Source organism: Dermochelys coriacea, chromosome 3 (genome assembly GCF_009764565.3).
Source record: "Dermochelys coriacea isolate rDerCor1 chromosome 3, rDerCor1.pri.v4, whole genome shotgun sequence".
Taxonomy (NCBI): domain Eukaryota; kingdom Metazoa; phylum Chordata; order Testudines; family Dermochelyidae; genus Dermochelys; species Dermochelys coriacea.
Genome location: NC_050070.1, coordinates 180,461,097 through 180,533,185, shown reverse-complemented (window position 1 = coordinate 180,533,185; position 72,089 = coordinate 180,461,097).

Here is a 72,089-nt window from a genome sequence, read left to right as displayed (position 1 = left end):
CTACTTCAAGTTGTCACTGCTCTGAACTACAAAATACATGAATGTCTATTTATGTTTTTTTTCTGGCAAGGACATACATATTACATGGTAGAATGGAGACAATGCAACACTGATTCTATGCTGTTTCAGCCAAAACCCTGTGATGGGGACAGTATGGAAGGGCATCACCACAGTGGGAGCACCAAGAGACACTGTAACCAATGACAGGTTTCAGAGTAGCAGCCGTGTTAGTCTGTATTCACAAAAAGAAAAGGAGTACTTGTGACACCTTAGAGACTAACAAATTTATTAGAGCATAAGCTTTCGTGAGCTACAGCTCACTTCATCGGATGCATTTGGTGGAAAAAACAGAGGGGAGATTGATATACACACACAGAGAACATGAAACAATGGGTTTATCATACACACTGTAAGGAGAAAAGGAGTACTTGTGGCACCTTAGAAATGCATCCGATGAAGTGAGCTGTAGCTCACGAAAGCTTATGCTCTAATAAATTTGTTAGTCTCTAAGGTGCCACAAGTACTCCTTTTCTTTTTGCGAATACAGACTAACACGGCTGCTACTCTGAAAACTGTAAGGAGAGTGATCACTTAAGATAAGCCATCACCAGCAGCAGGGGGGGGGAGGAGGAAAACCTTTCATGGTGACAAGCAAGGTAGGCTATTTCCAGCAGTTAACAAGAATATCTGAGGAACAGTGGGGGGTGGGGTGGGGTGGGGGTGAGAAATAAGTTGGGGAAATAGTTTTACTTTGTGTAATGACTCATCCATTCCCAGTCTCTATTCAAGCCTAAGTTAATTGTATCCAGTTTGCAAATTAATTCCAATTCAGCAGTCTCTCGTTGGAGTCTGTTTTTGAAGCTTTTTTGTTGAAGGATAGCCACTCTTAGGTCTGTAATCGAGTGACCAGAGAGATTGAAGTGTTCTCCAACTGGTTTTTGAATGTTATAATTCTTGACGTCTGATTTGTGTCCATTCATTCTTTTACGTAGAGACTGTCCAGTTTGGCCAATGTACATGGGAGAGGGGCATTGCTGGCACATGATGGCATATATCACATTGGTAGATGTATAGGTGAACGAGCCTCTGATAGTGTGGCTGATGTGATTAGGCCCTATGATGGTATCCCCTGAATAGATATGTGGACAGAGTTGGCAACGGGCTTTGTTGCAAGGATAGGTTCCTGGGTTAGTGGTTCTCTTGTGTGGTGTGTGGTTGCAACAAAGACAACAGGCCCAACAAAGAAAATAACAGAACGCCACTAGCCATCACCTTCAGCCCCCAACTAAAACCTCTCCAATGCATCATCAATGATCTACAACCTATCCTGAAGGATGACCCATCACTCTCACAGATCTTGGGAGACAGGCCAGTCCTTGCTTACAGACAGCCCCCCAACCTGAAGCAAATACTCACCAGCAACCACACACCACATAACAGAACCACTAACGCATTAGCTCACGAAAGCTTATGCTCTAATAAATTTGTTAGTCTTTAAGGTGCCACAAGTACTCCTTTTCTTTTTGTAACCAATGAATTAGTCACAATATTTTGGACCAGATCTTCTATCCCTCCTACGAGCTGGTCTACACTACAAAGTTAGGTCAGCTTAACTACATGGCTCAGGGCTGTGAAAAATTTCCCACTTAAGCCATGGTGTAGACACCACCTTGGTGAGTTGGATTTACTACAGAAGAACCCCTTCTTCCATCACTGTAGCATCTTCACTACAGTGCCACAGTGGCACAGCTGCAGTGCAGCTGCTGTGCTGTTGTAACATTTCTACTGTAGACATACCCTAAGGGCATGGCTACACTTGCAGGTGTAGAGCACTGTGAGTTAAACCTGCCTTCATAGAGTGCAGTATGGAAAGCACAGCAGTGTGTCCACACTGACAGCTGCAAGCACACTGGCATGGCCACATTTGCGGCACTTGCAGCGGTGCATTTTGGGCAGCTATCCCACAGAGCACCTCTTCCCATTCTGGTGCTGTGGCTTGTGGGAAGAGGGAGGGAAGTGCGGGGCATTCTGGGCCCTCTCCCAACACCCTGTGATGCATCGGTTCACATCCCAGCATTCCCTTTGCTTCCATCCACATTTGGCGCCATCTTTCAATGTTTTTTGTACCGCATGCTCTGTCTTTCCTTTCCGTCTGTGGAAATGGAGCCTGAACTGCTGAGGAGAATGCTGACGAGTCTCACCAGCACGTTATGTTTGGCAGTCGAGTTATTCCTTATGATCCAAAGTGACAGTGAGAGCTCCATCGATGATATCGACTCAAGTAACGCATATGACGTGAGTTTGCTTGTGGCATTCACGGACATGCTCACCACCGTGGAATGCCACTTTTGTTCGGGAAACAAGCACTGAGTGGTGGGATCACTTCGTCATGCAAGTCTGGGATGATGAGCAGTGGCTGCAGAACTTTCGAATGAGAAAAGCTACTTTCATGGGATTCTGTGAGACGCTTTCCCCAACCCGGCTGCACAAGGACACAAGATTGAGAGCTGCCCTGACGGTGGAGAAGTGGGTAGCTATTGTAATCTGGAAGCTGGCAACTCCAGACAGCTACTGATCGGTCGCTAACCAGTTTGGAGTCGGGAAGTCGACCGTTGGAATTGTGTTGATGCAAGTTTGCAGGGCTATTAATCACATCCTGCTCAGAAGAACCGTGACTCTGGGTAACATGCATGACATTGTGGCTGGCTTTGTACAGATGGGTTTCCCTAACTGTGGAGGGGCGATAGGTGGCACGCATATTCCAATTCGGCCACTAGCCCACCTAGCCTCCAAGTATATTAATCAGAAGGGGTATTTCTCAATGGTTCTCCAGGCACTTGTGGATCACCGTGGGTGTTTCATTGACATTAACAAAGGCTGGCCTGGAAAAGTGCATGACGCATGCATCTTTCGGAACACAGGCCTGTTCAGGAAGCTGCAAGCCAAGACTTTTTTCCCAGACCAGAAGATCACTGTAGGGGAAGTCGAAATGCTCATTGTGATCCTTGGAGACCCCACTTAATCTTTAATGCCATGGCTTCTGAAACCATACACAGGGAGCCTTGACAGCAGCAAGGAGCAGTTCAACAACAGGCTGAGCCAGTGCAGAATGACTGTGGAGTGTGCTTTTGGCTGTTTAAAGGGCCACTGGCGCTCTCTGTATGGGAAGCTGGACCTGGCCAATAACAGCATCCCCGCAGTTATATCCGCATGCAGCACCCTCCAAAACATTTGTGAAGAGAAGGGTGAAAGATTCACTCAGGCATGGAACTCGGAGGTTCAACACCTGGAGGCTGAATCTGTACAGCCAGAGAGCAGGGCTATTAGAGGGGCCCAGCGCAGGGCTGCAAGAATTAGGGATGCCTTGAGGGAGCAATTTGAGGCTGAAAGCCACCAGTAATGTCTGGTGCCCTGCACAGGAGTGAATTGCAGTGGTTCCAATGTTAGTACGCTGTGTTTGATACGCTGACTTGCAGTGTCTGTTTCTTTCCTGGGCTAAGATATCTTTTACTTTATGCAATAATAAATAATGTTTTCAAAGCCAAAAATCCATTTATTGAAAAGAAAATTCATTTATTGAAAAGAAACACAACTGCTTGAGAAACAGAAAGGGCAAGGGGGTGGGATGGGGAATGGTACAATCACACAGTTGCGTATGCCCTGTTATCATAATCAGCCTTCCTGTCTGGAGTTCTGTGCAATGAGTGCTGCATTTCAGGATGGCTATACTGCATGGTGATGGGGGTTGAGTGCAGAGGGTAAGGGTCATAGTTTTCAGGGCTGGGTGGTGAAGCTACAGGTGTTGGAGGCAACTGGTGACGGTAAGAACCTGGATGTTGGGGAAAGTGGATTGGAGGCGATATGGGGCCACAAGGGAAAGATTTTTGGGACAAGGGCTGCGTGGGGGAGGGGGATGCGGTAGTGTTCCGCCTGCATGGCTATGAGCGCCTGGATTGAGTACGCTTGGCACTCCATTATGCTTATCAGCCGATCCGTGCTTTGCTGCTGGAGCACCGCGCTTTTGTGCCGGCACTCCTCATTCTGCAGACGGATCCTCCTTTCACTGTCCCTCCATTCCTGAAATTTCGATTTTCATTACTTGAATGCTGCATTACTTCATGCAACATGTCTTCCTTGCTTCTACATGGCCTCTTTCTGATTCTTTGGAGTCTTGCGGCTGGTGATAACATGGATGGCTGAGATCTCAAGGTTGCATCTGTAATGGCAAAATGCAACACTTAACAGAGGCAGCATTGTTCACACCAGACAGAGCAATGATTCCCCCATACTTAAGGGCAAGAACAGTCTTCACAATAGAATGGACAAGTTAGCCTTACCGGGACAAGGAACACAGTGGCTCTCCAGAGAAATCTGCACAAGCGCATTGCCCAAATTCTGAATGAGACCTTTGAAGAGATCACCTTTGAAGAGGCTGATTACCACGATGTGAGAGGGCACATCAATGCCCTATTCAGTATCTAGGCATGCATGCAGCCCTAACCCTCCTCACTCCAAGAGCCCACCCTGAATAACTTCCTTCCCAAAATAAAAGTCGCTTACTGGGAACCTCCTCTGGTGTTTGTCCTTCCCCCAAGCACTGGCTACCGTGACTGGCTATCTTCCTCCTGGCTTAAGAATAGCTTTTGGCTGTATGCAACTAGGGATTCCAGGGTGTCTTCCTTCACCTCAGCACCCTCGCTCCTGCTTTACTCCTCCTCCTCCTCCTGCCTTGTTGAACTGGGCTCTGAAGGGTCCATGGTAGTACTTGGAGTGGAGGTGGGGTCGCCCCCAAGTATCATGTCCAGCTCTTTGTAGAAACGGCAGGTCACAGGGGCAGCACCGGAATGGCTGTTTGCCTCACGGGCTTTGCGGTAGGCATTCCACAGCTCCTTTACTTTAATCCTGCACTGCAGCGCGTCCCAGTCATGGCCCCTTTCCATCACGCCCCTTGATATCTGCCTGAAGGTATCATAATTCCTATGGCTGGAGCGCAGCTGGGACTGGACAGCTTCCTCCCCCGCAAACACTGATGAGGTCCAGCACCTCGCCATTACTCCATACTGGGGCTTGCCTGGTGCGTGGAGGCATGGTCACCTGGAAAGATTGGCTGAGAGCTCTTCACACCTGGCTGAGCAAACAGGAAGGGGATTTTCAAAATTCCCAGATAATTTAAAGGGCAGGTCTGATGGTTGGTCACCTGAGCGCAGTGTGGTAGAGTTCAAAGTGATGAGTAGAGTGGCTAGCACAGGCATTGTGGGACACTTCTGGAGGCCTATCTGAGCATACTATAGGTCCAGGACGTCCACACTTGCACTGCGGCGCTACAACGGGGGCGCAACAAATGTTATTCTACTCGCCGAGGTGGAGTACCAGCAGCATTGTAGACACGGAGTCAAAGTACTCTACATGCCTGGCCAGTGTGGACGGGTAGTGAGCTAGTGCAACCGGGGCTCCTTTATTGCACGGTAATTCGCAAGTATAGCCAAGCCATTTGTCAAGGTTCCTTCCCCACTCTGAACTCTAGGGTACAGACGTGGGTACCTGCATGAAAGACCCCCTAAGCTTATTCTTACCAGCTTAGGTTAAAAACTTCCCCAAGGTATAAATTTTGCCTTGTCCTTGAACTGTATGCTGCCACCACCAAGAGCGTTAAACAAAAAACAGGGAAATAGACCACTTGGAGACGTCTTCCCCCAAAATATCCCCCCTAGCCCTTAACCCCCTTTCCTGGGGAAGGCTTGTTAAGAATCTTCACCAATTTGTACAGGTGAACACAGACCCAAACCCTTGGACCTTAAGAACAATGAAAAATCAATCAAGAAGAATTTTAATTAAAGAAAAGGTAAAAGAATCATCTCTGTAAAATCAGGATGGTAAATACCTTCCAGGGTATTCAGATTCAAAACATAGAGAATCCCTCTAGGCAAAACCTTAAGTTACAAAAAGACACAAAAACAGGAATATACATGCCATCCAGCACAGCTTATTTTACCAGTCATTAAACAAAAGGAAATCTAACGCATTTCCAGCCAGATTACTTACTAACTTAACAGAAGTTGTAAGGCTGCATTCCTGATCTGTTCCTTGCAAAAGCATCACACACACAGACAAACCCTTTGTTCCCCCGACTCCAGATTTAAAAGTATATTCTCCCCTCATTGGTCATTTGGGTCAGGTGCCAGCAAGGTTACCTTAGCTTCTTAACCCTTTACAGGTGAAAGGGTTTTGCCTCTGGCCAGGAGGGATGTTTACAGAAAGGTGGATACCCTTCCCTTTATATTTATGACACCCTAAGTCTCCTTTGTACCACTGCAGCAGCACAACAAGAAGTTTAAGGCAGCACATGAGGATTCTCTTCAGCTGGCACAGGAGTGGTATACCCCAGTTGCTTCTGTCCATGGCATGAGGCAAGAAGATGTGTTAACAGCAAGGGAGGGTGGGTATCAGTTTGACTGGTGCGCAATTTCTACAGGTTAAGATTTCCTTGAACCAGTTCTTTAATGTTCTGTAGAACCTGAGTCAAAACATAAATTTCTCCATCCTGCCCTAGTTTTAGGGCTAATGATAACAGTCTCCTATGTAAAAAAAAAAGTCACAAAATAAAAAAAGAGACACTGATCCTTCAAATGCCATAAAGTGTGAATAAAAACACTATTAAAAGTGTTAAATAAAAAAAATTTAGTAGGTGGCTAATTTAACAACATCCTTGAAAACTCCCTTGACTATATGTGAGTGAAGTCTACAGTCTAAAAACAGAAACAAATACAGACTAACTCTACTCTTAATTAAGGAAGTGTCCTTTTCCATTGACCACAAGTTCAAACCATCACTTTTGTCCCTTCAGGATCATAAAGCAGACTCAAAGTTTAAATTATTAAACAAAAGAATATCTTTATCTAATTCCTATCAAATGGTCTAAATAATTCCATTCTGTAATTCATGAAAGTCTGGCGCCATCTCTCCTAATAGCAGTCATTCATATCTTTAAAGTGTTTAAGCTTTCACCAATTTTCTCTGTCTTTTCTCTGTCTTCCCTGTCTTTACCCAAAAACTCCTGCAAGTCCTTCATGTGCTGTTGTAGGTAGAAATGAGAAATGTTATATTCTTCTTTGAGTTGCCTCTGCACATTCACACTCATGGGATGCACTGGCACATGCACCTCTGGTGTAGCACATCTGATAGCAGTGAATGTTGAGGCTCTTTCATGTCCCATCTTTTCCCTCCCCTCACTGCTCCTCTGAAGGTGAGGCTATAAAAGGAAGTGTGGTGCTCCAGTCACCTTAGTCCCTTCCAACCGCAGTAGCAGATGGACCAGAACCTTTCTGGGTCAACTTATCCCAGATCCAATGCTGCCAAAGACTCAGTGCACTAGCTGGATTCCTTAGTTAGGATTAGTTTTATTTATTTTATTTTACAAAACGTTATTTCTTTTATTTGATTAGCTCCCACCCCTTGGTACAGGCCCAAAGAGGAAGAGGCCAGGATTGAAGAGGTTGCCTCTTGCCCTGTGGTATTCCCCATTTCAGATGCCCATTCAAAGTGCCTGGCTCATTTGGAAAGCCATTCTCCTTCACAATGTGCGATTGGCAGCATCTTCACCTCAAAAGCTGGCAAGGAATGCCAAAACCAGCTTCAGGCCCTGCTGCTCCAAGAGGTTCTAGCAGCCAAACCCTCCCATTCCAAAACCCAAGGATCCATGAGTACTGTCTGGCCTGCATCAGCTTCTGACACCTTGGGGATACAATACATCTAAGACAGTGATGGGCAACCATTTTGGTGATGTTGACTGTCTGCAGGCACGGCACCCCACAGCTCTCAGGGGCCATGGTTCACTGTTCCCAGCCAATGGGAGCTACGGGCCGCAGGGATGTGCTTCCCGCAGCTCCCATTGGCCGGGAACAGCAAACCTCAGTCACTGGGAGCTGTGGGGGGTTGTGCCTGCAGATGATCAACGTCAGCAAAATTGATTGCAAGCTGCAGTCAGATTACCCTGATGAGCTGCAGGTTGCCCACTACTGATCTAAGACCTCGCTGAAGTCTCCACTCCCAGAGCAAATACTAATTCATCAATGCCAAAAGAACCTAAATCACTGAATCCAACTATTTGGCACAGTATGAAAGGCCCAGTACAGGACAACTCCCAAATGAAGAGTTCATTTATGAAGTGTATGGGTTCTAGAAGTCAGTTCCAATTGAATCTACTGTATGAGTAGCAGCAAAGGTACCTGTACACCATTTGGATCCACAGTCTCAGCCACTGTCAGATCCAGAACCTACATAGACCCCTACATCCCCAGAGCATAGTGATAAGGGGACTAAAAGAAAGGCTCCACTCTCATTTCTCACTCCTATCATATCCCCTACCCCTCTTCCCGGAAAGAGATAGAAAATCACAGATCAGATAAGGATTTCCCCATTCATTTCATTTCTTCCACAAGAACACTTCCAAGTTCACCAAGGAAATTTGGTTCCCAATTTTCAGCTTGAAGACTGCAGAGACCATTCATTTCACCCTTACTAACCACTTTGGATGTGAGACTGGCTCTCCAATCAAACAATGAATCAGACTATAATAGATAGAATGTATCACCTCCGTTCCCATTTGTTACTAAAGAAAGGTTACTCAAATAAATAATAAGTTATACAGATCCTTCACATAGCTCACAGATGCAAAGGCTTACCCCTTACCCCAGTAGGTACTATGCTAGGGAGCTTGACTCTGAATATTAGGAAGAATAGCAGTTATGTCCATGACCTACCACATGGCCCTTCTCGCCTTCAACTAGCTATTATAGAAACACAGAACACACTCATCCTCTCCATAGTCAAGAAAAATCACATACACTGGATATGGTGCTCCCAGATTGCCTACAACGGCAGAGTATAGAAAACACTCTCTGATGTTAGGCCCAGATATGCCATCAGAAGAACCAGAAGAACCTATTGAAATGCCAGGACACAGATCTGCAGCCCAATGATCAGATATCCCTTGACGATAATATCAGAGTTGCCTCAGCATCTTCTCCATCTGAAGATGTAATTCAGTTTCATGATCTGGAGGTCAGAACAGCTTCAACTTTAAAAATCCGGTCAGTGTCAGGAAAAGAATCTGCTCATCAAGTGATTGATATATTGTGTTCTCCATCCAAAAACAAACTCACCCTCCCAGTCTTGGAGGGATTACTGCAACCAGCCAAAACTCTGTGGACAAATTATACCTCTGGTTAGGTCATGTTGAAAAGCAGACAAGCTATTCCAGTTGCCATACAGGGGATCTTCCCACACCCCACCCGCCCAACAGACTGGTGATTGCTGCTGCAGTTCAGTATGAGGCGAAGTGCACTATACCCCATCTGACAGAGAGGAAAAAGAGATGGAGGCTGTGCTGGAAGGTTCTCTCTTCAGCTTCACTGGGATTTAGGGTGTCTAATTACCAGGCTCTAATATCCAGGTATCCGTATCATCTTGGGGAGAAAATGACATTATTTGCTAAAGACCTACTGAAGAGCAAAAGAAATCAGCTAAAGCCTTAATATCTGATGAGCAACTGGTAGTAAACATTGATTGAGAGCTTCATTTGACTCTTCAGATGCTGCAGCCAGGACAGTAGCTTCAGCCATCACATTAAGATGACATGCAAGGCTTAGATTGTCCACGCTACCACCTGAAATGAGAGCATGTATGGAACATTTTGCATTTGAAGATGATAGTTTGCTCAGGTCAAGGACAAATGAAGTCTTGGAAAAGATTAATTGCACCACATAGACAGCTAAATCTTTAGAAGTCTCCTTGAGAGGGAGGCTTGGAGTGTGTTTAGATACTGGAGAAAGCATTACCCTTCCTCATTCATCTTATTTTACTCAGAGATGCCAATATCAATATCAGCTGCCGTCTGCTCAACAACAGAAGAGGAGAAAGAACCTCAAGCCCCACATGAAGGCAAACAAACAACATCTTCACTTTTTACACCAAATCTAAGGCCACTGGTTTGATGTGAGGCCTGAAAGATGCAAACCAACCTTAAATCATTTACTCTTCTCTCCAGCCCCCACACCCGACATCAACTTTCCCACTCTTATAACATCTAGAGTGTATAGAGGAAAGCTAAAACTAACCTCTATCCCTCTCACAATAGGAATTATATTGCATTCCACAAGGGCAAACGTAACTGTAAGCCGCATGGCTGACCCTCCCTGTCACTCTCTGAGGGAGGCCATGCCTTCTCATTGTCACATACTTGTATAGGTGAGCTCAAAAGGGGAGAATTAGCTGCACCTAATTAGCTGGGCAAAGCAGTACAGCAGTCTATGATCCCCGGACCCTCAGTCAGGGTGGGGCAGCAAACAGCAAATAGACTCCGGCCTGTAATCGGGGCAGAGAAGTTAAGCAGTCTCTGAGCACCAGGTAAGGGTGAACACCAGCACAGGCTAGGGGCTCAGGTGAGGGTGAGCATGAGCACAGTCTAGAGGCTCAGGTCAGGGTCAGCACCAGCACAGACTAGGGGCTCAGGTAAGGGTGGATGGTAGATACCTCAGGCCTCCTGGCCTAAGATGGGGGTGCTACCACCCCAAGGGTGGAGTGGCAGAAGGTAGGGGGATGCGGGCCTGCCCAACTCCATGGCATCCCAGCTCAAGGCCCTAACAGTTGCGGAGTGGGTCAGCAGAGATCCGCCTGCAACACGCTGACCTTGTATCAGGCCAACATTCATCAGATTGTCATCTAGTTTCCCTGGGCTACTTCTGACATCTCCAGGGTTTGGTACCTCTATGTTGTAGTTGTCCTTTGTCCCCCAACAGCTCCTTAGCATCTCAGTCAGCCAGCAGCCCTGGGAGCTCTGGACAGTCCTCAGGCAGCAGCCATGGCAGCTCCTTTTCAGGTTCCAGCAGCAGGCAACATGTGTCTGTCTCCATTTGCAGCTCTACCCTAACTGAGCTGCAGAGCCCACCTTTGTACTTCCACTTCCTATCCCACCCTTCCACTTTCGGTGGGGTGGATGTGGCTCTCCTGGTTCCACCCACCAGGGGGTGTATTGTGGTCCCTCCCTATCAGTCTCTGAGGGAGGCCACACCTCCTCACTACAGTGTCTTCAATGGCATGCTGGAGTCAAATCCCCATTTTAGAAATATGTAGAGTTGCAATCTGGAGCTCTAGTCACACTTCCACAAAGTACTCTTCATTCTAGCATCCCAGGTAGATACTCAGTTTGGTAGAGTAGTACTTCAGTCATTGTTCATTTAGGACTCTTTGAATATGTCAATACTTCCATATTTGAATATGTATGATTCGCAGCTTGAGGAGACATATTCGCTCTACCTCTCATCAAGCGAGCATGTTAAAAATAGATTGTAGCGCAGCAGCGCAAGCAGTCGGACAGGCTAGCTGCCCCAAGTCTTACGTGGTTATGTACTTGGAGAGGCTAATCCCTCCTGCAGTTCACACTGCTACAGCTACACCCTATTTTAGCTCGCTAGCATGATGAGAGCTAGTGTATGTCTCCCCCAAGATGGAAATCGCTCCCCCAGCTGGAAGTGTAGACATACTCCACCTTCCTTGGATGAGAATACCGCTTACTAAGTTATCCCTTGAGTAGGAATGTATAGAGTTCACCTGAAGAAAAAATTAAAGTTACTCACCTGTAACGGCAGTTCTTTGAGATGGACTCTGCACAATCACACTCTCCACTCGTCTTTCTCTCTTCCTCAGAGTCCTAATTATAATCTTGGACCTGAGGAGATGATGGAAGAAATTGAGGGGTCTGAAGTGTCACGTTCCCTTTCATAGCCTCACCCTCAGAATCTTCAGGAACAGCAAGGGGAGCAATTGGAGGTGGAACAAAAGTGCCCCAATAGGTGCTCCTAGGATGCGTTCCACCATTGGAGCTGCACAGCGGGCAGTTCTCCATGAATGTGAATCTGCAAAGTCTATGTGGAAGAACTCCAGTGAGAGGCGAATAGTCTTCACTTTTTAATTGATTTAGAAGTTCACCCAGGCTATACTGGTGACTTTGCAGAGGGCGAAAGGCCAAATTCCCTGCTGGTATATATTGGCAATCCTTCTCTGAAGTCAATGGAACTCCGCTAAGTTATGCAAGCAGAGAATTTGGCCCAAAGACTCAAGGGGTTGACAGTCTCAAAAGAGATACTAGAAAATGTGTTTATTACTTGATTAAAATTATGATTATATTTTGATTGTATTCTTCCTCCCCATATTTCCATGCCTGGCTTGTCTTCTTAGTCCCCAGTCCTGCAGTCAGATCCACCCACATAGAGCTACTTGCAGGATTGTTGACTTAGATTGTGAGCTCTTTGGAGGAGGGACCATTTATTCATCCAGCATGAAGGACAACAGGGCCTTGATCCTAGCGGGAGAGGCTGATAAAGCAACAGAAATAATTATAATAAATGTGTGTTTCAATCAGTTTGAAAGTTGAGTAAAGTGTGAGCAGATCTTCTAGTTCAGCAAGACACTGAAATATATACTTAACTTTAAGCATATGCTTTGACTTCAATGATATTAAGCTCATACTAAGCTGAATCAGGGCCATAATAACTAAGAAGATCCTTGACTTTTTATTTATTTTGTGGTAGCATCTAGGACAGGGGTGGGCAAACTTTTTGGCCTGAGGGCCACATCGGGGTTCCGAAACTATATGGAGGGCTAGTGTCATGTATTAAATTGCTCCCCGTAGGAATGTGCTACTCATGGTGTATTACTTACGGCTGCCAGTCTGGGTGCAACATAAGTAGCACATTCATACAGGGAGCAATTTAATACACTACACCCAGCAGCTTTTGCAGCCACGCTGCCCGGCAGGAGCTCACAGTCCCGCCACCCAGAGTGCTGGTGGCACAGCGGGCTGAGGCTGCAGGGGAGGAGCCAGGGGCTAGCCTCTCTGGCCAGGAGCTCAAGGGCCAAGCAGGACGGTCCTGCGGGTCAGATGTGGTCCGCGGGCTGTAATTTTCCCACCTCTGATCTAGGAGCTGCAGTCATTGATCAGGACCCCATTGTGCTAGGCCCTGTACAGTTAGTTTAGTTTTAAAATGGTATAGTTCTTTCAATTTGCCTTTGTACTCTGAGTATTCTGCATAATTTACTACAACTGGCACTCCTCAATAGCTTAAAAGTCTTTCATAAGAATGGCCATACTGGGTCAAACTAAAGGTCCATCTAGCCCAGTATCCTGTCTTCTGACAGTGGCCAATGCAAGGTGCCCCAGAGGGAATGAACAGAACAGGTAATCATCAAGTGATCCATCCCTTGTCACCCATTCCCAGCTTCTGGCAAAAAGGGGCTAGGAACACCATCCCTGCCCATCTTGGCGAATAGCCATTGATGGACCTATCCTCCATGAATTTATCTAGTTCTTTTTTGAACCCTGTTATAGTCTTGGCCTTCACAAAATAGTCTTGGCCTTTCAAAGCAACAGTATTGCAAAAATAAAGATATATTCTGTATCAGTTCTGTATAGTGCTGTGGTCTTATCATTGTATCACTTCTTAGTAGTTTCTCTAATATAGTTGGCACAGACTTTTTTTAAAAAATGTGTAAAGCTGTATCAGAATTTTAATCTTTGAGGATTTACCACCTGAGGTTGCTTGTATGAGAGCTGTGACAGTGAGAACATTTACATAAAAGCTTGAAATAACTAATACAATGAAAATGTCAAGAAGTTGGGCCTGTATGCTACAGACTTAATTAGAGGGAAGAGGAATTGTGAGGGGGACACACTCCTGCATGTGCCTTCAACTTGCCCTTCTTTAATAATGAACACTTCATCTAGGTTTCTCTTGGTTGCAGGGCTTGCTTGTTAGCAGCCCCACAACTTCATTGCCACCACTTTTACTGCTGTTCCTCATAGCTTCCCTTTTGCAGTACCTCAACAATAGGGGTTATTAAGAAGTCAGAGCTGAGTAGAAATGATGGTCCTCATAGACAATGAGACAGATGTTCAGAGAGAGCAAAAGAAGGGGGAATTTCTGCTCACACCTCACATTCTTCCCTTTTCAAAGTGGAAACTATAAGTGCTCAAATCCCCTCCCCTCTCCCACCTCCACACAAATAATTTTAGAGCTAATTGAAAAGCAACATACAGCAAAGAACTTGGCAATGTCACTTTTTCTTTGATAATGTTGCTAACACAGTGAACTATGGACCTTCAGCAAAGGAGCAGTGTGGTAGGCAGACTTCAATCTAATGATCCATTGAGCTTTGCGTAGAGAGAGAAACAGGCAGTACAGAATATATTCTGTCAAATATGTTGTCTCAAAGGTACTTGGAAACATGTTTACACGTGTTGTGCCAAGATGCACAAAGATGATTCAGTTGTAAGTCTCTAAGTGCTGAAAGTCATTGGGAGAAGAAATAAAATTAACTGAATTTCTATTTTAAAAAATTACCTTGTGTTATAACTGTAGTTTCTCTACTCTGAGCAAAATAAGAAATTGATTGGAAATCAGAGCTGGACATTAACTTGGTTAGCTTCAAGCTAATTTACCATCAATGATGCCTTTAAGCAATAAAGTAAAATAACGGGCACCACATCATGAAAGGGCTGGGATTATTGTCCCCATGGTGCAGTGCAGCACTTTTGGAAAGAATTTCAAAATTAGTGGATGAAGGGAATGAAACTGACATAATGGGCCATATTCTTCCTGTATTATCCCAGTGAAATCAGTGGAATTACATCAGAGATTAATTCTGCCCCTTACAGTGGTTTTAGCAGAGCATTTGAAACATCTCAGACAAGATTTAAATTTCTAAATTAATTCAAAACAGCCTGGATGGAAACACTTTCTCATGGATAAAAAACTGCCAAAGGACTGTTCAGAAAAGTGAATAATATATGGCAATGTATCCTAGTAGGGGAAAGGATCTAATGACATATTGGTATTAAGTCTGTTAACATTTTCATTAAAGATCTGGAAGAGAGAATAAGTATTTCTTCACATTAAATTATATCATAATAAAACACCGAGGATGAAATCTTTCCCCATTGAAGTCAATGGCAAAACTCCCATGGACTTCGGTGGGACCAGGATTTCACCCAGAAATTTCAACAGATAGGGCCATCACAACTTTACAACAATGTACAGCAGGATGAAGTCAAATGGGTGCTCAGTAAAGAAGTCCAAACTGGGGTAAGAGAAGAATGTTTCAAGCCCAAATATTTCTAACAGATGAAGATGGCCCCCTTATCAAATGTTTAAAATGGGCATTATTTGTCCTTTTATTTCTACTCATTAGATTGTTAATACTTGAAGATAATGGTTGAATCAGGAAAGTTGCTGTGGAATCCCACAATTCACTTTGCTAATCAAAATACAGCATCAGAATGGTAATATTGGTGAGAGAGCATACTGGTTCTGCAGAGAGATGTTATTTAATATTGGGTGCTCAAAGAGGCTAAGAACTTCTTCTGAGGGAAGAAACATAAAGGATTTTGACATCTGGAAGCCTGGCTTTGAGCTAATGTGAAACAGCCATAGAATTATGATTACACCTCTAACATATGGAAAAGCCTACTAAAGAAAGAGGAGAAATATTTAAGAGACAAATAGGACACCTGTAATTGAAATTCATCTTGGTTAAGTTAAAGGGCAACACAGGCCAATATGGTTAAGTAGGGATGTAAAAGCAATAGGCAAAAGGCTTTTAACCATATAACCAATCTATAAAAACAAGAAAAGCAGAAGCCAGTTAAAAAGGACAATTAAAGGAGCACAGAGAAATACTGAATTTCAAATTGCAGGGACTATATCAGATAACTGTAGAGACTCATATATTTCACCACAGACAAGAGATAAAAGACAAAAATAGTCTACTGACAGTATGAAAGTGTACAGAGAGAAATACAAAAATTGCATTTCTACATAGGATGAAAACTAAGAGCTGCTAAACTGAGATCTGATGTCCTAATACAATAGGAAAAGTTGGATTGTTCTCACTTATAGTTGAAAGCAGTTATAAATAGAATGGAGGCAGTGAAAGTAATGGTAGTGGAGAGAAATCTGGAGGGAATGAGTTAGCTGGGCACAGTAGAATTTCTATCCACAAATATCTTTTGTCCTTATGACCTTCTAACCATATTTCCAAATGTGTGTATTTTATGCTTTAGAAGCAGACAATTAATATACATAAAAATCAAAATGCTATTTTCTCAGTTCCAAGTGGTGAGCACAATGGAACCTGTGGATGGCACAATATAACAGTAATCATGTGACTTTGTGGATATTGAATCCTTTCATACGATAAGGGTATTTATATTGATCAGCCTGACCCAGATCACATGATTAGAGCCAGGAAATAGTCAGTTTTCATATCCACAAACTTGTAAGTCAGACCATTATTACAGGGTATGGTCCAGTTGGTGTAAAATCAACAAATGCTCCTCTGAAGCCTGGATCTGGTCCTATATCTTCAGAAATAACAATTTGCTTAGTGCAGGTAGCTATAAATAGGACTTTTTGTCTTCAGAGTACTGTGTCCCCTTATATTTTGGAGGCTCCAAATTTGTTAGCAGGGGCCCAGCAGACATGTAGATTTTCAAGAGCTCATCACCCAACACCAAAATAAGTAGTCAAATCATCAAGAGAGTTCAGCTCCCATTTAGGCACTTGAGGTTGGTATATTCAAGAGTCTGAGGGAGTGAGGTGCCCAAGTCCCACGGAAATTCAATGGGAGCTGAGTGCCTAACTCCCTTTGGAAATACCAGCCATAACATTTAAATCTATCCCAATTCAGCAAAGCATTTAAGCATGTGCATACATCTCATAGACTTAAGCAATTAGGCAACTGTTTGCTGAATAGAAATGGAGTGCTGAATTGGGGCCTTAAGTGCAAATAGTTACACAAAATTTGAATATTTGAATATTCACGAAACGCAACTGTATATTCAGAATGTAAAATTCACAGTTCATGCTGTGCTAATTAAACAGAAATAAAGCCTTTCTGATTACGCAAATAATCAACAATTGTGAATTTTTACAACCAACTGTTCAGATGATCTGCAGGCCAAGAATTGTTCATTGAAGAAATTCAGTGAATGCATTCAAGAAATTCATTGAAGAAATTCAAAATGTTGAATAATGAATAAAGTTCAGAATTTCACCATGTGCAGATGATCAAGGGCAAACAGAAAAGGGGTGAAATTCATTACATTATTTTCTCAGTACTAGTTACTGTTGACTTCCTTTAGCAACAAAACTATGCTCAATTTTCTCCACATTGATGTTATTCTCATTACTCTCATTCATGCCATTCACTGTTACCACAAATTAAAATTAATGGGATTGTGGACTCTTGTAATAAATAAGCTTCTAAACCTGGGAGGTGGCAAATCAACATGTATCACATTTCATGTACAACAGCCACCGAGTTATGTCTTTAACATGGAGAATCTACTAGTTTAATGTTCATGGTCTCATAAGTGATCTAATGATTAAAAATAGTTTCCCTTTTTAAATCAGTTATGTAAAACTTCACAGGCTTTCTTTAGCATACTGCCAACACCCACTTATCACTAGTAGATCAAAACATCTATAAGGAGTACAACTGTAATAAACTATCTATTCAAAAGAAATAGTTTAACCTTGACTGCACTTGTGCAGAGTAAATATTAAATTCAAGCATTGTGTAAGGAGATTCCTGTTACATTTAATGAGCAATGACAGAATCGTAAGCATCATCTGACCTTCACTCTCAAAAGTGCTGCTGTATAAATGCGGGACTGTACTGCTAACTCCACTAAGATGTCTTAAAAATTATAGTCTGTTCCAGGTAGACATGGTGAACAACTTACTTATGTGTTTTGAAATTTACAAGAGAGATACTGAAATAGGGGCTTGAACCTTGCTTCACTTGGTTACTTGTGTCTTCAATTTCTCTCCTTTGGTCTTACTCATGAAACTGAAAATGAAAAAAAGACATCATGCAAAGGGTACAGAAAGTAGTTTTATATTACAAGAACCATCACTTCTGCTGTGAAAGGGATGTTTCTCACCAGAGCCATTAGTGCTCTCAGTGGAATACTAGTCACAGAATCATAGAAGATTAGGGCTGGAAGAGACCTCAGGAGGTCATCTAGTCCAGTCCCCTGCTCCAAGCAGAACCAACACCAACTAAATCATCCAAGCCAGGGCTTTGTCAAGCCGGGCCTTAAAAACCTATAAGGATGGAGATTCCACCACCTCCCTAGGTAACCCATTCCAGTGCTTCACCACCCTCCTAGTGAAATAGTGATTTCTAATATCCAACCTAGATCTCCCCCACTGCAACTTGAGACCATTGCTCCTTGTTCTGTCATCTGCCCCCACTGAGAACAGCCGAGCTCCATCCTCTTTGGAATCCCCCCTTCAGGTAGTTGAAGGCTGCTATCAAATCCCCCATCACTCTTCTCTTCTGCAGACTAAACAAGCCCAGTTCCCTCAGCCTCTCCTCATAAGTCATGTACCCCAGGCCCCTGATCATTTTAGTTGTCCTCCGCTGGACTCTCTCCAATTTGTCCACATTCTTTCTGTAGTGGGGGGGCCCAAAACTGGATGCAATACTCCAGTTGTGGCCTCACCAGTGCTGAATAGAGGGAAATAATCACTTCCCTCGATCTGCTGGCAATGCTCCTACTAATGCAGCCCAATATGGCGTTGGCCTTCTTGGCAACAAGGGCAAACTGTTGACTCATATCCAGCTTCTCATCCACTGTAATCCCCGAGTCCTTTTCTGAAGAACTGCTGCTTAGCCTGTCGGCCCCCAGCCTGTAGCAGTGCATGGGATTCTTCCGTCCTAAGTGCAGGACTCTTCACTTGTCCTTGTTGAACTTCATCAGATTTCTGTTGGCCCAATCCTCCAATTTGTCTAGGTCAGTGGTTCTCAAACTAGGGCTGCCGTTTGTTCAGAGAAAGCCCCTGGTGGGCCAGACCAGTTTGTTTACCTGCTGTGTCCGCAGGTTCACCACTCCAGGCCAATGGGCGCTGCAGGAAGCGGCGAGGGCTGAGGGATGTGCTGGCCACCCTTCCTGCAGCCCCATTGGCCTGGAGCGGTGAACCGCAGCCAGTGGGAGCCATGATCAGCCAAACCTGAGGATGCGGCAGGTAAACAAACCAGCCCGGCCCGGCCCACCAGGGGCTTTCCCTGAACAAGCGGGAGCCCTAGTTTGAGAACCACTGGTCTAGGTCACTCTGGACACTATCCCTACCCTCCAGCATATCTACCTCTCCCCCCTTCATCCGGATCATTAATAAAGATGTTGAACAAAACCAGCCCCAGGACCAACTCCTGGGTACTCCGCTTGATACCGGCTGCCAACTAGACATTGAGCCATTGATCACTACCTGTTGAGCCTGACAATCTAGCCTGCTTTCTATGAACCTTATAGTACATTCATCCAATCCATACTTTTTTAACTTGCTGGCAAGAATACTGTGGGAGACTGTATCAAAAGCTTTGCTAAAGTCAAAATATATCATGTCCACTGCTTTCCCCATAACTACAGAGCCAGTTATCTCATCATAGAAGGCAATCAGGCATGACTTGGCTTTGGTGAATCCATGTTGACTGTTCCTGATCACCTTCCTCTCTTCCAAGTGCTTCAAAATGGTTTCCTTCAGGACCTGCTCCATGATTTTTCCAGGGACTAAAGTGAGGCTGACCAGTCTGTAGTTCTCCAGGTTCTCCTTCTTCCATTTTTTAAAGATGGGCACTATATTTGCCTTTTTCCAATCATCCAGGACCTCCCCTAAACACCACAAGTTTTCAAAGGTAATGGCCAGCGTCTTTGCAATCACATCAACCAATTCCCTCAGCACCTTCGGATGCATTAGATCTGGACCCATGGACTTGTGCAAGTCCAGCTTTTCTAAATAGTCCTTAATCTGTTCTTTCACCACTGAGGGCTGCTCACTTCCTCCCCATTCTGTGTTGCCCAGGACAGCAGTGTGGGAGCTGACCTTGTCTGTGAAGACCAAGGCAAAAAAAGCATTGAGTACTTCAGCTTTTTCCACATCATCTGTCACTATGTTGCCTCCCCCATTCAGTAACGGTCCCACACTTTCCCTGACCACTTTCTTGTTGCTAACATACCTGTAGAAATCCTTCTTGTTACCCTTCGCATCCCTTGCTAGCTGCAACTCCAGTTGTGTTTTGGCCTTGCTGATTACACCCCTCCATGCTTAAGCAATATTTTTATATTCCTCCCTAGTCATCTGTCTAAGTTTCTACTTTTTGTACGCTTCCTTTTTGTGATTAAGCTCGCCGAAGATTTCTCTGTTAAGCCAAATGGTCGCCTGCCATATTTATTATTCTTTCTACACATCGGGATGGTTTGTTCCTGCACCCTCAATAAGGCTTCTTTAAAATACAGCCAGCTTTCCTGGACTCCTTTCCCCCTCATTTTAGCTTCCCAGGGAATCCTGCTCATCCTAAAGGAGTCAAAGTCTAAGGGTCTGTATTTTGCTACTCTCCTTTCTTCCTTTTGAAAGGATCCTGAACTCAACCATCTCATGGTCACTGCTGCCCAGGCTGCCATCCACTTCTACTTCCCCTACCAATTCTTCCCTGTTTGTAAGCAGCAAGTCAAGAGGAGAACAGCCCCTGGTTGGTTCCTCCAGTAGTTGCACCAGGAAGTTGTCCCCAACACTCTCTAAAAACTTCCTGGATTGTCTGTGCATTGCTGTATTGTTCTCCCAGGAGAGGTCAGGATGATTGAAGTCCCCCATTAGAACCAGGGCCTGTGTTCTGGAAACTTCAGTTAATTGTCTGAAGAAAGTCAATATTTTGTTTATTGAGCACCAACCCAATAGTGAAAGAGAAAGGTATGATCCCTGCCCCCAAGGACTTTACAAACTAAATTTTAAAAAACAACTCAGGTTTTGTCTTAGAATGTAATACATGTTGTACTTGTGGTTTTAACAATAGGTTTGTGACATTTCTTACCTGAGAGGGATTAGAATGAAACATATATTGACTCCTTGCGCAAGAATCAGTTACATGCCCCAGAGACAGAATGGAAAAAAAGCACAAAGGTTGGAGTTGATACAAAAAGTGGGAGGCTAGGGTGGATCAAATTTATTGACCTGTATATTTCTAGAGCTGTTCATGCAGTTACCTGTTTTTCTAGAACAATAGAACTTGGTGATAAACTGCCAAATGGCCACTGCAGAAAAAAGAAACAAACAGGACCAAGATGCTAGAGGCTAAAGAAAATAACAACTAAAGGCCTTTTAGGGTTGCCAATTTTGGTGGGGTGTATTCCTGGAGGTTTCATCACATGACATGATCTTTAATTAAAGATTAATCTTTAATTCCTGGAGATTCCTGGAGGGCAATCCTGGGAGATTCGCAACTCTAAGGCCTTTGTATGTTGTACTGAGAGAGGATTTGGTATCACACCCACCTGCAATGCAATGCATCATCAGAAGAGTCAATGCACTGTTTGCGTACCCTCGTATAACAGGATATGGCATAGCAGGTTTCCTCAGCTAGTACTCCCTACCAAAAGCCACTCCAGCTTTGTGGTAGTCTGGCTATTCTCATCCCTTAGCCCTCTTGTCAAGTGGCTTTTAATCCCATGCCTTCTAGGGCATCAATGTCCCAAACAGACAGTGTCTCGCACAATACTGGTCATTAATATGACATATTATGCCCCTCTGGGGCTCCTCTTCCATTCTACTTTTCTGTCTGAGTAATTCCCCCAAAGCATCTCCATGGAGTCTCTCAACCACACACAAAAGCAAAACAAAAAACAACAAAAACAACTTCTTCCATTTTCCCAGGCTTGAACTTTTAATCCATCCCGAGTCTTCCCCAGCTCTCCATTCTTCTGCAGAATGCTAACTTTCAGGGATTGCCTCTCTGGAGTCTTGTCTGGATCCTCACCTCTCATCTACCGTGAAGTTCAGCTGCCTGTGGGTTGACCTTCTCACAGGCCACTTCAGAAATCTTTTCCCCACTGCTGCCTGCTCCCCTGAGGGCCAATCCCAGGGTATAAACTGCCTCCCGAAGCTCTTCTCTCCAGCTGAGCTCTTTCAGCCTTCTGTGCAAACCCTCTATTTCACTTAGTTGGGTCCAATAATTACCCAAGGCCATCTGATACCCAGGCAATTAGGATCAGCTGGGAAAATAGCTCATTATTGCAGTCAGGATTGAGCCTGACTCCCCTTAAAAGGCTAGTCAGCCTGTGATGACAACATCATCCAAAATAAGAAGCAGATTTCTCCTAAAAGGCAGGACTGATCGGTAGGGACAAGCAGCAAGTTTGATGGAAGGTCTTTCCCTATCAAGGTCCCTTCTAGACCTACATTTGATGATTCCATATGTGACATGACAATGTGGACACCAATAAAAAAGTGGTCCTTCTCCTTATATTACAGAAAAGAAATAAAAATAGAAATATCTATGAGACAGTTTCAGTGTTTTAGCAGATTTCCAAGGAAAATGGCCATGAATTCTTGAATAGTCAAGTTTTGATCCCAGATGATACCAAACAAAACACCAGACCCAAACATTGCCCAAACCTTGGGGAAGTTTGGAACTGGCTGTATGTGTTTATGAAGCACCCATTCATTGCAGTAACTAGGCACTTGTACAAATTTTAGGAATATCTGGATCTGGGCTCACAATCTCAGCAATGGGCCAAGCCAAGCCCTTGGATCCAAACATATCTACAAAGATACAAATGCAGATCAGAATGTGCAGTTGGAACCCATTTCTAATTTTGATCTAACATAGGAGCAGAGCTTGTATTATTCCACACAGGACAGGGATAACAGAAACTATCAATCATTCCTGCCCTTAAAGGTACTAGAAGTGTATCATTTTTTAACAAGTCTTGTGCTATTTTTAAGTTAAACCTCAGCAGTCAAAATCAGAAAGCAGAAAGACTATTACATACGAAAGAGGTCTCAGCAAGCTAAGCAGTCCTTTTTTTATTCCTGGAATGACATAAAGCTGTGTGAGAGTATGTATAATACAGGCATAAGATTGCCAAGATATTGATCTCAGGCTGTTTCCAGCAAGTTGTCCGTCTGCTTGCTTTTCTCCACTAGTCTGGTATCTGGTAGAATTTTCAAATAAAGATTTCTGAAATGGAGTCAGATTTGATTTAGAATAGTAGGGATTCTGGTGCTGAGAGACTGACAAGCGACTGAGTTTCCTGTAGGCAGATTTTTGACAGTTAAGAGTGCATATTGACAGAACCGCTCAATGGAAATTAAAACTCATGTTGCCAGTGGGTTCAAATTCTGATTACCTAAAATAGCTTTCTGCAAACAACTTTAACAGACATGCCTGAGAATCTATTAGTCTCTCCTCCTTTCTTCATTTCCATGTCCATCAGCAGGCTGGGCAGAACTATGTTTTTCTTAGAGTTTAAGTGTGGGTTGTGAAATAAAAGCACAACTTAGCTCATGCATCTATGGCAACAGAAAGTAAAAAACCACATTCGTTCTACAGAGATATTAAAGCTGCAGCTAGGAATTCAACAGCCAGTGCTCAAGTTATTAGTGCTAACTCAGAACTGTGGGTTTCCAGAACTAAATGTAAAGGTCTTTGCCCTGACGTATAAAACTCTGTACACAGCTACTCACCTACACCGCTGATCACCTCCTACTATATCAGCTTCTCCCCAGCTTTCTTTCTCTCTTGGTACCCTTCCGATGCCCATTTCCTAGCCATTTTTTTCACTGTTGCTTATGCCTGGACTGCCCTTCCTGTACTGGGGCATCTCCTTCAAGTCCTTGCATAGACCATCACACTTCTTTGCTGAGGCCTATCAATTATAACATTACTCCCATGACCTCTTCGTGGTGCTATGATCTATAGTATTATTCTGGAAGGTGACCATTTCAAGAATAGCACAATGTTATCAGCCATCCAGCCTGCCTTCCCAACAAATGCACCATCCTCCTAGGGACTACTGTTTTGAGGGCTGAGCCTTCCAGGTATAACATTCGAAATCCATCCCATATACCACAGTTCAGAAGTGTCCACCCAATCCCCAAAATGTGCTAATAAAAACCCATACTTCTGACTCAACTATTATAAATAAACCAAGGAATATGAGAGAGAGAGACATTGGCCTGAATTTATTCCTATTTTGCAGTGTTAAATAATCACTCTGATGGCATTTACAATGTTAAAGATACTATTTGAGTCAGAAAGACTCCAGTTTAGCAGTGTAAGATTCTAGAATATACAGTCATTTTGCAGAATTACAGCTTCAAACTACTTCTTACAGATAGTGCAGAATCATTACTATTCACTGTCAATTGTTGGAAGTGTAAAGCAACTGAAGCATGGCCATCTGTAATTATAAAGATTGTCCTGTCAGTGGAAAAAGCATTTGATTCATACACTACTATCCTCTTAAAAAAATTATTCTCCACTCATCCATGAACGAAATGGAAATTTTGCTTAAGCTGATAGTCCGCAATTTATAAACTGGAATGTACCTTCTATAACTCTATCATTCAGAAGCATAAACTTCTGGCCATGCCATACCCAGGTGTGGAAATACTCTTTCAGCTGCATGCTGCTTCAGCTGAGCCTTCTAAGAGTAGGATATGGCTATATTTTAAAGGAATAGAGTACCCACCTAACATCCACTGCTGCTCTTTCTGCCTTGAGGGGAAATTTACAGATACAAAGCCAAGCACTAGACTCAGGTCAAATTTTGGGGACATAAAGAGAGCAGAACATGCTGTAGACCTTTCTCCCTAGTGAATAATGGATTTAAATTATCAGCTAACTTCTTGTCTTGCACAAGATTCTAGGGGATGGTACGTAGAGTAGTTGCTTGAGTGAGAAAGGATAGCACCTTTTGAAAAGTCTGGCTCCACACCTAGGACCTAGGATTCAGCTGAATCCAGACCTAAGGAGTTTTGTGTTTCCTTTCTGCTTACATGAAATTATATTCCAGGACCCTGAACTAGAACTCTATTTTATGTGCTGCTAAACTGGTGGAACAATTCATCAGAAATTAGCAGATGTGAATCAAACAGAGACTTTTCTACAAGGATAACATTTATAATAAGGGTGATTCAAGCAGGGTCTTGTGTACCTGTCATCTGTGGTATAAAGGGCTCAAATTCCAGGGCAACAGTGGTAGTGTTGATTTATTTTGCTACCATGAAACACCCCTTATTCTCATCCTCCCCACACCCACACACCCACACACACACACACACACACACAAACAAACAAACACAGAGAGAGCGATGGCTCTGTCCTAGTTGAAGTGAGCTGTAGCTCACGAAAGCTTATGCTCAAATAAATTTGTTAGTCTCTAAGGTGCTACAAGTACTCCTTTTCTTTTTTTGTGAATACAGACTAACACGGCTGCTACTCTGAAACCACCAGTATAAGACTTGCTCATAATTTTCAACTGGGTTTTTTGTTTCCATGTTTTGGGTTTTTTTGAGAATGCATTTGTTTGTTGTGCTCCCCAGGTAGCTGGCTCCTGTAACTGGGCCTCAGCTCCTACTATGTCATCCAGGTCAGGACTCAGCTATGTCTGAGATCATTTCCGCAGCCCACAGGGATGAGTAGCGCTGGAAGAGCCCAGATTCAGGTTGTTCAGTTCAGAACTTTCTCAGCAGTAGAATGTCAACTAAGTAGCTGCTTACCAGTCTGAGCTCTGGCCTGACTGTATTCACAGAGGGGACAGTAGCACAATGGGGGACTTAGCAGTGTGGCCACTTATTGCCTCTCAAGCCACTGGTGAGCAGAGGTCACTCTATAGCACCCTGTCTCTGTGGTCATCTCAGCTCTACCGGATAGGGTTGTCAACTTTCTCATCACACAAAACTAAACACCCTAGCCCCACCCCTTCCCTGAGGCTCTGCCCCTGATCACTACATTTCCCCGCCCTCGGTGGCTCACTTTCTCCCAACCTCCCTCACTTTCACTGGGCTGGCACAGGGGGTTAGGATGTGGGAGGGGTTGTGGGCTCTGGCTGGGGGTTCTGGGGTGGGGCCAGAGATGAGGGGTTTGGGGTACAGGAGGGGGCTCTGGGTTTGGGGGGGGTGCCAAGGGCTGGGGCAGGAGCTCGTGGTTGGGGCACAGGCTTACCTTGGGCAGCTCCTGATCAGCAGTGCAGCAGGGCTAAGGCAGGCTCCCTGCCTGACCTGGCTCCATGCTGCAGCCCAGAAGCGGCCAGCAGCAGGTCTGGCTCCCAGGTGGGGGGGCCAGCAGGCTCTGCTCACTGCTCTCACCCACAGGGACCTGCCCTCACAGCTCCCATTGGCCACATTTCCTGGCCAATGGGAGTGTGGAGCCAGTGCTCAGGGCAGGGGCAGCGCACGGTGCCGGACCTGCTGGCCGCTTCCGGGGTGCAGCACGGTGCCAGGACAGGTAGGGACTAGACTGCTTTAGCCCTGCAGCATTGCCGACCGGACTTTTTATGGCCTGGTCAGCAGTGCTGACCAGAGCTGCCAGGATCCCTTTTCGACCAGGCATTCCAGTTGAAAATCAGACACTTGGCAACCCTACTACAGGGGCCCTTCAAGAAGTCACAGTTCACAAGGTAGTTCAAACAATCCCCAGAAGGGATCCCATTTACTGAGCCCTCTGGTCCTCCATGCCCCAAACCCAGTTCAGTGTCCCTCTCCCAGGAGCTCAACACAAAGTCTTTCAAAACAAAACACAAGCTAATGCAGTCTTCTCCCCAGTTCAAAATAAGCTCAGTCCCCTCCCACCTGAGGATCTGCTGTCAGTCTCTCTGCTGCTTCTCAGGCAAGGTCTCATCCAGGCCTTACTGCCTAGAGAGCTTTCTCCTACATTTTTGCCATCTTAATTACACTTTCAACCCCTTCGCTTCCTGCTGCCTTTTAACCTGGGATCACTTGCTTCCCCTCAGGTGAGGCTCATGATGATGTACTCAGGGCTGGCCTTGCCTCAGGCTCTCCAGCCACAGACAAGCCACCCTGTTATTTCAGAAATATTTGGGGGGGGCCCTTTACCCCCATCCACCTCCTAAAAATACTAATTGCATTATTCCCTCAAACCACATATTATTTCCATATACACAACATATATTAACACACCGCTTTAAAAGTCCATATAAATAAAACGAATGGTATTTTGAGGGGGTTGTGTGCCTTGTTTGGGAAAAGAATTTTGCAGCAGTGCATTCGGGGTGCCGGCCTTTGTGCCCTGTAGCTGAGGTATCCCCTCTACTTTGGCCAGGTTGCCCTAGAGTAATAAAGGTACGGTTGGACTCCCTACTACCCAGGACTTTAGCTCAATGCCTTCTTGGCTTGGTAAGACCTGCTAGAGCATATGCTCTACCGTACTTCGCCCGTTCGCCCCCACTGAGGTAGGTAGGTAGGATTTTGTGGGGGTGAACAGGGTTTGACAGTGATGTAGTCCACAGGCAAAACAATAGGTGGACAACATCAGTTGACTGGATCCCCAGAGACCACAAGCGACCGCTGGGCAGACCAAAACCGTGCTGGGCTGATCCCATGACAAAACTGTTTGGCCAGAAAAAGAAAGAACGTGCTCACAACACAACGGAATGGTGTGGCGTCGACTTGCATTCATGGAGGGACTGACAAGGAGAAGCCAGACAAATGTGATTTTGGGGGTAATACTAAATTGGGGGGCCTTTGAGCTGTTTGGTGTCTTAAGCAATTGCGTAGCCTGCTTATGCCTAGCACCCCCCACTGTGTATTCACATCAAGATGCAACTGGCTAAGCAGCAGTTTGTGCTAAAAGGACCTGCGGATTACAATGGATGAGAAACTGGATATGAGACATCAGTGTGCCCTTGTTGCCAAGAAGGCTAATGGCATATTGGGCTGCATTAGTAGGAGCATTGACAGCAGATCAAGGGACGTAATTATGCCCCTCTATTCGTCATTGGTGAGGCCACATTTGGAGTATTGTGTCCAGTTTTGGGCCTCCAACTACAGAAAGGATGTGGACAAATTGGAGAGAGTCCAGCGGAGGGCAAAGAAAATGAACAGGAGACTGCATATGACTTATGAGGAGAGGCTGAGAGAACTGGGCTTGTTTAGTCTGCAGAAGAGAAGAATGAGGGGGGATTTGATAGCAGCCTTCAACTACCTGAAGGGGGGTTCCAAAGAGGATGGAGCTTGGCTGTTCTCAGTGCTGGCAGATGACAGAGCAATGGTTTCAAGTTGCAGTGGGGGAGATCTAGGTTGGATATTAGGAAACACTATTTCACTAGGAGGGTGGTGAAGTACTGGAATGGGTTACCTAGGGAGGTGGTCGAAACTCCAGCCTTAGGTTTTTAAGGCCCGGCTTGACAAAGCCCTGGCTTGGATGATTTAGTTGGTGTTGGTCCTGCTTTGAGCAGGGGGTTGGACTAGATGACCTCCCGAGGGATCTTCCAACCCTGATCTTCTATGATTCTATGACCCAACTATTTGTTAAATTCTTCCCCCAGTAATGACACCTTCCCCTGGCAAAGATCTAAAAAGGGTTGGTGTGAGGTAAGAAAGAGGGAAGAGATAGAGGACTGGACAAAAACAAATCCTAGAAGCAGGGAGAAAGACATAAGATGAAACGAGAATATGCCAAATGCTAAATATATTTATATATACAGTGTGCAGATACTTTAGTGCTAGGTGCCTACAAAATACCTAAAAAAGATTAATGGAAAGGACCCAGGAGAAGTTACAGAGACAAGTTCCCCCATTTCCTCTTTCTTTACAATCCATTTCCTAGAATGGACACAGAGATTTCTCCTCAAACCAGAGCCACAGCCTGCCTGCTTCACGCACCACTACTTCATCGCACAAATAGCCCTTCACGACTTCCTTCCCCTGATTTCCACCTAAACATGGCCCTTTCGGACACATAACCAAACTAGGAAACATTGAGCACAGCCTAAGCAGCTCTGTTGTGGACCCTGAAAATAGCACGAGACTGGGACCTGGGGGTGGATCCAAGGTACCTTTCTTGACAGAAGAGGGCAGGTTTGAGGAGAATGGGGCTGGAGGTGGGAAGACAAAGGAGATGTGGTGGGGAGGGAGAATGATGGCACTTTAAACTGACCCTTTTATGTCCCTGCAACATGGGCAGAACCCCACTTTCGTCTCCCCTTTCTATTACAAAACTAAACTGGCAATAGTTAATATTTCTATTTAACGCTTCTAGCTGAGTTTTTCTAAGAGCAGGCAATAGGGGTGAAAGTGGCAGTTGGACCAGTACTGTAAAGACTGCTGAGTTTCGGTCAGGCAGGTGCATTTTTGTGGGACACACTGGTTAGTTTGCTGAAGCCATGGCTGATGTATATAATGGCCTGTGAATATCTGTGGGTGCAAATGCTTTTCCAAGTACACAGCACCAGTGTGTTGTGGATGCAAAGGCATTTGGGACACTTAGTAATTTGTTAGCCCCATAGAAGCCAGTGATTGATTATTTGTTGGAATGATGATCAAGCTGGAGAATCACTATTTCCTAAAGTCACTTGTGATTGTGGTTCCATTTCCAGCAATATAAAACACAAAGTCACAATGGGCCCAGTTTAAGATCTTGTTAAAAGCCATATGAACAATGTAATTGCAACTAATAATAATATATTAGGAGATCAGTTTGTGCAATGAAGCAGCACAGAAGACTCATCAGTATATGATCTACCTTCCAGATGGCTATAAAAACTTTGTGCTTATGGGCACCCATAATATATTTTCATGGATGAAACTATTACTTTTTGTGACCTTTATGTTGAAATGTTCCCATTGAATATTAAGTTAAGTGTGTTAAAGATAAGGGTGCAATAAAACCCAGCTTAGTCACTTATAGAAAATTTACTGGGTGACACTTTGAATGATAAAACAAAACTTTATTCAAAAGGAAAATGAATAGTTAAGCAAATGGGCATGCAAATATCACTTACACAATATTACAATTATACATACACTGAAAGACAAAATAGTGTATCAGTGGGTGAACAATCCACTGACAGCAGAGTGAAATACAGCCTGATAAGCCTGGAACCTACTGGTAACCTTTTGACTAAAATTGGAGCTTTCCTGAAGTTTAGCATATCTACTCCTTTTATAATCCACTATAACAGTAATTAACATTAAATTGCACCTTACCATAATTATATTTTTGCCATCTCTTGATTGTCTCTTTACATTACACATTAATTAAATTAACATCTGCACCAGTGTCCTTCCTATTCTATCAATATAAACAGCATTCAAATAAAACATTCACAATGCTTAAAACCCCTTATTAAAAATCTTGCTCAAACCAGTTATATCCAGAATATAATGGTAAGATAACCTTGGGTCATATCCTTGCTACCTCTTACTTTTTCATAACACTGTCTCTCTGACTTATCTCGCAAAAAGAAAAGGAGTACTTGTGGCACCTTAGAGACTAACAAATTTATTAGAGCATAAGCTTTCGTGAGCTACAGCTCACTTCATCGGACTTCATTCGATGAAGTGAGCTGTAGCTCACGAAAGCTTATGCTCTAATAAATTTGTTCCGATGAAGTGAGCTGTAGCTCACGAAAGCTTATGCTCTAATAAATTTGTTAGTCTCTAAGGTGCCACAAGTACTCCTTTTCTTTTTGCGAATACAGACTAACACGGCTGCTACTCTGACTTATCTCGAACTTTCTCACACTAGCAACTTCAGCTTCCCATACTCCTCTACACTTACACTAACTTAGTCCCAAAATCTAATTTTTACTTATTTCTTTACCTAAACCCTCCTATAGGCTACAAAATCAGTAGGTCACATTTCAGTAGCACACCTGAATTGCTATAGTAGTGTAAGTCAACATATGCTATGGTATTGGCTCCAACATTTCATATCTGAAATCCTGGTCTAGGAAAACAGTAAGGCACACTACAAATTCTGAATGGAAAGCAGAATTCTTTGTGCAATTCTCACTACCTTGAATGAAAAATAAAAAGAGATTATGCTTCCCCCACTACCCCGCTCTGCCAAATTGTTGCTAGACTTTGCAGGAATCATTGTTCACTCCTAGAATTAAATGCAGACACCTTCAGGACTCTCCCCCTTCAGATATCAAGGAAAAAACTTCTGTTTAGAACACTCATCTCATTCAATTGTTATTCAGTTACAGTGCCTGCTCATTGCAATGAGAGTTTAGTTCAATATCCTATCACTGAGCTCTTCAAGGTCATGACACTCAGGTACACTCAAAAGCTGATTTCTGTGGTTTCTCCATTATGGTGGTAACGTGTGTCTCAGTTTATCACTGCCCTGCCCATTCCTTTCATGTGCACACTGAAAATGATGAGATTTTGCACATGTCCTTGCCTGGCTATTTATTAATAATTATTCATTAATAGATTATTAGTACATCTGGGAAAGGTCTACTCTTGGGTCAATCAGGACTCAGGTAGGGTAGGGCATTCTTGGACAGAGGTTTTGCTGTGAAATTCTCCAAAAGGAGGTTTGCTGAGGTCTTTGATAATGTAATTTGCTGATAGTCTTTGCAACATAATGCAAGCCACGCTAATTTGGCTGGTTTATCCTTGATGGCAGGCCCACTGACAGCAATTCCAGGCCTCAGGGCCAGGACCGTCCCTAGTGGGGTGCAGGGGGCCGGGGTGGAAGAGACAAATCTATCACTTCTGGGACCGACCAGTCACTTCCCTGACCGACCGCTCTGGCCAATCATGCCGGCCTGCAGGGCCCCCCAAAACGCAGGGTCCAGAGCGGTAACTCCAATTCACCATACCCTAAGGATGGCTCTACCCAAGGCAGAACAGTCAATGGTCCCCCTAGAAAGATCCGCCTGACATTTGGGCAGCGCTGCGCCTGCGGTGGCTGGTACCCAGTGAGCTGCTGCCAGTTGCACTGCTGGGCACGCTCTTCCGGCATGGCCGGGCTTCCACATGCCCACCTTGCTGCCTTCGCTGCCTTCGCCGGTACCACCCCACATGTGCTTAGAAGCCCTACGGCCTGCCCAAGCAATTTAAAAGGGCCCTTTTAAATCACCCAGGCCCCTGGGCAATTGCCCCCTTCTCCCCTCCCCCCACTGTCGGCAGGCCTGCTTCATGATTTAATGCAGACCATATGCTGTTCTTTTGGTAGGGGGGTGTTTCTACCCTACTGTCAGCCTGATGTTTGGTATGAATTGGGAATGTATCCCTTTTTGTCTTCTGGGGTGGCTTTCTTGAAGGTTATCAGGTTTGCCATTTTGTCAGATCCTTTATTTCAGGTTGGCTACATATTATGGAGTAGTGGGTTGTTTATTTTGATAATGTTTTGTGCTGATTTGGGTTTGTAGTATTTAGATGCCTATGAACAGGGAGTATTTCATGCATAATTAACATTCTTTAAGGACATTTTTTGTAAAGTGGAGGCTAACGTTGACACATAAAAAATACATACACACACAACCATAAAAATCCATTGATTTTTTTCATGTAAATGAAAATTTGAATGGAAAAAAATGAACAGTTTGCATGCACAGCTAAATGATCTGGCTGTGCAGTGTGGTGGGGTGAAGTGAGCTGTAGCTCATGAAAGCTTATGCTCAAATAAATTTGTTAGTCTCTAGGGTGCCACAAGTACTCCTTTTCTTTTTGCAGATACAGACTAACACGGCTGCTACTCTGAAACCTTTTTATTTTTGTATGTGGATTTTGATTTTAAACAAAAGGCTCAAGTGAAATGGATTTGATGTGATTTTATGGAGAATGCTGGAGTTGCTCAACTGTGATAGTATTTTTTGCACAACAGTAATCTGATCCACTCAGTCCACATTCCAAAATTTGATCTGAAAATCATTTTCCCCATCTTAACTGAATTTAATTTTCTTAACTGAATATGTAGATCTTTGCTAAGAAAGAAAGAAATTAAATTAAAATTTTAATTAGTTAATTAAAAGTCCCCAAAACATGAGACTATATTTGAATAAGTGCAAATGTAAATTCTCCTCCAATCCAGTGATGCTAGAGATAGTTAAAGTCCCTTCTGAAAGTCAATATTCATATCCTCCTCTTTCAAATCATACTAAGAAAGGACTTTGCTAGTGTGATAAGACATAAAGCATTTATTTATTACCTGTTGCTCCCCTAAAACCTGTCTCCACTAATTCAGTCAGATCTTGAATTAATTCTTCTCTTGTCTACACAGGAATCGACACTTCCTTTAAATCACATTCACTTAGGGAGGTACTCTCTCTCTGCCCACATGACAGAATGATTTAGAGAAATACACACAATTCTTTTACTAGCTGTACTGGAAGAGGATCTTTGAGGCTGAGGAATCTTTCATATAACTCACTTGCACAAAAAGAGTGCTAAAACCTTTTAGTTTGTTTCCAGAGCTCAGATGCCAGTGGCACTAACAAACAGCAGTTAGTCATTAAGGGATTGGATGGCTCAGGGGATTAGTAGTAGGATAAGGCACCTTTCATCTTGGAGTTCTTATATACTTAAAAAATTATATTATTCATAAACTGGTCTCTGATTGGATAAAAACATACAGTTTACTAAACCCATCATAATTCATTCATATGGTACAATAGGCAGCTGTCATTTTGTTGTACCAACATCCATCAGACAAAATGTTTATGTCTACATCACTCTTTTGATATAATATAAAAGCCACTAAACATAATGAACCACTACCACAAGTGCACTTATATTATTTCTTTCACTGAAGATCTCAAAGTACTCTACAAACCTTCATTATACTCGGAATGTGTGTGTGAGGTAGGTAAGTACAGTGTTCCTCTCATTTAGTAGATGAGAAAACTAAATACACAGAAGCTAAATTACTTGGACAAGGTCACACAGCAAGTAGCAGAGCTAGGAATAGGACCCAGGATTCCCATTGCTATGCTCCTCTAACCACTACTACCTATACATTGTCCCAGGATCAGAATCTGCTTTTGTGGGGGAAAAATTGATGTTTTGGCTTTGAATTTATCTGACATCAGGAGACCATTATCCTGTAGCAAGGTTCTACTTCACTGACATTATCTGGAAATGTACAGCATTTCTCATTTTCCTGAATAATTCTTTTTAACTCCTTATCAGCCCAGCTGTCTGCTCAATATTAGAAACAGATTATTCCTTTGACTTTTGATTTTTTTATATACTGAGCCATTCTATTCTGTCTTTGTATATATTGTTAATGGGAATAATGGTTTGAATTAGTGATGTGCAAACAATGCTCTCTCAGAAAACAGGAGAAATCAATTGGGTAATGTTCTAAGCCGAGAATCCATACAGCCATTTTGGCCTGGATAAAAAACAGTCCATTTTGGAGTTGCTGTATAGAGTACAGCTCTTGTACATTTCATCTTTGTGAAACTCCTGACATGCAGAGACGGTCAAAAAATTGGAACGAAAACTGATAAAAACCAAAAAAAAAAAAGTTGGCTTAGAGCAAAAAAAATAGCTCAAAAACAAAAGCAAAAAAAATGTAAAAGAAACAGTTTTTGTTTTGGTTTTCCAACCAAAAAAAACACACAATTTTTTTGAGGAAAGCAGACACTTTCACAAAAATTTTCATTAAATCAAAAAATTTTCATTAAATCAAAAACTTTCCATTGAAAAAAGTTTTGGCTGAAAAATGATGACCAATACTACCCTTATATTCTACTTGCTAGATGGTTTCTGGCAAACTAGATTTCTGTTCTGAACAATTCATAGATTCTAGCGCTAGAAGATATGTTAGCAACAAGAAGAAGGTCAGGAAAAGTGTGGGATCCTTATTGAATGGGGGAGGCAACCTAGTGAGTGATGATTTGGAAAAAGCTTTTTTTACCTGGGTCTTCACAGAAAAGGTCAGCTCCACAGAAAAGGTCAGCACTGGGCAGCACAGTATGGGGAGGAGGTGAGCAGCCATCAGTGATGAAAGAACAGGTTAAGGGCTGTTTAGAAAAGTTGGACATGCACAAGTCCATGAGACCAGATCTAATGCATCCGAGGCTGTTGAGAGAGTTGGTTGATATGATTGCAGAGCCATTGCCATTATCTTTGAAAACTCGTTGCAATTGGGGCAGGTCCCAGATGATTGGAAAAAGGCAAATATAGTGCACATCTTTTAAAAAGGGAAGAAGGAGAATCCGGGGAACTACAGACCGGTCAGCCTCACTTCAAAATCATGGGGCAGGTCCTCAGAGAATCCATTTTGAAGCAATTGGAGGAGAGGAAGGTGGTCAGAAACAGTCAGTATGGAGTCACCAAGCGCAAGTCATGCCTGACCAACCTGATTGCCTTCTATGATGAGATGAGCCATTGCCATTATCTTTGAAAACTCATTGCAATCGGGGCAGGTCCCAGACGATTGGAAAAAGGCAAATATAGTGCACATCTTTTAAAAAGGGAAGAAGGAGAATCCGGGGAACTACAGACCGGTCAGCCTCACTTCAAAATCATGGGGCAGGTCCTCAGAGAATCCATTTTGAAGCAATTGGAGGAGAGGAAGGTGGTCAGAAACAGTCAGTATGGAGTCACCAAGCTCAAGTCATGCCTGACCAACCTGATTGCCTTCTATGATGAGATAACTGGCTCTGTGGATATGGGGAAAATGGTGGATGTGATATATCTTGACTTTAGCAAAGGTTTTGATATGATCTCCCACAGTATTCTTGCCAGCAAGTTACAAATGTAGGGATTGGATGAATGGACTACAAGGTGCATAGAAAGCTGGCTAGATCATTGGGCTCAATGGGTAGTGATCAACGGCTTGATGTCTAGTTGGCAGTGGTCAGTCCTGGGCCAGTTTTCTTCAACATCTTCATTAATGATCTAGATGATGGGATGGATTGCACCCTCAGCAAGTTTGCAGATGACACTAATCTGAGGGGGAGAGGTGGATATGCTGGAGGGTAGGGATAGATGTCCAGAGTGACCTAGACAAATTGGAAGATTGGGTGAAAAGAAATCTGATGAAGTTCAACAAGGACAAGTGCAGAGTCCTGCACTTAGGATGGAAGAATCCCATGCACTGCTACAGGCTGGGGATCGACTGGCTAAGCAGCAGTTCTGCAGAAAAGGACCTAGGGATTACAGTGGATGAGAAGCTGGATATGAGTCAGCAGTGTGCCCTTGTTGCCAAGAAGGCTAACGGCATATTGAACAACATTAGTAGGAGCACTGACAGCAGGTCAAGGGAAGTGATTATTCCCCTCTATTTGGCATTGTTGAGGCCACAGCTGGAGTACTGTGTCCAGTTTTGAGCCCCACACTACAAGAAGGATGTGGAAAAATTGGAAAGAGTCCAGTGGATGGCAACGAAAATGATTAGGGGACTGGGACACATGAGTTATGAGGAGAGGCTGAGGGAACTGGGTTTATTTAGTCTGCAGAAAAGAAGAGTGATGGGGAATTTGATAGCCTTCAACTACCAGAAGGGGGTTCCAAAGAGGATGGAGCTAGGTTGTTCTCAGTGGTGGCAGATGACAGAAAAAGAAGCAATGGTCTAAAGTTGCAGTGGGGGAGGTCTAGGTTGGATATTAAGAAAAACTATTTCACTAGGAGGATGGTGAAGCACTGGAATGGGTTACTTAGGGAGTGGTGGAATCTCTGTCCTTGAAGGTTTTTAAGGCCTGGCTTGACAAAGCCCTGGCTTGGATGATTTAGTTGGTGTTGGTTCTGCTTTAAGCAGGGGGTTGGACTAGATGACCTCCTGAGCCTCTTCCAACCCTAATCTTCTATGATTATATCATCCTATGATTGGGATCATCTAGTCCTACCTCCTGTATTATCCAGGCCATAGAAATTCCTCAAAATAATTCCTGGAGCATCTCTTTTAGAAAAACATCCTTCAAAAATTGCCAGTGATGGAGAATCCACCACACCCCTTAGTAAATTGTTCCAATGATTAATTACTCTTACTGTCAAAAATTTACATATTATTTCCAGTCTGAATTTTTATAGCTTCAGCTCCCAGCCATAGAATCAGTTTATACCTTTCTCTGGTAAACTTAACAGCCAATTATTTAATAGTTGTTCCCTATGCAGTTACATCTGTACTGTAATCAAGTCACACCTTAACCTTCTCTTTGTTAAACTAAATAGATTGAGCTCCTTGAGACTAACACTATAGGTCAGATTTTCTAAGCGTTCACATGGCTCTTCTCTGAACTCTCTCTAATTTATCAACATCCTTCTTGAATTGTAGACACCAGAACTGGACACAGTATTCCAGCAGCAATTGCATGAGTGCCAAATATAGAGGTAAAATAGCCTCTCTACTCCTATTCAAGATTCCCTTGTTAATGCATCCAAGGGTCTCATTAGCTTTTTTGGCCACAGTATCATACTAAGAGCTCATGTTCAGCTGATTATTCCCCATGACCCTCAAATGTTTTTCAGAGTCACTGATTCCCAGGATAGGATCCCTCATCCTGTTAGCATTGATACATTCTTTCTTCCTATATGAATACATTTACACTTAGCCATATTCATGGGTGGCACATGCACACACATACACACACACACACACACATACACGTTTAGGGAGGCTAGCCCCCGCCCCGCCTCTTCCACCCAAGGCATCTCCCCTTCCACCTGATGCCCTGCCCCCACTCCGCCCCTTCTGCCCCACCCGCTCTCGCCTGCCAGCCTGCTGGCACAGCCCCAAAGCCTGGCCGGCCTGCCAGTGCCCTGAGCTGCCCCAAGGCTGGGTCAGCCAATCGGCCTGTGGAGCAACCCCGAGCCCAGAATGACCTGCTGACACAGCCTTGAACTCCTGCTGGCACCCAGAGCTGTCCCAAAACCCAGGCTGGCCTGCCAGTGGGAAGCATTAGCGGAGGTTTGGGGAGGCTTAGCCTCCCCCAGCCTCCATTACCCACCATCCATTATTCATTCATTATTCATTCACCATCTTCATTATTTACCATTCACCCAATTTTTGTGTCATCTGCAAACTTTTTCACTGATTATTTTGTGTTTTCTTCAAGGTTATTAATTTTTAAAATGTCAAAAAGCATAGGTCCAATAACCAATCCCTGCAGGACCCCACGGGAAAACAAGTCCTGTATCAGCTGTTCCATTAACTCACCCTGCAGTGATGACAGACTGACAGGCCTATAATTACCTGGATCATTCCATTAACCCTTTTTAAATACATGCAAAATGGTAGTTTTCTTCTAGTCTTCTAGAGCTTCCCTAGTATTCTAAGACTTACTGAAAAGCAACATTAAAGGTCTAGTGAGTCCTCACCCAGTTCTTTTAAAACTCTTGGATGCAAGTTATCTGGACCTGCTGATTTAAAAATGTCTAACTTTAGTAGCTGCTGTTTAACATTCTCCTCAGATACTAGTGGAATAGAAAGTGTGTTATCTATAATATGATTACCTCATTTTTTTGCCAAATAAAGAACAGAAGTATTTATTGAACACTTCTGCTTTTTTTGCAGTTATTGATAATTCTACCATTCTAACATTTTCATCTAGTAATGGACCAATATCATTGTTAGGATTTTTTTGTGCCTAATATACTTAAAGTACTCTTTATTGTCCTTGACTCTGCTGGCAACAATAGGTGCTCCACATTAATCACGGGATTGTAAGTCTAAAACACTGCTGATTAAAGAACAGTATATTTGGATAGACTGAAAATCTCAACCTACCCAAAGACAGTATATTTGAGATTACCACTAGAAGCATGCAAGACACAGAGAATTGAAATCCAGCTCCATTTATCAGCTAAATGCTATAGCTGGTTTTAGCCCCTATTACCATTGGAAATATAGCCCACCATGATTTCAACAATTTCCATCCCACCATCAACCTCAGCCTGGACCAGTCCACACAAGAGATCCACTTCCTGGACACTACGGTGCTAATAAGCGATGGTCACATAAACACCACCCTATATCGGAAACCTACTGACCGCTATTCCTACCTACATGCCTCTAGCTTTCATCCAGATCATACCACTCGATCCATTGTCTACAGCCAAGCGCTACGATATAACCGCATTTGCTCCAACCCCTCAGACAGAGACAAACACCTACAAGATCTCTATCATGCATTCCTACAACTACAATACCCACCTGCTGAAGTGAAGAAACAGATTGACAGAGCCAGAAGAGTACCCAGAAGTCACCTACTACAGGACAGGCCCAACAAAGAAAACAACAGAACGCCACTAGCCATCACGTTCAGCCCCCAACTAAAACCTCTCCAACGCATCATCAAGGATCTACAACCTATCCTGAAGGACGAGCCATCACTCTCACAGATCTTGGGAGACAGACCAGTCCTTGCTTACAGACAGCCCCCCAATCTGAAGCAAATACTCACCAGCAACCACACACCACACAACAGAACCACTAACCCAGGAACCTATCCTTGCAACAAAGCCCGTTGCCAACTCTGTCCACATATCTATTCAGGGGATACCATCATAGGGCCTAATCACATCAGCCACACTATCAGAGGCTCGTTCACCTGCGCATCTACCAATGTGATATGTGCCAGCAATGCCCCTCTCCCATGTACATTGGCCAAACTGGACAGTCTCTACGTAAAAGAATGAATGGACACAAATCAGACGTCAAGAATTATAACATTCAAAAACCAGTTGGAGAACACTTCAATCTCTCTGGTCACTCGATCACAGATCTTAGAGTGGCTATACTTCAACAAAAAAGCTTCAAAAACAGACTCCAACGAGAGACTGCTGAATTGGAATTAATTTGCAAACTGGATACAATTAACTTAGGCTTGAATAGAGACTGGGAATGGATGAGTCATTACACAAAGTAAAACTATTTCCCCATGGTATTTCTCCCTCCCACCCCACCCCCCACTGTTCCTCTGATATTCTTGTTAACTGCTGGAATTAGAATCATAGAATCATAGAATCATAGAATATCAGGGTTGGAAGGGACCCCAGAAGGTCATCTAGTCCAACCCCCTGCTCAAAGCAGGACCAAGTCCCAGTTAAATCATCCCAGCCAGGGCTTTGTCAAGCCTGACCTTAAAAACCTCTAAGGAAGGAGATTCTACCACCTCCCTAGGTAACGCATTCCAGTGTTTCACCACCCTCTTAGTGAAAAAGTTTTTCCTAATATCCAATCTAAACCTCCCCCATTGCAACTTGAGACCATTACTCCTCGTTCTGTCATCTGCTACCATTGAGAACAGTCTAGAGCCATCCTCTTTGAAACCCCCTTTCAGGTAGTTGAAAGCAGCTATCAAATCCCCCCTCATTTTTCTCTTCTGCAGACTAAACAATCCCAGCTCCCTCAGCCTCTCCTCATAAGTCATGTGCTCTAGACCCCTAATCATTTTTGTTGCCCTTCGCTGTACTCTTTCCAATTTATCCACATCCTTCTTGTAGTGTGGGGCCCAAAACTGGACACAGTACTCCAGATGAGGCCTCACCAGTGTCGAATAGAGGGGAACGATCACGTCCCTCGATCTGCTCGCTATGCCCCTACTTATACATCCCAAAATGCCATTGGCCTTCTTGGCAACAAGGGCACACTGCTGACTCATATCCAGCTTCTCGTCCACTGTCACCCCTAGGTCCTTTTCCGCAGAACTGCTGCCGAGCCATTCGGTCCCTAGTCTGTAGCGGTGCATTGGATTCTTCCATCCTAAGTGCAGGACCCTGCATTTATCCTTATTGAACCTCATTAGATTTCTTTTGGCCCAATCCTCCAATTTGTCTAGGTCCTTCTGTATACTATCCCTCCCCTCCAGCGTATCTACCACTTAGGTAGGAATTAGCCTACCTTGCTTGTCACCATGAAAGGTTTTCCTCCTTTCCCCCCCCTGCTGCTGGTGATGGCTTATCTTAAGTGATCACTCTCCTTACCAGTGTGTATGATAAACCCATTGTTTCATGTTCTCTGTGTGTGTGTATATAAATCTCTCCTCTGTTTTTTCCACCAAATGCATCCGATGAAGTGAGCTGTAGCTCACGAAAGCTTATGCTCTAATAAATTTGTTAGTCTCTAAGGTGCCACCAGTACTCCTTTTCTTTTTAGAACATTATATGGGATATGGGTTAACTTCTATGCTCTGCATTCAATCAGTGGTCCAGCTAGGTCCAATACATATAGAAACAACAATGATAGAAACAACCACTTCAAAAATATCATGATGAAAGCTTTTATTAATGTTTGACAGCTCAGAAATGTAATCATGTGACATGCTCAGACATCCATGAAATGCAGCAACAAAAGTCATGATCTCTTTAAGCCTTCATGTCAATGTCAATTTCAGATTCAAAATAGTAGCACAGAAAAGAACTGCAAACTTTAGCCACACTATAGGAAAGACATGGACAAATTGGAGAAAGTCTACAACACAGCAAAAAAAATATAAAAGGTTTAGAAATCCTGACCTGTGAGGTACATAAGTTTGCACCTATTGATTTTCAAGAGCAGAGTTTGCTTCTATCCAATAATATTTCTAACCTAAGCATCCATCTTCTTTTCCATCCAGGAGATACACAAGAATTTTTGTCAGGACCACATCTCAAAGGCTTCCATTTTCTTCTTGTCAGCTGTCAGATGGGTGGGCATTCCCAGGGATGGGGAGGGGTCCCAGGTCCCAGCCACACACCTCTCACAAACACACACACACACACACACTCTGGCTACTTAGGGGGTCAGCGTTTACCCCTACAACAAGCACCATGCTTAATAATAGAACAACAATTTTATCTAACCCAGACAAAGCCAGAAGTAGACCCAGACCAGGCTCTCTGGAAGGAGTCATACAGACTCCTTTGCCCTGGCATAGCATATACCAGAACAGCCCTCCATCCCCCACGCTCCCAGCCATGCCCGACTAAACATACACAAACGATCTGCCCTGCACCAGTGAAACCCCCACGCTTGGGTCAGTTCAAGCTCTCCATGAACTCTGAGGCTGATATACGTTCTGAGCCCATACTGATGAGTCTTGCGATGTGGTTTCAGCTGTCCTATCAGTTCCAGGCTGTAAGAGTCCCCTTTTGCAAGCATTATCTATCTCTCCTCCAAGCAGCTCCCGTTCAAACTCTGCCCCATCTCAGTCAGTGCTGCTGTTTCAGCTGCTGTCCAGCTCTCTTTGTTCTCTCTCCAAAACTTCCTGGACTCTTCTTCCCCATCCTACCCACCCCGCCATCTGTCCATTTGCTCAAACCCTCCCAGGTGGTTCGTAATTGATTCTGTGTCCTTGTTTGGCATGGATCTCTCCCCACAGCTGGTCAGGTTTGCAATGAGTAGCAGGCGGGGAGGGGAGAAGGAGGTGCATAAAGGAAGAGAAAGGAGCTCTCTATCCAGTCCCACCCCCGCCACCACATAAACACAGTTAGCTGGCACTCCCCATGGCATGGCCCTCTCAGTTAAGTTGGGGGACTCCCCTATTTGGCTTTTGGGAATTTCTGGATGCTATTGCCTCTTCATTCTCAGCTCCCACTACCCCAGTGTCAAGATCAGGTGCCTCCTCCCTGTTCTTCTCCTCCCGTGCTGTGGGGCCAGATATTGGTGTCTCCCAGTCCTTCTTCGGTCCAGTAATGACCTCACTCTGTTTTTCACCTGCCTCGGGGCCAGGACCATGGTCAGGTGCTTTTGGTGGGTATCCCCCCTCCCCACATGAACAGCTTTCCAGACCTGCTGCCTTGCTACTAAGACTAGGATTGTCTCCCCCCATCTTGTTTGGTGGCCTGCGCTCAAAGTGACAAGGATTGAGCATGTTCTGGTGAACCACCTTCTCCTGTCTATTCACAGACTCTGCTCTGATCTTGAATACTGTCCATTTGGAGTACGGGATCCCATGCACAATGTATGGTTCGGGGTCTCAGACTGTGTCCAGTTTGGAGCACCTTTGCTGCTTGAGTAGGTCCCGATTCCCCCAATAACACCAATGGCCCAGCATCAGCATGCCTGTCTCAGCTCCATTTCTGTCCATCTCGGGCTTGGCCCACATTAGCAGCTGCAATCCAGCCTGCCGCACAGAAGCATTGGTGATGCTCATGGATCCATTTTGGGGACCCGGGACCCTGGTTCCCTGAGGACTCCAATCAAATGCCCAATGTCATGTCTGTTGGCATCCCACCGTGCCTGCTGAACTTCATGAAGTAGGGATGTACTTTGTGGAGGTGTGCACCATTGTTGTTATAAATATAGGTCAGGTGTGGTGGGTAGAAAAGCTGGTGTCTCTGCTGTGCCTCTGACAGGATCCTCAGACCTTCTATCAGTGTCTCCTTAGCTCACTCACAGAGGCCATTGCCTTGTGGGTGGTAGGCTGTCATCCTCAGCCTGTGGCTGCCCTATAGAAAGCACAATTCCTTGAACATCTGTGGCTTAAAGGGCATGCCTCAGTCTGTGAGCACCTTGGTGGGGTAGCCATAGGGCTTGACAAAGTAGCGCCAGAAGGATCCTGCAGTTGCTCTGGCCAGTGGTGCTGGAACAGGAGGTCAGCGGACAATGGCCCTCCCAGTTTTTGAAAGTGGATGGGCCTGGCAGTCCACTTTTCACCTTGGTGGACCCTGGTCCCTTCCCCTCCTCTTCCACCCAAGGCCAACCCCCCAGCTAGGCCAGCAACTGGTGGAGTCTGGCCAGGGATCCCAGGAAGCTCTGGGAGCCATGTGGCATGGATCTTCCACCTGCCCATGGTGTGGAGGGCCCGAGCAGCTCCCAGCCCATGTCCCCCCCCTCCCAGGGCTCCCCGCTTGGCCCAGGACATGTAGATGTGGAGGGTCCACACCAACTCCCAACAGTTGCCCACGTGGCTCATACCCCGATCTGACTTCGGCTGAGGAGCAGGGCAAGGCCTTGAAGCCACATCTCAGCCACAGTAAGAGCCGTGCAGGCAGCTGTGGGGAGCTGCAGCACGGACCTTCCACCTGGCCCTGGCCCTGGCCCTGCTCCAGCTTCCAACTTGGCTGGGAGCGGGGCCTCTGGGGAATAGGTGGGTCCTTGGAGAAAGAGGAAGGATCTCAGGAGGAAGGGGAAGGAAGGAGCTTCAGGGGGAGAGGTGGGACAGAGCCGAGGCCTCAGGGGGCTCTCTCTCCACCCCCCCCCACACTTTTAGGAAGGCTCTGCCACCCCTGGCTCTGGCCATGATCTCCCTGAAGGACGTGGCGACCAGGAATTTAGTGTAATGATCCACTATGGTGAGAATGTAGGATGCACTACTCTGGCTTGTCTCCACCTTCAAGTGGTCCAATACACAAGAGTCTTTGCCAGCACCACATCTCAAAGGCTTCAATTTTCTTCTTGTTAGCAGCATTAGTTTCCCAGTATTCATATCCATAAGTTGCTGTGGAAATAATTAAGCTTAGTATAAATAAAATAAACAAACTTAAACTTTGAATTCATTGACATGCAGAGCTTCATACATCACTGGTGTGCAACACGTACATCTGCTGGGCCTGATTCTGAACCCACTCAGTTCAATGGCAAGATTTCCATTGGTTTCAGTCTGAGCCAGAGAAGGCTCATAGTCATTAAGCTTTCAACTCACTTCCACCAGGCAAAGCAGCAATCTGTTTTTCTGTTTCATCTTTGAAGTCCTTTGTGACAGTGAGCTGAAAAGCTTAATGACATCAGAGCTATGCACAGCACAACTAAAAGCTGAAACATTGTGTATCAATGATTTTAAAATGTAAGCACACTGAACCTCAATTTTGCCATTAGATCATTTTTAGATAAATACTTTGAGTTCTGTAGTTGTATTTGGATGCTAAATTCTAACTAGGTGGACAGAGCAGCAAGAGGGTAACATCAGACAATCAGCGGTTGGTAAAGTAGTAGGGGAACAACATGACTTACCATTAAATGTCTGAACAAAGCAATGTCGTCCTACATAGCTTGGTGGCTTTTCTCTGACTTTGTCTACACTAGCACTTTTGTCAGCAAAACTGATATCAATGTTAATTTTTAAGCATTCTCAGATTTTTATCAATTTAAATTTTCAGAGTTGCAAGAAATTATGAGGGAGTCAGACAATAATTCTTTACTGACAGTACACATTGAAATTCAGAAAGTTAAAGCTTTATAAACCATGAAAAACACAAACTGTCAACATAACATGTCAAAATATTCAAAGTAAATATCCTTAAATCGATAAATTATATCAGTTTTTGCTATTCATTCATTAGTCAACTGGAAACAAGTCTAATTCAATAGCCTAAATCACTGCCTTTTGCACATAAAGTCTCTGTTTACCTGTCTGTACATTTCAATTATTGTCAATGGAAATATTTTTTCATTGGTTTGTGTGTGTGTACAGTGAACTGGACATTTACCGATAAAAATCTAATCCTTCCAAGCTTAAATATAAGGTGTGTGCAGGGCCAATCGGGGGGGGGGGGGGGGGCAGGAGGGCTATTCGGCCTGGGCCTCAAGCTCAAAGGGAGCCTCAAATTTAGACACTTGTTAATTTTTCGGCATTTGATAAAAGTTTCACAACTTGTTTTTATGCGCATCCCTATTGGACAAAAATCTGACACTCTCTAAGTTTAGAGCTGCAAATTTACACATATAAGAGATGTAATTTGGTAAAAGACTTTTTTTGGTTGTTGTTGTTAACTGAGATAGATTTTGTCATATTAAAGAGTTAAAAATATTCATAAATATTAATAAAAATATATTGGTTCTGATGGCACTAGATTAGATCATGTGTCGTTATTTTTTATTTTTATTATGGCTAGAGGGCCTCAAAAGCTAGAAATGGCCCAAGCCTTTCTGGACCTCTGAGAGGGTCTGGATGTGTATGGAGGGGGAAGAGTCTACCCTCCTACTTGAAGGAAATATTGGTTCAACTGTTTTAAGATCTGGGATTTAGATATGTCTGTTGTAATCAGTATGAAGGCTCTTCTTTTCTCATTTGTTTTCATGGGGGGGGACATGGGATGTTAAACCTGCTTTGATTTACAAGGGTGCTAAATATCACTATGACAGGACAAGCAGGAATTGCTTTGCAGATTATATTCTCCAGCAAAACAACTCAACAATATGGCAATGAGTATTTGAGCATTATGCTATAAGCATTCTGAGGAGCTACATGAGGTGTTTTGTCCCATCCTCCTTCCCTCTCCCTCCCTCTCCCCTTCGCCCCAGTGAAGGGAAAAATCTTGCCTAGGGTTTGTACATTTCCAATAAGATGAGGAGGAATAAAGAAAAGCAGAAATGTTGTAGGGAGCCTCACACACACAAACACACACCCCCAGCACAGCATGGTAGGATTCCTGTCTAGCATAGTTGATACCCCCTCCTTGTAACACAGCTCCAATGTAAAAGACATTCCATTGTGAGATTCTGAATCTGCTGGCAAGGCGCATGGCCAGAGCTCCTCTCTCCAGCAGGCTAGTGCATATGGGGCAGTGTGCAGAGCATGCATATCACTCCTTTGAAAAGCAGCAGCACTGTGGGTCCCTTCCATGTGTTGGATCATAATAAAGAAGTTCTCTATTAATATCACAAATGAGTTTGATTCCACATAGTTTAAATTCCAGGGTATTACTAATTAAGAGGTCTCTTGGTTTTTGGTACTGTTTCTCTCCCTCTCTGTGTGAAACTTGCAAGCTACTAATTGTGTTAGTACATTCTAAGACATAGTCTGTTCTCAAAGCAATTCTTTGTAACAACTACTCACACAGAGAGAGACTCAAAGCAATACTCTGTAACAACAGAAACAGCACCCAGAGACTCCCCGCCCTTTTGTTGTATTAATCTCGCTTTGTTAACAATTGTGATTAAAACAGAGATAGAGGATGTATGCTTGGTGTGGATAATAACTGAATGATCAGGGAGGTGCCAGCCTAAGAATCCAGTGTCCATCAGCTGAAGAAGGCATCAAATGGAAATAACCAGAGGACCCCCAGAGGGCAGACTGGAATCCACCCAACAGCCTCAAGAATGGGAGAACCAAAGAACAAGATAACATCTGGCAGTCAGGAATGTGCCATCTGCTGATTGATTCAGCAACAGCATGATGAAGCAATTCTCATAGACTGGCATAGGAAGAAATTCCTATAAAAATGGACTCTAGAAAGTGAGAACTTTGGGGTCTGATTCTGCAAACCAACTTCCAGGAGCATCAGATGAGCATCTGACAAGGCCCTGCTCCCTCCTCGTGTCCAGGCCACCTGGCCAGTGGCTTGGCATGAGCAACTCTAAGGCTGGTAACTATGATAACAAACTTGCAGAACCTGTGTGTGTGTGTGTGTGTGTGTGTGTGTGTGTGTGTGTGAATAAATATGAAATTGAATGGAATGTTATAGTTATAACTAACTGCTTACTATGATTCTTTCTGTATTCACAATAAATGTGGCATTTTGCCTTTTCCCCTTTAATAAGATCCTGCTGGTTTTTATTTTATTGGTATAACACATGTGCTTCTCCCTGCGCCATCCTGCCCTGCATTGACAGGGTGGCCCATCTCACCCAGGCACAGCACGCTCTGCCTCACTCCCTTGCACCACTTCCACCTGCAATGGGAGAATTTGCCCATAAACATGTCATCTCTCTAATCCCTCTGACGTCTCTAGGATAATATAAATTTAGTGACATCTGCCTCACACGTCCATGTGGAGACATACGGCTACTTCCCAATGTTGCTGCTGCTAGTAATGAATTGAGGGAAATTCTTTTAGGACCCCATTCAAGTATATTTATGTAAGTTATTTGGGTATCAAGAGTTGGCGCATGCGTGTGTGTGTGTGTCTGTGTGTCTGTCTGTCTGTCACACTTCATTCCATATTCATCATTTCTCAAATTAATTAATTAATTCATTCATGGCTTTTATCTTCCTCTGATTTTCTTTTGCTCCTGAGATTTTAAACACCCTACCCACCTCACAAGACACTGGATCAAGCCTCATTGTTATCATCAGCATTCTATATATGGAGATTAGTCTCCCTGCTCTTCATCATTGATTAGCAAAGCACAGAGCCGTTTGACTCTTCCTTTTTATTGAAATATCTGTTTTGTGACATGCACTGTCTAGTGTGAAAAAGATTCAAAGTCATCTTTATCCTACATTTATCTGAACGGAACTATCTTTCTTATTTCTTACCCTTTAAATGATCTAAAGCATCTCTGTATTTGGCTGTATTCTTCCTCATTATATGGCACTCCACTCTCATCCCTTTCTGACTCATGCTGCTCTTTGTTCTCTGCCTTTCATTTTCTGAGGCAAATTGCAGTAGTGCTCACAATGACCTAGATGTTCACAATCAAAAGTGGCATTAATGGTTTTCTGAAAAGAGCGCAGACAAAAGATGTTTTGTTATTTACATTGGCTCCCATATTATATGAAATACCCTGTCTGCTCCATTAAACTGTACCCTTTTTTCTAGCAAAGCACTGAGAAAATACCACTGCCTTGTATGAAGTGACACAGACTTGACTTTCACTTAGTCTCGTCTTCATCCTTATTCATATTTAATGTTGTACATACTTGACTTTGTGACTCTTTTTAATTCCATATGTTGAACAGTGCACACATTAGTCTGATGTACCTTTCTCCAGAGTCTCTGCATCATTTATCAGCAGGACTATCCTTGTCATGTATTTATTAGCTTTTTAAAAGATTTGTCTCTTTGTATGTACAAACAGGCTGAATTCTTCATCAGCATTTGTCAAGATTACCACTGTTCTCTCAGTTATCTGCTTTACAGTAATGTATCAGTTTCTGAGTCAGACTTCTCCTCATTCCAGAGACCACCACGCTCAAACCATTAACATTCACCTTGGATGCTGAGTTCTCTCACAAATAGTTAGTAAGTGAATTTATCACAAGTTTTTCATGCTAAAAAAACTTCAGCTGTTTCCCAGTCCTGAATTGTGTTTAAACATTCAGTCTTAATGCAACTATTGGGGCACTGAGTGAAGAACCAACTTACCTTTGAACCACTCTTGAACATTGCTTCTCAATTTAGGGATCCCAAATAGGACTAAGATATTGTACCCACCCTCCCCTTCTACATAACTATATGCAGAGGAGAGCCTGAAATTATGGAAGGAGGATACATAGTGTGATGTTATGAGAAAGGCTGAGTACTACTGTTCAAGATGGAACATAGGTAATAGCTATTTTGTGCACAAACTAATGGCCTGATCTTGAAAGATGATGACTACCCTTGGCACTCATTGGGTTGATCGGGCTGAGAAACATCCCAAATATTGTGCTTTCCAGAACTTCAGACTGAATCAATGAGCTTATCTTTCACTGTAAAAAGTAAGTGACAGATACATTAAAATCATCTTTCTATGCAAATAAGCATTGCATGTTATTTGTCTAGTAAGTGCTCCCTGTTCCCCACTATACAGTTGTAATACAAATAAATAGTAACTGAGCAAATATATTTACATACAGGGAATCGGGCCATTTCCTCCCAACACTCAGTGTATTGCCCTGAGTAAAAGACATTCCATTCTGAGATTCTAAGACTTATTCTCCCTTGCATTGCACCTCATATGTAACCTTAGCAAGCTGGGTGTGAAACACTGCCACTAGTGTTAGCACAGGATTTTGACCTAGTAGCATATTACATCCATGCTGCACCAGTGTAGATGACTACACATGGACCAGGGCAATGGAGAATCAGGCCCACTAAAAGCAATGCAACTTCTTCACATTTATTTTTTATCTTCAACTCATGCCCTGCCAGCTGTACATTTGAATTTTACAGATTTTGTAGGTGGGTAGCATGTTGCAGAGGAAGGAAGAAATAGTGCTGTCTGCATATCTTTGAGCAATGGAAAAGAAATTACTGGAACCCACCTGCCTAGCACACTTTGTTTAAACAATACTGTACTTAAAGTTCACCAGGCCCACAATCTGAAGGCAAGTTTGATTAAAATAACCACATGTCATAGCTGGGGAATCCGTTCTATCAAACATGCACTTGAAATGATCAAACTGAATGTGAACAGTAACATTCAGCTCTGGGATTCAAAGAAAGGAAATAGAAAAGCGAAGTCCAGCTACATAATTGCCCAACTTCTATAGAATGCCTTGGAATAGTTTAAGGTTATAATCTTAAAAGGTCATCCTATTCCTACTCTCTTATATTGTAGGAAGTGTTATTTTTATATCCTATATTAAAATCAATAATCCACTTAAATTTAATATGTATGGTTATTAAACCAGGTTTAGATTACATTCATACAAAAGGTACAACTCACTTCAAAAATACAGTGGAAAGTTTGGTTGCCCAGACAGAAATGCAGATGCATACTCAAACACACAGAACTCTAGTAATAAAAATCAAGGCAATGGTTTCAGAGTAGCAGCTGTGTTAGTCTGTATTCGCAAAAAGAAAAGGAGTACTTGTGGCACCTTAGAGACTAACAAATTTATTAGAGCATAAGCTTTCGTGAGCTACAGCTCACTTCATCGGATGCATTTGGTGGAAAAAACAGAGGAGAGATTTATATACACACACACAGAGAACATGAAACAATGGGTTTATCATACACACTGTAAGGAGAGTGATCACTTAAGATAAGCCATCACCAACAGCAGGGGGGGGAAGGAGGAAAACCTTTCATGGTTTTCATGGTGAGCTGTAGCTCACGAAAGCTTATGCTCTAATAAATTTGTTAGTCTCTAAGGTGCCACAATCAAGGCAATGTGACTCTAAAATGTCAGTCTGCATTATCAAGTCATCAAAACCTTCAGATTCTGTACCAGTGCCAGGTGGCATACAATTCTGAAACTGAGACAGAAAAGCTTTGCCAATGGCTGTATAAAAAGGTCCCATTTGTAGGCATGCAGGATAGTACAGTATGTTCCAGGATATGATATCCCTGGAACATCAGGTTCAGAGTAACAAAACAATTTAAAATACATACCTAGTTCCTTATGGTAAGACAAGTGAGTTTGGGATTGCTATATATTTGAAAGAGCAAGTTTCATTTTTTGTTTTTTAAAGTGCTGTGGCTTGAGGGGAAGTCTACAAATGTAAAGATTTTTTTCCTGCATTGATGATGAGGATTTTGAAATGTAGTCACAAAAATATATAGCATCAGAATGCAGATGGTGGTCACTGATGCACACAGAAAGGATGCTGAAGAAGTTGTGTATAAACATTATCAAGAGATGCTACTATCTACTTAGCAAAAGGCAGCGGGCCACGTTCTCAGTGACTGTAGACTGGCCTAGCCAATGGAGCTATTCTATGTGGGAGCTATGCTAATATACAGGTATGAATCTGGCCCAGTTAATTTATTTTGTATCAGAATGTCACCACCTTAGAAACAAAAAAATGTAACACAAACTTCATCCTAGTTTTCCAGCAAAAATCACACCTTCTATCTGAACTACAGAGAGGAAACTGAACTCCTATGTATTTCCTTTTGGAGTGTATAGGGTCTTGAGTTCTATCAGGGACAGTATGGTGTAAAAACCTAACCTGAAAGATTTATGTTTTATAAAGAAACTACACTACAAAAGCTGAGGGCTTACTCTCAAAGGGGCCTGTGGGTTTTTCTGATGGGATGGGGCTTAAATAATCTCCCTTGTCCTTAACATCCTATGACATCTAGCCCTGCAACACACCATGTATCACTCTGATGTCTTCGGCCACACCTGAACTCTTCATGAGGCCTCTTCTACCCTCCTGGACAGCCACCCCAGCCCTTCCAGCTGGAGTGCAACCCTACTCTTCCCAGCAGGAACACCCCAGCCTCTCTGCTGGGAGTTCTTCCTCATCAGTCCCCTCCCATTCATCTTCCAGGACAGCAGCCCAGCCCTTCCAAACAGAATGCAGTCCTACTCTCTCCTGCAGGAATCCCCCACAGCCTCTCTGCTAGGAGTCCTTCAGCCCTGTCTGGCCCTTAATCCAGCTCTCTAGCATGGAGACATCAGCAGTTAAGCTCCTCTACAGCTCTCCCTGCCTTCATCTCTCAGCACCACCTCTCCAGCTTGGAAACCAGCAGATAACTACCTTTGCTGGTCTTTGGCCTTCAGCCATTAAAGCCCTGGCTCTCTGATTTGAGGAGATCAGTCAGCAAATCCCTCTTGCTGCTCTCCTGCCTTCAGTCTTCTCCCAGGAAACACTTTCTGACTCTGGCAGCTCTCACCTCTTGCCAGTCTCCAGCTCACAGACAGCTCTCACCTGCCTTTTTCCCAACTGTCTCACCAGGTCTCTCTGCCCTTTAGGGCCCATGTGCCCTCTTTTAAGCCCAATTGGAGTGAGCTGATGAGTCACAGGTGCACTGGTCCTGCTCCCTTCTAAAGGGCCAGTGCTACCCTGTGATAGAAACCTCTAAGAATCCCCAATTATTCCACGCTCCCCCAAAGGCCCCGTATGACAGGTAAAATTTTCCATGCAAGATGGACTGGATGAGCATCTCTCCAGGGCCAAGAGGAAATTATCTATTTTTAAAAATGTATATCAACAGTGTCATGTACCAGATATGGACTGGTTCATGACTAATGAATTGCACACATACAAAACGGGAAATGACTGACTAGGACGGAGTACTGCAGAAAGGGATCTGCAGGTCATAGTGGATCACAAGCTAAATATGAGTTAATAGAGTAATACTGTTGCTAAAAAGCAAATATCACTCTGGAATGTATTAGCAGGAGGGTTGTAAGCAAGACATGAGAAATAATTCTTCTGCTACTCTGTGCTCATTAGGCCTCAAATGTAGTATCATATCCCATTCTGGGCATCATATTTCAAGAAAGATATGGACAAATTGGAGAAAGTCCAAAGGAGAGCAATAAAAATGATTAAAGGTTTAGAAAACATGACCTATGAGGAAAGATTGAAAAAACAGGGCTTCTTTAGTCTGGAGATGAGAAAACTGAGGGAGGACATAATAACAGTTTTCAAGTACATAAAAGGTTGTTACAAGGAGGAGGGCAAAAAATTGTTCTCGTTGATCTCTGAGGATAGAACAAGAAGCAATCGGCTTAAAATGCAGCAAGAGCCGTTTAAATTGGACATTAGGAAAAACTTTGCACTGTCAGGGTAGTTAAACACTGGAAAAAATTGCCTAGGGAGGTTGTGGAATCTCTGTCATTGGAAGTTTTTAAGAAGAAGTTAGACAAACACCTGTCAGGAATCGTCTAGTTATTATGTAGTTCTACCTTGAGTGCATCTCCGCATTTAAGGTTTACCGTTTACAATATTTTACAAAAAAATATATTTATCTTTAAAGTTCAGTATGTATCAGTCAGTTAAGTGTCTCTGAATCATACTGGTTTTCTAATTACACATAACAACTTGGTCATCTGTCTGTCCATTCATTGCAACGACTGTTTTTGGTCAGTTTGACAGGTTTCAGAGTAGCAGCCTTGTTAGTCTGTATTCGCAAAAAGAAAAGGAGTACTTGTGGCACCTTAGAGACTAACAAATTTATTAGAGCATAAGCTTTCGTGAGCTACAGCTCACTTCATCGGATGTATTTGGTGGAAAAAAACCACCAAATGCATCCGATGAAGTGAGCTGTAGCTCACAAAAGCTTATGCTCTAATAAATTTGTTAGTCTCTAAGGTGCCACAAGTACTCCTTTTCTTTTTGGTCAGTTTGGAGTCTTTTAATTTTCTTGTTCTGCAACTGCCATCTATAGAGTTTGATCTGGTGATTATTCTTTCTAAGGAACTGTAGATGTTGACAGTTTCTGTTGAACTCTCCACAGTCAGTCTCAATCAAATTTTGTCTTTTTGGAAGCTGGAGTTCTCCATCCTTTTTCTCCATCCAGTTTGACATAAACATGGTCACCAGGTTCTAGACCTGGAAGTTCTGTAACTGAATGATGTCTGTTGTAAAAGTGTTTGTAAGCTCTTTTTGCCTTTTTATCTGATTTGGCTACTCTTTGCATGCCTGGAAATTAGTCAGAACAATAGGTATATGTTATCTTCTCATCGGGATTTGTGCTATGCTAAATGCAGTAGCTGTTATCAGTGTTGATTTGTAACTCAGAAGAGAAAGAAATGGATCTTCCTGATGAAGAATTTTCCTGGCAGTCTGTACAGCTCTCTCAGCCTCTTAATTTGCTTGTGGGTAATGTGGGCTGCTAGTAATATGATCAAAATCATATTTCATTTGGATTGACTTATATTCTTCTGCAGTGAACTGTGGATTGTTGTCTATCACTTGTTGTTCTTGAATACTGAAATGAGCAAAAGTGCACTTCACTTTCTCTAAGCTCTGTGACATGTTACATTTTTCATGTACATTATTTCTATATACCTGGAAAAATAGTCCACTATGACCAGGTAATGATGGCCTCTGAATTTGAATAAATGTGCAGCTAGGTGTTATTCTAAATGGTTCAGCATTGTCTCTTAAGGTTATTTGAACTGGAGCACATTTCAAAGTCCAATATCACCAACAGAGCTGTAACAGAGCCAACAGAATCACATGCCCTCCATATTTCTGCCTCCCATTTAGCATAGAGGTTTTCAAACTGTGTGACATCTCCCTAGGGGGATCCGCCCCACAGTTTGAAGACTGTCACCTTCTGCCAGGAGCTGGCAGATCTGAAGCTGATGGAAGCCACACGGTCCACTTGGGCCCCTGGCTCTCTGGGCTGTGGGAGCTGGGGCATTGGCTGGCTGCCTGGCAGCCCTCCCAGCCTTGAGCCCAGAGCCAGACAGACTTTGCACAGCTGTATACTCCCCAGGCATGGTGGGTGGCACAGCTCCGAGCTCCACCCCGACATATTCTTGCCTCTGCCCCAAAGGCGTTCAGCGCCATCCAGAGATAGTCCCTGGAGCCAGCCCCTGCCAATAGAGCCTGGCTACCATGAAATGCTCCCTAAGTTGCTCCCTGGAATACTCATTCCCCTTGGGCCCCCACATCTCAGCATCCTGGTCACAACCCCTTGCCACCCGGGGACCTGCCATTGCAGCCAAGTCACTCTCCCCACACTCCCTGCATGCAGAGTGGAACCACCCCTTGCTCCTCTAGGCTGCCCATCCCCAGCCCTGTGGCTGCCAGACTCATGGTCACACAGCCCAATCTCTGAGCTCAGCCATGTGAGCCTGGCACTCAGTCCAGGTGCTGGGAGCAGGAGGCTGCTGGTAGGGCAGACTCACTCCCATCAGCTCCAGAAACCAAGGCAGTGAGAACAGAGTGACCCCTAGGGTTACCAAGTTCCAAATAGAGGACACTACTGGGGGAAGAGGGAGGAGGAGCTGGAGAAGGAATTTGGGGAGGGGGTGCTGGGGGGTTCCTGTGTACTGGGAGGGATATTTGGGAGGTACTGGAGAGGGTATTTGGAGGGGATACCTGCAGCAAGGTACCCACGGGAGGTGGGCTGCCAGTGCTGGGGGGGATGGGCCAGCTAAACAGGGGAGCCTCAGCTGCTGCCAAGGGGACTCTGCATGTGGGGCCTCCACTTCCCCCCTCCCATTCTCCTATCCCCTTTTCTTCCCCATCCCATCGCCCTTCCCCAATGCCCCATTTCCTCCTTTCCCTCTCCCCACCTCATTCCCTTTCCTCTCCCCACTGTCTCCTGCCCCTATTTCCCACTTCCACCTATCCCTTCCCCTGCCCCATTTCCCTATCCCCTTCTCTTCCCCCTTTCCCCTGAACTCTGAATGAAAAGCTTTCTTCTTTTGTAAGTTGTTTCTACGGTGACCTGGCCCATGCAATTCAGAATAGCTCTAGGGATAGTCAGGGCTGTATCAGGTAATTTCAGCTCTGGGAGAGGTGATTGTAAGTCCCTTCTGATGTGACTGTCATGTCTGTCCCTGAGTCAATTTTAAAGTCAATAGTCATTCCATGAATATTCAGTTTCACTCTCCAGACAGGCTCTGTGTCATCACAGGTGATAGATCCCAGAAACAATGGCTCTTGATTGTCTGTAATCTGTGTCAAGTCCCTGCTGCTTTGGTGTTGTAAAATGTCCATATTTTATGCATTTATTACATCTTGCACCTTTGACTGTCCATACATCCCTTCGGCTATGAAAATTTCCACATCTTGTGCATGTAGCTTGCGCAGTTAGCCTGGAAGTTCTCTCTCCTTGCCTCAGGGGTTTTATGTTAATGACTTTTAGCACTCAAGTGGCATCTATTTATTGCTCCTACTCTGGTTTCTTCCCTTCCAAGTTTGGCATGTTGCTCTTGGTTTTGCTGTTTCAGCAGTTCAGACTAGTTTGTTATTTGAATAGCTGTGTATAGGATTAAGTCTGTTTTTAGTTGCAGCTTCTGTGAAAGATATTTTTATCTGCATACTATATTACTAATTTTTCTCTGATATTTTCATACTTTACAGTCACAAAATCACAGTTTTGTCAATGAAAGTAAAACTCTGATAAAATATTCAATAAATTCCTCTGGTTGTTGAATTATCTGGTGAAAACGTGCCCTTTCATAAAACCACATTTCTGAGGTATAAAGTATGAATCAAACTTAACCAGAACCCTTTCATAGTCATCTTTGTGAGTGTCTTCAGTAAAGGTAAAAGATTCAAAGATATGCTCTGCCTACTTCCCCATGGCATAATTTAAAGAGCATGCCTCTATGTCTCCAGTTTCCTTGTTGCATTTGGTTGCAAGGCAAAATCTTGCAAAGGGTTACTTCCAATCTGTCCATTCTGAAGGTCTAGGAAAGCTGAAGTTCTTAGGAGCATTGAAGAGCAGCATTCTAATCGGATTGATCCTGCAATTTTTTTTTGCCTTTTTCCCCCCATTTGCAGCCTTTGTTGCTACTTTCCTTCTGTTTCTGTTCTCTTCTGGAACCAGTTAGGCTGCCTTTACTTTTGATACCATGTCACATACCAGATATGAACTGGTTATGGAGCTTCCACTCCAGAGAGATACATGAGATATGTTCTCCTTATGACATTTTAAGGTACTGCCAGGTATATATGCTGTATGCTCAGATAACAAATATTATACAGTGTCACCTGGGGCTGAACAGTATAATACAGTTTAGAATACCATTCCAAATGGTGTTTGTTTCCCCCACCCATTCCCAGATCTCTCCTCAACTGGGGTTGGAATACGTTTAGCTGTTAGTGTGCCAAATCCTTTCCAATTTCCACCAAAGAAAGTATGCTAGAACTTATGAAACACCTCGTTCTAAACAGGGTTACCTCTCAAACACACCTCTAGGCACCTCATAGTCTTCTGTACCTTGAGTGCCTTCCAACAATGGTTCTCAACACCTTCTACAAACATAAGTGAATCTGCCTCAACAAATGTCACAGATAGAGAAAATGAAGGATAGAGAAGTAAGATTACTTGCCCCAAGGTCACATAAAAAGCCTATTATAGAGCAGGAAATAGAACTTAAATCCCCTGGTTCCAAATCCTGTGCACTAAGCAAAGACCATTCTTCATTCTTTCTGCATCCTCCCTCTCTTTCCCCCATATCAGCACAGATATGGGCACCAAATACCTAAGCTGAATATTTGTGGATAAGTAATTACCATGCAGACTGTTCATCAGACACATCAAATACCTGAATTATTTTTCTATTTTAAAATGCAGTACTATATGTCTATGACTACATTGTTTTAATATATACATTTGATAACCCCAGAAGAATCATGGCAGGTGGTGTAAGTGAAGCTAAAGTTTGTTTTGCAGTTCAAAGTAAGCCCAGATAAAGCTGTAGTTGTTTTTACTTTGATCTATCTCATAGGATGGGAATTTAAAAAAATATATTCATCTCAAGGGGTTACATCTATTGACTGCACAGCAGTATAACCCTATGGGGGATGAGGTTCTGAATCTGTAGACTTAACAGCATGAGCTCGCCTGTGCATGTCTAATGCAATTGCACATCAGAAATAATAAATAGAGGGTCTGCTGACTTTACCACCCTTTGTTCATCTAAAAGTATGTAGAAGACTATTTGAAGGTAATATTTTAACTCAGAATTCACCTCTGACTAGATTTTTGAATTTTATTGCAGTAGCTTCTCTTTCCACAAGCTTTTCTTCCTGTTAAACAACTTATACACTTAAAGAGGATGGACCACACTATTTTTTTGTTCCTGAGTGGGGGTGATATTCTTGGTCAAACTCTTTACTGGCATCAACCATAATTATTATGTTTTCTATGGGGCATTCATTATTCAGTTCATTTTGCCTTGAACCAATCTGCTGATGAGGAAGTGTGAGCCAAAGCACCCGGGTATTGACACCTACACCATATTGTAATAGTCTTTGTATAAAATATGCCTTGTGAGGTATCATTTGAAAATTAATAACTCACTGATCATAAATAGTCATGTGTGATGTGTGTATCCAGTGTGTATTAAGAGTTATGGATATATGCTGAAATTATAACTAAAGTGTGTTTAAACCAGGCATGTCAGGGGAATTGGTAAACAGGTCTGTCCTGAACAAAGTAATGTGGGTTTATCTCCATTTACATATAAACAGTAAATAGGACTATCAAGACAACGGTGGAGGGGGAGAAGATAGCAGGAAACAGAACAATTTGCATTTTAGCAAATATCTGTTGGAAAAAAACAGCATGATGCTTACTTCACCACCAGACTACAGGTCACCTTCTTCATAGCTTGAAGAAAACTTTGCTTTGAAGGCAACCTTCAGAACAATCCATTTTAAAAGTTCACTGGACTATTAAAAAAAAGGCAGAAAACCCCAAAGTTATTTCTTGTCACCTAAGTAAACAAAGGAACCAGCACTTTTGGGCTTCTCAAGGAGCTCCTGACAGAGGGGTAGGGGACCAGCCAACATCATGCTAGAAAACTGTGAGTGAGAAAAGCCATCTTAAACAAAGCCTGTACCTTGCTAGATTAAGTTTTAGACTTTTAGACTTCATCTCTTATACTTGAACTCACTTAAAAATCATATCTTCTTTTTTAAAAAACTTATTTTACTATTAATCTAAACCAGCAATGCTGTGTTGAAATTAGAGTGAATGTTAATTCCAGTTAATGTGCCAAGATGGTGGGTTTTGTCTTTTTAAGGGAGCAACTGGATCTTATTATTCCTCTGAACATTGCAGGAGCGGGCTGGACATTGCACAGCAGAGGGGTTTGGGATTGGGGGTGTGTTGGGGTCATCTGCTTATGTTAACCAAGTCTGGTCAAGACAAGAGTGTGCCTATGATAACTGCTGGCCAGCTGTTGCATTCAAAATGGTTGAATCAGAACTGGAAAGCATACAGAACACAGAGTGCATACTGGTTCTGTATGTGTCCAAGATAGGGAGCCATCAGTAGCAGAACCATTTTGGGGCACTCAGGGTTATAATACAAGCAGTGACACAACCTCTGACTGGCCTGAACTGCACCCCAGAATGTGATGAGAAGAAAGAGGCTAATGTGATATAAAGTCACATTATCTTCCTCCAGTCACTAACAGATATTATTTACCTCCATCCCCTACTACATTCAGTCAATCACAACATTTGAATCTGGTAGTGGTTATCTTAATCCCATCAGAATTTAGTCCTTGGAATCCAGGCCCAGCAGCCACCAAAATTCTGATGTAGAAGTGACACTGTGAAGAAGAAAAGAGAAAATAAAAGAAGAGAGAGCGAGGAGAGAAAAGAAAAGAAAAAAGAAAAGGAGTCAGTCCAGGGGTAAGAGATAGGAAAAGAAGATGGAGGAGTGAATGGGGGAAGAGAAGGGAAAAACAAGGAGGAAAAGTCTGTCCAAGAGGAGAGACTGGGTCAGTGTGTCCATTTGGAGATACAGAGGAGAGGGGAGACAAAGAACAGGGGTCCTGAGGGAGCAGGAGAAACCGTGGTGTGTGGGTGGAGCTGGAAAAGGTAATAGAAGAATCAAAGGAAAAGTGGTCTCCTTGACCATACATCTGAACCTTTTTATATGTTCATAACTGGGGAATGATATAAGATCTGGGCTGGTTATTATTCTCCACCTTCACCCAAGGTTCACCCATCCCTACTTATTGGCCACAATATCACTTCTAAGCTGGAGGTGATATGAACCAGAGCTAGGTAAAAAATGCATCACTCACCCTGTCTTATGGAGGCAGACATGAACAATCATCGGCAGGTGAGAAAAGAGAACCCACTTACAGAAGCATGTGAAGGAGAGCATATAAGAGTTTAAAAAAAACCTCTGAGCTGTATTATCAGAAACTGTACCTTCCAATTCATCCTTTGCCTTGTTTTCCTTTCACTCTGTGGTACTGAGAGATCAGATTATCTGCAGGATGACTTGAAAAAACATAAAGCTGTGATTTTGGTCCGGATCTTTTCATTGTGTATGCTTTCTTTATTATGTGAAGACAAAGTAGGTTCAGGGGGCAGGGGTGGCAAAGTAGCATTATAGCCTGGAATTAATGAGTCACTCAGTTATAGAAAAACATTTTGAATACTGTTTGCAGCAACAGAGGTGAATCCCAGATTCACCATTTAAATCACCAGCAATGCCAGAATAGGTGGAAATATTAAGATGCTCCAAAGCTTAGAAGTCCAGCCCAGAAGGTCTAGGTAACAATGACCAAACCTGCCAGTTACCCCAGACAGCAGGATACTAAAGGGAGGCTGTTTTTACTTTTGTCTAGGTATCAGAGACATTATGAGCAGAGTTTTAGACATCCTGTGGTTCCATGGCTACAGCATTTGCTTACAGAAATCACCCCTTGCCACAGAACTGTGCTCCACGAGGTCAGCATTTTATGTTTCTAGCCATTCTGGATGCAAACAAAGCCTTGAATACAAGTCTGGCCTGGTCTACACTGGGGAAATTGATCTAAGATACGCAATTTCAGCTACGAGAATCGACTTAGAATCACTTACTTCGCGTCCTCGTGGTGCGGGATCGATGGCTGCCACTCCCCCATCGACTCCACTTCCACCTCTTGCCCTGGTGGAGTTCCGGAGTCGATGACAGAGTGATCGGGGATCAATTTATTACATCTACACTAGATGCAATAAATCGATCCCCGATAGATCGATCATTACCCGCTGAGCCGGCAGGTAGTGTAGACGTGGCCTAATTGAGGAAGTAATGTCCAGCTGAGTCTGCAGACAGCCTGAAAGAAAAGCTCTGAGAGGTGTGAACTGCCCATTCATCTCAAGCAGGGCACCTTGGACTCCACAATTCTGCAGCCCTGGAATTTGGTAACTCTCCAGTAGGAAATGGAATTCATTATTTCTGCCATGGAATTTGCTATTTGGCTGCTGAGAGGTGCCCAGCATGTTTTTTTTAATCTTGGTGCCAGGCCCTAACCGCAGGTTTCCCCACAGGGAGGAGTTAACTGGATTGCAGTACAGGTACCCCTCACATGCTGGGCCCCAGGTCTCTTAGGACTTTATACATCACTGCCAGAGCTGGTCAAAATTTGTCAAAAGATTTCAAAATATCTTTTTTGTTTGTTTCTTTTTCTTTCTTTCTTTTTTTTTTTTTTTGCTGAATTTTGTCAAGGAAAAAGGAGACTAAGATTTTTACACTTTTGTCCCATTTTCAATTAGATTTCATAATCCCCAACACCTTGAACTGCACAGGGGGATGAATAGAAAGCCAATGAGAACCTCAATCACAGTTGTTACTTGCTCACCCTGGTTTGTCTACTCAAACAGGAAATCACCTTTTGCACTAGCTGAAGCTTGTCCAAAGTTAGCCCTAAATATAGTGGTGTAACAGAGCTGGACTGCACTAGAACACCATGTCTGTACGCCACTGAGCACCCCAACCTTCATCCCTCACCCTGCCCTCCACAGAAAACCCCCTCCCAACCCAACATTGGGCTCCACAGCCCCAGAGTTAGGCCACACCCAGGGTGGTGTTGGAGAGCAGCATAGAGGCAGAGGACAGAGTTAGAGAGCAACATGGGGGCGGGGTTAGAAAGCAGTGTGGGTGCAGAGTTAGGAAGCCAGACTGTCGAGGATCTGTATCATTGACTGCTAATGAATACCCCCACTTAAGATATTATCTTCTTTTCCCCATATCCATTACTGATTTCTAAATCATAGAAGCATAGGGCTGGAAGGGTCCTTGATAAGTCATCAAGTTTAGGCCTCTGTGCAGTGGTGGGACCAAGTAAACCTCGCTCATCCCTGACAGGTTTGTCCAACCTGTTTTTAACAACTGCCAAAGAGGTGGATTCCACAACCTCCCTTGGAATCCTATTCCACAGCTTAACTACCTTTATAGTTAGTTTTTCCTAATATCTAACCTAAATTTTCCTTGCTGCATATTAATCCCATTACTTCTTGATCTCCATGCCCGTTGAGGGTAGGACAATTGATCACTGTCCTCTTCATAATAGCCCTTAACATATTTGAAGACTGTTAGCAGGTCTCCTGCTCAGTCGTCTTTTCTCAAGACTAAACATGCCCAGTTTTTTTAACCTTTCCTCATAGATCAGGTTTTCTAAACCTTTTATTATTTTTGTTGCTTTCCTCTAGAGTATCTCCAATTTCTCCATGTCTTTCCTAAAGTGTGGTTCCCAGAATTGGACACAGTACTCAGGCTGAGGCTTTTGCAGTGCTGAGTAGGGCAGGACAATTATATCCTGTGTCTAACATACAATATTAATGTTAATGCCCCCTGAAATGGTATTAACCTTTTTTACAGCTGCACCATACTGTTGACTTATATTTGTGATCTGCTATAAGCCTGAGATCCTTGTCAGCAGTACTGAATTCAAGGGTCTCTTTTTTCTTAGGCAAATCTGGGACCAGACACAGGCACAGAATCACAGACATATAAGACTGGAAGGGACCTTGATAGGTCATCTAGTTCAGTCCCCTGCACTGAGGCAGGAGTAAGTATTACCTAGACCATCCCTGACAGGAGTTTATCCAACCTGTTCTTAAAAATCTCCAGTGACAGAAATTCCACAATCTTCCTAGGTAATTGTTCCAGTGCTTAACTACCCTTACAGTTCAGAAGTTTTTCTTAATGTCTAATCTAAATTTCCCATGCTGTAAATTAAGCACATTACTTCTTGTCCGGTCCTCAGTGGATAAGGAGAACAATTCATCCTCTTCCTCTTTATAACAACCTTTTATGTACTTAAAGACTGTTATCTTGTCGTGTATATCATGCCCCCCCCCCCCCCCCCGCCTCAATCTTCTCTTGTTCAGACTAAGCAAACCCAATTTTTTTCAATCTTTCCTTGTAAGTCATGTTTTCTAGACCTTGAATGCTTTTTGCTGCTCTCCTCTGGACTTTCTTCACATCTTTCCCAAAGAGTGCTTCCAAGAACCTGACACAGTACTCTAGTTGAGGCCTTATCAGTGCTGAGTAGAGTGAAAGAATTCTCAAGTCTTGTTGACAACACTCCTACTAATACATCCCATAATTATGTTTGCTTTTTTTGGCAAGTATTACATTGTTGACTCATATTTAGCTTGTGATCCACTATTAACCCCAGATCCTTTTCTGCAGTACTCCTTCTTAGGCAGTCATTTCCCATTTTATATTTCTGCCATTTTATTTATAATTATATTGATTATTCCTTCCTAAGTGTAGTACTTTGCTTTTGTCCTTATTGAATTTCATCCTATTTATTTCAGACCATTTCTCCAGTTTGTCAAGATCATTATGAATTCTAATCCTTTCCTCCAAAGCACTTGCAACCCCTCCTAGCTTGGTATCATCTGCAAACTTTATACGTTTACTCTCTATTCCATTATCCAAATAATTTATAAAGATACTGAATAGAACTGGACCCAAGACAGATCCCTGCAGGATTCCACAAACCCTTCCAGCTTGACTGTGAACCACTGATAATTACTGTAAGTTTTTTTCCAACCAGTTGTGCATCCACCTTACAGTAGTTTCATCTCGGCTAGATCTCCCCAATTTGCTTATGAGAAAGTCATGTGAGACAGTATCAAAAGCCTTACTAAAGTTGAGATATTTCACATGTACTTCTTCTCCCCATCCACAAGGCTTGTTACTCTGTCAAAGACGTTGGTTTGACGTGATTTGTTCTTGACAAATCCATATTGACTATTACTTATCAACTTATTATCTTCTAGGTGCTTATAAATAGATTGTTTGATTATTTGCTCCATTATCTTTCTGGATACTGAAGTTAAGATGACTGGTCTATAATTCCCCAGCTTGTCCTCATTCCCCTTTTAATACATAGGTACTATATTTGTCCTTTTCCAGTGTTCCTCTCCCATCTTCCATGAGTTCTCAAAGATAATTGCTAATGGTTCAGAGATCTTTTCAGCCAGTTCCTGACGTCTTCTTGGATTTTTTCATCAGGCCTTGCTGACTTGAAGACATCTAACTTGTCTAAGTGATGGTCTACAATACAAATCTATATTGGTATAACTACGTTGCTCAAGGAAAATCCACACCCTTGTGCAACACCGTTATGCTGACCAAAGTCCCAGGGTAGACAGCACTATGTCGATGGGAGGGCTTCTCCCATTGACATAGCTACTCAGTTATGTAGGTGGCGTCTTCACTAAGCACTGCAGCTGCAACAGTGCAGCTGCGGTACTGCACCGCTACAGGTGTAGACAATCCCTAAGTAATTCTTAATTAGTTCTTTCCCTAGTTTAGTCTCATATCCTACCCCATTTACACTGATGTTCAGTATGTTAGTATACCAATTACTGCTAACCTTTTTGGTGAAAACTGAAACAAAAGAGACATTTAACACTTTGGCCATTCCTGTGTTTTCTGTCATTCTCTTTCCCTCCTCATTGAGTCATGGACCTGCTCTGTCCTTGGTCTTCCTTTTGCTTCTAATGTATTTGTAAAATGTTTAATTATTATCCTTTATGTCCCTAGATAGTCTAATCTCGTTTTGTGCCTTAGCCTTGGCACATGCGTTTGCTTTTAATTAGTTAATTTTTGTGGCTATTTTTCTCCCCATGATGATTCACTTCTTTTTCCCTTACAAAGAAAATCTGTTGGTGGATGTATCAGAAACATCTGGCTGTCACTGCAGGCATGTATTGTGCTAAGCATCTACTGATAAATTACTCCATTAATATGTAATAGTTAGCACTTCCATATACAAGTAACATGCTCTTCACAAAGCTGTTTGTCATGTGTCTTTCACAGCTGTCATCCTGCAATGTGAAAAGCCTCATACATTTTACAGAAAGCCTGTGACAGTGACTAATGGTAATATTGGCTTCAGTATATGTTCGGGAGGCAAATTGTTTTATTTTTAAACACCATTTTGTGGTTTTCTTTTTTATATGTTAATAAATATATTTCTTACATTTGCTATCATGGCCCTCTTATGCATCACAGTCTTGTAAACACTTCTAATGGCAATTAAAAATGCTTCTTTATTTGCCTGGTTGATCCACTTACCTCTTGTCTGAATTACCCAACTCATTACATTGAATTACTACTTAAAACATGCTGAATTGCTCAAGAATGGCAGCCATTTAGGATTCAGCATCAAAATGCTAAAGTTTGGGTGAAGTGTGATGTAAACCTAATACATCTAAACATTCATCGATCTTGTTTCTTTGATGTTTATTAGAAATTAACTTTTTTCTGGCCTTTTACATTGGGATGAAGTAAACATAAGAAAAACTTTGGTCCTTGTATCTAGAGGAGCAGATACTTGCAGGTTATTTTAGGAATGTGCATTAAACAAGTCAATGCAAATTCCAGCCAAGAGCTTTCAGTGATACAACAGATAACAAAAATGACAACATCAGAAGAGGAGAAAGAAAGATGACTCTGGTTACATTCATAGCCAAATCAAGACTGGTTACATTCATAGTTGGAGTAGCTCAAGCTATTAGAACATAAGAACGTAGAACATAATACTGGGTCAGACCAAAGGTCCATCTAGCCCAGTATCCTGTCTTCCGACAGCGGCCAATGCCAGGTGCCCCAGAGAGAAAGAACAGAACAGGTAATCATCAAGTGATCCATTCCTTGTCGCCCACTCCCAGCTTCTGGCAAACAGAGGGTAGGGACACTATCCCTGCCCATCCTGGCTAATAGCCATTGATAGACCTATCCTCCATGAATTGAACTAGTTCTTTTTTGAACCCTGTTATAGTCTTGACCTTCACAAATCCTCTGGCAAGGAGTTCCACAGGTTGACTGTGCATTTTGTGAAGAAATACTTCCTTTTGTTTGTTTTAAATCTGCTGCCTATTAATGTAATTTGGTGACCCCTAGTTCTTGCATTAAGACAAAGAGTAAATAACGCTTCCTTATTTACTTTCTCCACACCAGTCATGGTTTTATAAACCTCAATCATATCCCCTCTTAGTTGTCTCTTTTCCAAGCTGAAAAGTCCCAAACTTATTAATCTCTCCTCATAAGCAGTGTTCAAGATGTCGGCATACCATGGATTTATATAGAGGCAATATGATATATTCTGTCATTATCTATCCCTTTCTTTATGATTCCCAACATTCTGTTTGCTTTTTTAACGCTGCTGCACATTGAGTGGATGTTTTCAGAGAACTATCCACAATGACTCCAAGAGCTCTTTCTTGAATGGTAACAGCTAATTTAGACCCCATCATTTTATATGTATAGTTGGAATGATGTTTTCCAATGTGCATTACTTTGCATTTATCAACATTGAATTTCACCTGCCATTTAGTTGCCCAGTCATCCAGTTTTGAGAGATCCTTTTGTAGCTCTTCGCAGTCTGCCTGGGACTTAACTATCTTGAGTAGTTTTGTATAATCAGAAAATTTGCCACCTCACTGTTTACCCCTTTTTCCAGATCATTTATGAATATGTTGAATAGGACTGGGCCCAGCACAGACCCCAGACTATTTACCTCTCTCCATTCTGAAAACTGACTATTTATTCCTACCCTTTGTTTCCTATCTTTTAACTCGTTACCAATCCATGTGAGGACCTTCCCTCTTATCCCATGACAGCTTACGTTGCTTAAGAGTCTTTGGCGAGGGACCTTGTCAAAGGCTTTCTGAAAATCTAAATACACTATATCCACTGGATCCTCCTTGTCCACATGCTTGTTGACCCCCTCAAAGAATTCTAGTAAATTGGTGAGGCATGATTTCCCTCTACAAAAACCATGTTGACTCTTCCCCAACAAATTATGTTCATCTATGTGGCTGACAATTTCGTTCTTTACTATAGTTTCAACCAGTTTGCCTGGTACTGAAGTCAGGCTTACCGGCCTGTAATTGCCGGGGTGACCTCTGGAGCCCTTTTTAAAAATTGGTATCACATTAGATATCCTCCAGTCATTTGGTACAGAACCTGATTTAAATGATAGGTTACAGACTACTGTTAGTAGTCCTGCAATTTCACATTTGAGTTCATTCAGAACTCTTGAGTGAATACCAGCTGGTCCTGGTGACTTATTACTGTTTAGTTTATCAATTTGTTCCAAAACCTCCTCTAATGACACCTCAATCTGGGACAGTTCCTCAGATTTGTCCCCTAAAAAGAATGGCTCAGGTTTCGGAATCTCCCTCACATCCTCAACTGTGAAGACCAATGCAAAGAATTCATTTAGTTTCTCCACACTGGCCTTATCATCCTTTAGTGCTCCTTTAGCATCTTGATTGTCCAGTGGCCCCACTGGTTGTTTAGCAGGCTTTCTGCTTCTGATTTACTTTTAAAAAAATTGCTATTACTTTTTGAGTCTTTGGCTAGCGGTTCTTCAAATTCTTTTTAGACCTTCCTAATTATATTTTTAAATTTCATTTGCCAGAGTTTATGCTCCTTTCTATTTTCCTCACTAGGATGTAACTTCCCCTTTTTAAAAGATGCCTTTTTGCCTCTCACTGCTTCCTTTACTTTGTTGTCTAGCCACGGTGGCACTTTTTTGTTTCTCTTACTGTCTTTTTTAATTTAGGGTATGCATTTAAGTTGAGCCTCTATTATGGTGTCTTTAAAAAGTTTCCATGCAGCTTGCAGGGATTTTACTTTTGGTGTTGTACATTTTAATTTCTGCATGCATTCCCTATATAACCTCCTCATTTTTGTGTAATTCCCCTTTCTGATATTAAATGCTCCAGTGCTGGGCCGCAGTGGTGTTTTCCCTGCCACAGGAAAGTTAAATTTAATTATATTATGGACACTATTACCAATAGTCTACCCATATTCACCTCTTGGACCTGATCCTGTGCTCCACTTAGGACTAAGTCAAGAATTGCCTCTCCTGTTATGGGTTCCAGAACTAGCTGCTCCAAGAAGCAGTCATTTCAGGTGTCAAGAAACTTTATCTCTGCATCCCATCCTGAGGTGATATGCACCCAGTCAATATGGGGATAGTTGAAATCCCCCATTTATTATTGAGTTTTTTATTTTAATAGCCTCTGTAATCTCCCTGAGCATTTCACAGTCACTATCATGATCCTGCTCAGGTGGTTGGTAATATATCCCTTCTGATATATTCTTATTATTCAAGCATGGAATTGCTATCCATAGAGATTCTATAGTACAGTTTGGATCATTTAAGATTTTATTGGATTTCTGCCTACAACCAACGTATATTTAACACATTAACCCCCAAAAGGAACACACCCAGAAAGTTCATTAAACAGTGTTGCCAGCTCTCACAATTGTATCATTGACCTCATGATACTTGGGATTTTTTCTTAAAGACCCAGTTCCTGGAGTTCAATGATTATGTAAGAATCTCAACTTTCTTTCTTTTTTTTTTTAAATTGTTGTGGAGAGAACCTTGAAAATATAAACCCTAAAAGTCTGATAACTAGACAAATAAAAAAATAAAAACCAAAATGTATTTATTTTTAAGCTAGTCTCATGCTCTTTTTGGGCCTGACTCATGGTTTTGGGATTGGCAATATTGCACACAGATTATGTTTAACTGTTTGGTTTGCTTTAATGCTGTTTTGGGAGATGTGAATAGACTACGATTTTATCTTGTGTTGACCCGTCACACACATACGCACACACACACAATCTCAATACTCTTCTTGGACTGGTAGGATTTTTTGTTTGAGGTTTTATTAGCAACTAAAATTACCGAGCATTGAACTCAGCCTAAATCAGGTGGAGCTATGGTGATCATACTGCTGACTCCAGTGAAAGCAGGTGAGGCAGTCAAAGGTGTATGATAAGTGAATTTATCATGTGACTAAAATTTATTATATGGACATAATCTCCACATTGTATATGTGTATTGTACACACACACACACACCCCCCACATACAGAGTAACACTACCACCAAAATAAAAAATTTCTGAGATTTCCTCATGCATTCCCTATATAATATGCATGCTATATTATACAGAGAGATAATACATTATGTGTGTGTGTGTGTGTACACATATGATATTCACAGATAGAACATAGCACTCTGTGAAAATGCTTCCATAGACCACTGTCAATTATCTCACTCTTACTTAGGTGAACCAAACTCTGCAGAGCAGAAGAGTACAGAAATTAATTCTTTACCCAATACCAGCTCTCCTGTCCTGGCAACAAATTCTTCAGCCACGCTAACTTTGACCACATTAGTTCTGTAAACTAGTTTCCATAATAGACTGAGCTGAGAATACTAATCTCTCAACTTCAAATTTACATTAAAAAGGCAGCTCCAAAGGGGATGGGAACTCAAAAACTATAGCACAATGACTGATCATGTGAAAAACCAGTTCCAAACTTCCTTCACGCCATGCATGTGTAACCCACACACCCCCTGGTGTGGGGTGTGGGGGTGGGGGGGGGAGGGAAGAGAGAGAGAGAGAGGGAGAGAGAGAGAGAATAAGAATGAGAATGCTCTACAGCCTTAGCTAACAGCCAGTTGGCTTTCAGCTCATGCAGTTGCGGCTCATACACTAAGCTCCAAAGGTCCCAGGTTTGATCCCGCTTGCCAATGAGCAGGGTCTGTCAGTGTTAAACACGGGACCAATGTCTGCCCTCATTCACAGGTCCAATTTCCAATGACTAGAGTTACCATATTTCAGGTTTCCAAAAAGAGGACACTGGAGCTGGGGAGAAGAGGGAGGTGCAAGCTAGAGGGGGTACAACTGGTGGTGCTGGAGAGGATACCTGGGCTGTGCGGGAGGGGTGTATGTGTATTGGGAGGGTACCTGGGTGGTGCTGGAGGTGGTACCTGCAGCAGTGGTACTCACTGGAGGAGGGGGGCAGTGTCACTCCCTGTCATGGTGGCAGGACACCTAGCCCTAGAACCAGTGCCAGCCATCAGTCAGCACCTTCCCTCCCTGTGGGACCCCCTCCTAGGGCTGGGAACCAGGGCTACAAGGGAATGAACCAACCAATTGAGATGCCGGGGAGGGACCAAACAGGGAGCGGACTAATCAGGGCTCTTTCTGAGCTGCAACGTCTGCGCTGTAAAAACCCTAGACATTGACTCTTATTTCAAAAATCCAGCCAGAGGCACTGTTGCCAACTTAGCAATTTTGTCGCTAGATTTAGCGACTTTTTGATTTCTCTAGCGAGGAAATATGTGTCAAAGTGACCAGAGACAAATCTAGCAGCTTTCACTTACAGTGATATTCAGAGAAAGAAGCCATCAATTTGTTGCCGGCGGCCCTGAGCTGTGGAGTGGGGAACAGTCTCTGGACCAGCAAATCCACTGAGCTGAGGGAGGTCTGAGCAGCAGCAGCCAAGATGTTGATCCACAGGAGAAGCCGAGCCCGGAGTTGCTGCACCCTCCAGTGGATGAACAGCTCGGCACTCCCCCTGTCAGGCCTAGGAAGGCCGTGATCAGGTGGGGAGGGAGGAGGCTGGGGTGGGGGGCTGTTCAGCCAAGTAGGCATAGTAGAGCCAGAGCAGAGGAGATTACCTTGGATGACCTTGAGGGGGTCAGTGCAGACTATGTGGCTCTGGGAAGAAGGATAAAAGTGTTTGAAGCACAAGTCGTGTGCCCATCCATCCTCCCTGTTGAAGGAAAAGATGATTGGGGGAAGTCCCGGATGATTGGGAAAAGGCAAATATAGTGCCCATCTTTAAAAAGTCGAAGAAGGAGAATCCGGGGAACTACAGACCTCTCAGCCTCACCTCAGTCCCTGGAAAAAGCATGGAGCAGTATTCTTGCTAGCAAGTTAAAAAAGTATGGATTGGATGAATGGACTATAAGGTGGATAGAAAGCTGGCTAGATCATCGGGCTCACAGGTAATGATCAGTGGCTCAGTGTCTAGCTGGCAGCCAGTATCAAGTGGAGTGCCACAGGGGTCAGTCCTGGGGGCTGTTTTGTTCAACATCTTCATTAATGATCTGGATGATGGGATGAATTGCACCCTCAGCAAGTTCATGGATGACACTAAGCTGGGGGAGAGGCAGATACGCTGGAGGGATAGGGTCCAGCATAGACAAATTGGAGGATTGGGCCAAAAGAAATCTGATGAGGTTCAACAAGGACAAGTGCAGAGTCCTACACTTAGGATGGAAGAATCCCATGCACCGCTACAGGCTGGGGACCGACTGGCTAAGCAGCAGTTCTGCAGAAAATGACTTGGGGATTACAGTGGATGAGAAGCTAGATATGAGTCAACAGTGTGCCCTTGTTGCCAAGAAGGCTAACGACATATTGGGCTGCATTAATAGGAGCATTGCCAGCAGATCGAGGGAAGTGATTATTTCCCTCTATTCGGCATTGTTGAGGCCACATCTGAAGTATTGTGTCCAGTTTTGGGCCCCCCACTACAGAAAGGATGTGGAAAAATTGGAGAGAGTCTGGCGGAGGACAACAAAAATTAGCAGGGGGCTGGCGCACATGAGTTATAGAATCATAGAATCATAGAATATCAGGGTTGGAAGGGACCCCAGAAGGTCATCTAGTCCAACCCCCTGCTCAAAGCAGGACCAAGTCCCAGTTAAATCATCCCAGCCAGGGCTTTGTCAAGCCTGACCTTAAAAACCTCTAAGGAAGGAGATTCTACCACCTCCCTAGGTAACGCATTCCAGTGTTTCACCACCCTCTTAGTGAAAAAGTTTTTCCTAATATCCAATCTAAACCTCCCCCATTGCAACTTGAGACCATTACTCCTCGTTCTGTCATCTGCTACCATTGAGAACAGTCTAGAGCCATCCTCTTTGAAACCCCCTTTCAGGTAGTTGAAAGCAGCTATCAAATCCCCCCTCATTCTTCTCTTCTGCAGACTAAAGAATCCCAGCTCCCTCAGCCTCTCCTCATAAGTCATGTGCTCTAGACCCCTAATCATTTTCGTTGCCCTTCGTTGTACTCTTTCCAATTTATCCACATCCTTCCTGTAGTGTGGGGCCCAAAACTGGACACAGTACTCCAGATGAGGCCTCACCAGTGTCGAATAGAGGGGAACGATCACGTCCCTCGATCTGCTCGCTATGCCCCTACTTATACATCCCAAAATGCCATTGGCCTTCTTGGCAACAAGGGCACACTGCTGACTCATATCCAGCTTCTC